Here is a 72,089-nt window from a genome sequence, read left to right as displayed (position 1 = left end):
ACTTTACTTTGGTGAGTGCTGGGTCCTCTGTTTGTATTTATTAGAGCGATGTGGTCATGGGCTTCATGCACCCCGCCCTGTGAGTGGTAAGTGCAGCTGTGTGCCCCGCTTCTGTGGTGGAGAGTGCAGTGTTACATGCACCCCACCCTGTGAGTGGTAAGTGCATAGCTGTGCCCCGCTTCTGGTGCGGTGAGTGCTGTGGTTTTTACTCTGTGTGTATATATATATATAAATATAAATTTACATTTATTACATTACATAATTAAATGCAATCACATGTCATGCTGCTGGGACCCCAGTTCTCAAGCAGGACCAAAACACCATCCCTGCACATACTGGAAATCAAAAATGTCTGACACACAAAATGTCTGACACAAAATGGCTGACACACCAGTGGTAAAATAGGAGAGAAAAAACAGGTTTGACTGACAACCGACACAACATGTCGACCGCATGGCAGCCACAGACTTGCTCCAAATCACCCTAAACTAGTCAGATATCATCCCAGCACACTCTGGAGGTACACCAGTGGTAAAATAGGAGGGAAAAAACAGGTTTGGCAAACAAACGACACCACATGTCGACCGCATTGCTACCGACACACACTAAAAATCAGCCCAAGCTAGCTAAAAATCAATCCTGCACATGCTGGAGGTACACCAATGCAAAAGGAAGGCCCAAAAAGTAATTTTAAGAAAAGAAAAAAAATTTGAAAAACTACCCCAAAACACAAATCTCCACAAAAAAATGCAGCAAAACTAACAGGAGCTATACACATACCTGCACACATACCCAAACACCCCATGTACACCTCATGGCAACCCCCACTACACAAACACATACATGCAACACCAGACCCACATGTGGTACTTACCTGCAAATGTAGTAAAAGCTCCTAAAATGGCTCTCCTCCGGGGTAACAGGTATCCTCCTGTCTGTCCTGGAATAAAGCCTGCTGGGGTGTCCAAACAATACCACAGCAAACAACCAATTTGTTAGCTCTGCACCTCCTCACACCTCTCTGCAGGTTCACAAAATGGCTGCAGAGCACGCAGCAAACAAGCCCTAATAAAGGGCTGCTTTCGGCGGGAAGTCGAATTCGGGACTCCCATTACTCGCCGATTGGGCCGTTATCCGCCAAGGGGTGTGTCGAATCCGTTTTGCGTTGCATATGGTGAATTCATGGTCCCGGCGGCAGGGCTGTGGCTGTCGAGTGCAGGCGAATTTTTAAACGGACGAAAAAAAGGCGCGATTCGCCCGCAATTGCATATACCCCTAATATATATACCTCTAATATGTTAATTAATTGACCGCAGTACTGCACATATCAGCTGATTCAGCTGCATTTAAATACAATCGATCTAATGTGAGTGATTACAGCTGAATCTGTATACAGTTTATATACAATCAGAAATATTGTGGCTACATTTTATCTGGTTATTATTGGCATAACTGTTTTTATTGTGTTGAACTCTAATAAATATTAGAAATATTTTTATTTATATACCATCAGCGCTCTTTTATGTCTCTATTGAAACTTAAACAATTTATATCGTCTAAGGCATCCAGTTGCCGCATAGGAGCTGCTGTCTAATAATCAATATGTTTGGTGCTCATTTAATACATGTAGCATTGCATTAGCGCCTGATTTAGCAAGGTAATTATATCTTGCATTTTGTCACCTCACTGACGTGACAGGCTCAGCTGTCAGTCATGCAGCCCCACTGCTCCCACTCTCTCCGTACTCATACATACATGCCTTTCTGGGAGTGTCTCGTCCTGGCTGTCAGTCATGCAGCCCCACTGCGCCCACTCTCTCCGTACTCATACATACATGCCTTTCTGGGAGTGTCTCGTCCTGGCTGTCAGTCATGCAGCCCCACTGCTCCCACTCTCTCCGTACTCATACATACATGCCTTTCTGGGAGTGTCTCGTCCTGGTTGTCAGTCATGCAGCCCCACTGCTCCCACTCTCTCCGTACTCATACATACATGCCTTTCTGGGAGTGTCTCGTCCTGGTCAGTGATGCAGCCCCACTGCACCCACTCTCTCCGTACTCATACATACATGCCTTTCTGGGAGTGTCTCGTCCTGGCTGTCAGTCATGCAGCCCCACTGCTCCCACTCTCTCCGTACTCATACATACATGTCTTTCTGGGAGTGTCTCGTCCTGGCTGTCAGTGATGCAGACCCACTGCGCCCACTCTCTCCGTACTCATACATACATGCCTTTCTGGGAGTGTCTCGTCCTGGGTGTCAGTCATGCAGCCCCACTGCGCCCACTCTCTCTGTACTCATACATACATGCCTTTCTGGGAGTGTCTCGTCCTGGTTGTCAGTGATGCAGTCCCACTGCTCCCACTCTCTCCATACTCATACATACATGCCTTTCTGGGAGTGTCTCGTCCTGGTTGTCAGTGATGCAGCCCCACTGCTCCCACTCTCTCCGTACTCATACATACATGCCTTTCTGGGAGTGTCTCGTCCTGGCTGTCAGTGATGCAGCCCCACTGCGCCCACTCTCTCTGTACTCATACATACATGCCTTTCTGGGAGTGTCTCGTCCTGGGTGTCAGTGATGCAGCCCCACTGCGCCCACTCTCTCCGTACTCATACATACATGCCTTTCTGGGAGTGTCTCGTCCTGGTCAGTGATGCAGCCCCACTGCTCCCACTCTCTCTGTACTCATACACACATGTCTTTCTGGGAGTGTCTCGTCCTGGTCAGTGATGCAGCCCCACTGATCCCACTCTCTCCGTACTCATACATACATGCCTTTCTGGGAGTGTCTCGTCCTGGTCAGTGATGCAGCCCCACTGATCCCACTCTCTCCGTACTCATACATACATGCCTTTCTGGGAGTGTCTCGTCCTGGCTGTCAGTGATGCAGCCCCACTGCGCCCACTCTCTCTGTACTCATACATACATGTCTTTCTGGGAGTGTCTCGTCCTGGTCAGTGATGCAGCCCCACTGCGCCCACTCTCTCCGTACACATACATACATGCCTTTCTGGGAGTGTCTCGTCCTGGTCAGTGATGCAGCCCCACTGCTCCCACTCTCTCTGTACTCATACATACATGCCTTTCTGGGAGTGTCTCATCCTGGGTGTCAGTGATGCAGCCCCACTGCTCCCACTCTCTCCGTACTCATACATACATGCCTTTCTGGGAGTGTCTCGTCCTGGTCAGTGATGCAGCCCCACTGCTCCCACTCTCTCTGTACTCATACATACATGCCTTTCTGGGAGTGTCTCGTCCTGGTCAGTGATGCAGCCCCACTGATCCCACTCTCTCTGTACGCATACATACATGCCTTTCTGGGAGTGTCTCATCCTGGGTGTCAGTGATGCAGCACCACTGCACCCACTCTCTCCGTACTCATACATACATGTCTTTCTGGGAGTGTCTCGTCCTGGTTGTCAGTCATGCAGCCCCACTGCTCCCACTCTCTCTGTACTCATACATACATGCCTTTCTGGGAGTGTCTCGTCCTGGTCAGTGATGCAGCCCCACTGCGCCCACTCTCTCTGTACTCATACATACATGCCTTTCTGGGAGTGTCTCGTCCTGGGTGTCAGTGATGCAGCCCCACTGCTCCCACTCTCTCCGTACTCATACATACATGCCTTTCTGGGAGTGTCTCGTCCTGGTCAGTGATGCAGCCCCACTGCTCCCACTCTCTCCGTACTCATACATACATGTCTTTCTGGGAGTGTCTCGTCCTGGTTGTCAGTGATGCAGACCCACTGCGCCCACTCTCTCTGTACTCATACATACATGCCTTTCTGGGAGTGTCTCGTCCTGGTTGTCAGTCATGCAGCCCCACTGCTCCCACTCTCTCCGTACTCATACATACATGCCTTTCTGGGAGTGTCTCGTCCTGGCTGTCAGTGATGCAGCCCCACTGTGCCCACTCTCTCTGTACTCATACATACATGCCTTTCTGGGAGTGTCTCGTCCTGGGTGTCAGTGATGCAGCCCCACTGCGCCCACTCTCTCCGTACTCATACATACATGCCTTTCTGGGAGTGTCTCGTCCTGGTTGTCAGTCATGCAGACCCACTGCGCCCACTCTCTCTGTACTCATACATACATGCCTTTCTGGGAGTGTCTCGTCCTGGTTGTCAGTCATGCAGCCCCACTGCTCCCACTCTCTCCGTACTCATACATACATGTCTTTCTGGGAGTGTCTCGTCCTGGTTGTCAGTGATGCAGCCCCACTGCTCCCACTCTCTCTGTACTCATACATACATGCCTTTCTGGGAGTGTCTCGTCCTGGTCAGTGATGCAGCCCCACTGCGCCCACTCTCTCCGTACTCATACATACATGCCTTTCTGGGAGTGTCTCGTCCTGGCTGTCAGTGATGCAGCCCCACTGCGCCCACTCTCTCCGTACTCATACATACATGTCTTTCTGGGAGTGTCTCGTCCTGGTTGTCAGTGATGCAGCCCCACTGCGCCCACTCTCTCCGTACTCATACATACATGCCTTTCTGGGAGTGTCTCGTCCTGGTCAGTCATGCAGCCCCACTGCTCCCACTCTCTCCGTACTCATACATACATGCCTTTCTGGGAGTGTCTCGTCCTGGCTGTCAGTGATGCAGCCCCACTGCGCCCACTCTCTCCGTACTCATACATACATGCCTTTCTGGGAGTGTCTCATCCTGGCTGTCAGTGATGCAGCCCCACTGCTCCCACTCTCTCCGTACTCATACACACATGCCTTTCTGGGAGTGTCTCATCCTGGGTGTCAGTGATGCAGCCCCACTGCTCTCACTCTCTCCGTACTCATACACACATGCCTTTCTGGGAGTGTCTCGTCCTGGCTGTCAGTGATGCAGCCCCACTGCGCCCACTCTCTCCGTACTCATACATACATGCCTTTCTGGGAGTGTCTCGTCCTGGTCAGTGATGCAGCCCCACTGCTCCCACTCTCTCTGTACTCATACATACATGCCTTTCTGGGAGTGTCTCGTCCTGGCTGTCAGTGATGCAGCCCCACTGCGCCCACTCTCTCCGTACTCATACACACATGCCTTTCTGGGAGTGTCTCGTCCTGGCTGTCAGTGATGCAGCCCCACTGCGCCCACTCTCTCCGTACTCATACATACATGCCTTTCTGGGAGTGTCTCGTCCTGGTTGTCAGTCATGCAGCCCCACTGCTCCCAGTCTCTCCGTACTCATACATACATGCCTTTCTGGGAGTGTCTCGTCCTGGCTGTCAGTGATGCAGCCCCACTGCGCCCACTCTCTCCGTACTCATACATACATGCCTTTCTGGGAGTGTCTCGTCCTGGTCAGTGATGCAGCCCCACTGCTCCCACTCTCTCTGTACTCATACATACATGTCTTTCTGGGAGTGTCTCGTCCTGGTTGTCAGTGATGCAGCCCCACTGCGCCCACTCTCTCTGTACTCATACATACATGCCTTTCTGGGAGTGTCTCGTCCTGGTCAGTCATGCAGCCCCACTGCTCCCACTCTCTCCGTACTCATACATACATGCCTTTCTGGGAGTGTCTCGTCCTGGCTGTCAGTGATGCAGCCCCACTGCGCCCACTCTCTCCGTACTCATACATACATGCCTTTCTGGGAGTGTCTCATCCTGGCTGTCAGTGATGCAGCCCCACTGCTCCCACTCTCTCCGTACTCATACACACATGCCTTTCTGGGAGTGTCTCATCCTGGGTGTCAGTGATGCAGCCCCACTGCTCTCACTCTCTCCGTACTCATACACACATGCCTTTCTGGGAGTGTCTCGTCCTGGCTGTCAGTGATGCAGCCCCACTGCGCCCACTCTCTCCGTACTCATACATACATGCCTTTCTGGGAGTGTCTCGTCCTGGGTGTCAGTGATGCAGCCCCACTGCTCTCACTCTCTCCGTACTCATACATACATGCCTTTCTGGGAGTGTCTCGTCCTGGTCAGTGATGCAGCCCCACTGCTCCCACTCTCTCTGTACTCATACATACATGCCTTTCTGGGAGTGTCTCGTCCTGGTTGTCAGTGATGCAGCCCCACTGCTCTCACTCTCTCCGTACTCATACATACATGCCTTTCTGGGAGTGTCTCGTCCTGGTCACTGATGCAGCCCCACTGCTCCCACTCTCTCTGTACTCATACATACATGCCTTTCTGGGAGTGTCTCGTCCTGGGTGTCAGTGATGCAGCCCCACTGCTCCCACTCTCTCCGTACTCATACATACATGCCTTTCTGGGAGTGTCTCGTCCTGGTTGTCAGTGATGCAGCCCCACTGCTCTCACTCTCTCCGTACTCATACATACATGCCTTTCTGGGAGTGTCTCGTCCTGGTCAGTGATGCAGCCCCACTGCTCTCACTCTCTCCGTACTCATACATACATGCCTTTCTGGGAGTGTCTCATCCTGGTTGTCAGTGATGCAGCCCCACTGCTCTCACTCTCTCCGTACTCATACATACATGTCTTTCTGGGAGTGTCTCATCCTGGTTGTCAGTGATGCAGCCCCACTGCTCTCACTCTCTCCGTACTCATACATACATGCCTTTCTGGGAGTGTCTCGTCCTGGGTGTCAGTGATGCAGCCCCACTGCTCCCACTCTCTCTGTACTCATACATACATGCCTTTCTGGGAGTGTCTCGTCCTGGTTGTCAGTGATGCAGCCCCACTGCGCCCACTCTCTCCGTACTCATACATACATGCCTTTCTGGGAGTGTCTCGTCCTGGTCACTGATGCAGCCCCACTGCGCCCACTCTCTCTGTACTCATACATACATGCCTTTCTGGGAGTGTCTCGTCCTGGGTGTCAGTGATGCAGCCCCACTGCTCTCACTCTCTCTGTACTCATACATACATGCCTTTCTGGGAGTGTCTCGTCCTGGCTGTCAGTGATGCAGCCCCACTGCTCCCACTCTCTCTGTACTCATACATACATGTCTTTCTGGGAGTGTCTCATCCTGGGTGTCAGTGATGCAGCCCCACTGCTCCCACTCTCTCTGTACTCATACATACATGCCTTTCTGGGAGTGTCTCGTCCTGGGTGTCAGTCATGCAGCCCCACTGCTCCCACTCTCTCCGTACTCATACATACATGCCTTTCTGGGAGTGTCTCGTCCTGGCTGTCAGTGATGCAGCCCCACTGCGCCCACTATCTCCGTACTCATACATACATGCCTTTCTGGGAGTGTCTCGTCCTGGTTGTCAGTGATGCAGCCCCACTGCTCCCACTCTCTCTGTACTCATACATACATGCCTTTCTGGGAGTGTCTCGTCCTGGCTGTCAGTGATGCAGCCCCACTGCTCCCACTCTCTCCGTACTCATACATACATGACTTTCTGGGAGTGTCTCGTCCTGGGTGTCAGTGATGCAGCCCCACTGCTCCCACTCTCTCTGTACTCATACATACATGCCTTTCTGGGAGTGTCTCGTCCTGGCTGTCAGTGATGCAGCCCCACTGCGCCCACTCTCTCCGTACTCATACATACATGCCTTTCTGGGAGTGTCTCGTCCTGGCTGTCAGTGATGCAGCCCCACTGCGCCCACTCTCTCCGTACTCATACATACATGCCTTTCTGGGAGTGTCTCGTCCTGGCTGTCAGTGATGCAGCCCCACTGCTCTCACTCTCTCCGTACTCATACATACATGCCTTTCTGGGAGTGTCTCGTCCTGGTCAGTCATGCAGCCCCACTGCGCCCACTCTCTCCGTACTCATACATACATGCCTTTCTGGGAGTGTCTCGTCCTGGTCAGTGATGCAGCCCCACTGCGCCCACTCTCTCCGTACTCATACATACATGCCTTTCTGGGAGTGTCTCATCCTGGCTGTCAGTCATGCAGCCCCACTGCGCCCACTCTCTCCGTACTCATACATACATGCCTTTCTGGGAGTGACTCGTCCTGGGTGTCAGTGATGCAGCCCCACTGCGCCCACTCTTTCCGTACTCATACATACATGCCTTTCTGGGAGTGTCTCGTCCTGGCTGTCAGTCATGCAGCCCCACTGCACCCACTCTCTCCGTACTCATACATACATGCCTTTCTGGGAGTGTCTCGTCCTGGGTGTCAGTGATGCAGCCCCACTGCTCCCACTCTCTCCGTACTCATGCATACATGTCTTTCTGGGAGTGTCTCATCCTGGCTGTCAGTGATGCAGCCCCACTGCGCCCACTCTCTCCGTACTCATACATACATGCCTTTCTGGGAGTGTCTCGTCCTGGTCAGTGATGCAGCCCCACTGATCCCACTCTCTCCGTACTCATACATACATGCCTTTCTGGGAGTGTCTCGTCCTGGGTGTCAGTGATGCAGCCCCACTGCGCCCACTCTTTCCTTACTCATACATACATGCCTTTCTGGGAGTGTCTCGTCCTGGGTGTCAGTGATGCAGCCCCACTGCGCCCACTCTCTCCGTACTCATACATACATGCCTTTCTGGGAGTGTCTCGTCCTGGTCAGTGATGCAGCCCCACTGCTCCCACTCTCTCCGTACTCATACATACATGCCTTTCTGGGAGTGTCTCGTCCTGGGTGTCAGTCATGCAGCCCCACTGCTCCCACTCTCTCCGTACTCATACATACATGCCTTTCTGGGAGTGTCTCGTCCTGGTCAGTGATGCAGCCCCACTGCTCTCACTCTCTCCGTACTCATACATACATGCCTTTCTGGGAGTGTCTCGTCCTGGTCACTGATGCAGCCCCACTGCGCCCACTCTCTCTGTACTCATACATACATGCCTTTCTGGGAGTGTCTCGTCCTGGCTGTCAGTGATGCAGCCCCACTGCGCCCACTATCTCCGTACTCATACATACATGCCTTTCTGGGAGTGTCTCGTCCTGGTTGTCAGTGATGCAGCCCCACTGCTCCCACTCTCTCTGTACTCATACATACATGCCTTTCTGGGAGTGTCTCGTCCTGGCTGTCAGTGATGCAGCCCCACTGCTCCCACTCTCTCCGTACTCATACATACATGACTTTCTGGGAGTGTCTCGTCCTGGGTGTCAGTGATGCAGCCCCACTGCTCCCACTCTCTCTGTACTCATACATACATGCCTTTCTGGGAGTGTCTCGTCCTGGCTGTCAGTGATGCAGCCCCACTGCGCCCACTCTCTCCGTACTCATACATACATGCCTTTCTGGGAGTGTCTCGTCCTGGCTGTCAGTGATGCAGCCCCACTGCGCCCACTCTCTCCGTACTCATACATACATGCCTTTCTGGGAGTGTCTCGTCCTGGTTGTCAGTGATGCAGCCCCACTGCTCCCACTCTCTCTGTACTCATACATACATGCCTTTCTGGGAGTGTCTCGTCCTGGTTGTCAGTGATGCAGCCCCACTGCTCTCACTCTCTCCGTACTCATACATACATGCCTTTCTGGGAGTGTCTCGTCCTGGTCAGTCATGCAGCCCCACTGCGCCCACTCTCTCCGTACTCATACATACATGCCTTTCTGGGAGTGTCTCGTCCTGGTCAGTGATGCAGCCCCACTGCGCCCACTCTCTCCGTACTCATACATACATGCCTTTCTGGGAGTGTCTCATCCTGGCTGTCAGTCATGCAGCCCCACTGCGCCCACTCTCTCCGTACTCATACATACATGCCTTTCTGGGAGTGACTCGTCCTGGGTGTCAGTGATGCAGCCCCACTGCGCCCACTCTTTCCGTACTCATACATACATGCCTTTCTGGGAGTGTCTCGTCCTGGCTGTCAGTCATGCAGCCCCACTGCACCCACTCTCTCCGTACTCATACATACATGCCTTTCTGGGAGTGTCTCGTCCTGGGTGTCAGTGATGCAGCCCCACTGCTCCCACTCTCTCCGTACTCATGCATACATGTCTTTCTGGGAGTGTCTCATCCTGGCTGTCAGTGATGCAGCCCCACTGCGCCCACTCTCTCCGTACTCATACATACATGCCTTTCTGGGAGTGTCTCGTCCTGGTCAGTGATGCAGCCCCACTGATCCCACTCTCTCCGTACTCATACATACATGCCTTTCTGGGAGTGTCTCGTCCTGGGTGTCAGTGATGCAGCCCCACTGCGCCCACTCTTTCCTTACTCATACATACATGCCTTTCTGGGAGTGTCTCGTCCTGGGTGTCAGTGATGCAGCCCCACTGCGCCCACTCTCTCCGTACTCATACATACATGCCTTTCTGGGAGTGTCTCGTCCTGGTCAGTGATGCAGCCCCACTGCTCCCACTCTCTCCGTACTCATACATACATGCCTTTCTGGGAGTGTCTCGTCCTGGGTGTCAGTCATGCAGCCCCACTGCTCCCACTCTCTCCGTACTCATACATACATGCCTTTCTGGGAGTGTCTCGTCCTGGTCAGTGATGCAGCCCCACTGCTCTCACTCTCTCCGTACTCATACATACATGCCTTTCTGGGAGTGTCTCGTCCTGGTCACTGATGCAGCCCCACTGCGCCCACTCTCTCTGTACTCATACATACATGCCTTTCTGGGAGTGTCTCGTCCTGGTTGTCAGTGATGCAGCCCCACTGCGCCCACTCTCTCCGTACTCATACATACATGCCTTTCTGGGAGTGTCTCATCCTGGTTGTCAGTGATGCAGCCCCACTGCTCCCACTCTCTCCGTACTCATACATACATGCCTTTCTGGGAGTGTCTCATCCTGGTCAGTCATGCAGCCCCACTGCGCCCACTCTCTCCGTACTCATACATACATGCCTTTCTGGGAGTGTCTCGTCCTGGGTGTCAGTCATGCAGCCCCACTGCTCCCACTCTCTCTGTACTCATACATACATGCCTTTCTGGGAGTGTCTCGTCCTGGTTGTCAGTGATGCAGCCCCACTGCTCCCACTCTCTCTGTACTCATACATACATGCCTTTCTGGGAGTGTCTCGTCCTGGGTGTCAGTCATGCAGCCCCACTGCACCCACTCTCTCCGTACTCATACATACATGCCTTTCTGGGAGTGTCTCGTCCTGGGTGTCAGTGATGCAGCCCCACTGCTCCCACTCTCTCCGTACTCATGCATACATGTCTTTCTGGGAGTGTCTCATCCTGGCTGTCAGTGATGCAGCCCCACTGCGCCCACTCTCTCCGTACTCATACATACATGCCTTTCTGGGAGTGTCTCGTCCTGGTCAGTCATGCAGCCCCACTGCTCCCACTCTCTCCGTACTCATACATACATGTCTTTCTGGGAGTGTCTCGTCCTGGCTGTCAGTGATGCAGCCCCACTGCGCCCACTCTCTCCGTACTCATACATACATGCCTTTCTGGGAGTGTCTCGTCCTGGTCAGTGATGCAGCCCCACTGATCCCACTCTCTCCGTACTCATACATACATGCCTTTCTGGGAGTGTCTCGTCCTGGGTGTCAGTGATGCAGCCCCACTGCGCCCACTCTTTCCGTACTCATACATACATGCCTTTCTGGGAGTGTCTCGTCCTGGGTGTCAGTGATGCAGCCCCACTGCGCCCACTCTCTCCGTACTCATACATACATGCCTTTCTGGGAGTGTCTCGTCCTGGTCAGTGATGCAGCCCCACTGCTCCCACTCTCTCCGTACTCATACATACATGCCTTTCTGGGAGTGTCTCGTCCTGGGTGTCAGTCATGCAGCCCCACTGCTCCCACTCTCTCCGTACTCATACATACATGCCTTTCTGGGAGTGTCTCGTCCTGGTCAGTGATGCAGCCCCACTGCTCTCACTCTCTCCGTACTCATACATACATGCCTTTCTGGGAGTGTCTCGTCCTGGTCACTGATGCAGCCCCACTGCGCCCACTCTCTCTGTACTCATACATACATGCCTTTCTGGGAGTGTCTCGTCCTGGGTGTCAGTGATGCAGCCCCACTGCGCCCACTCTTTCCGTACTCATACATACATGCCTTTCTGGGAGTGTCTCGTCCTGGTCAGTGATGCAGCCCCACTGCTCCCACTCTCTCCGTACTCATACATACATGCCTTTCTGGGAGTGTCTCGTCCTGGTCAGTGATGCAGCCCCACTGCTCTCACTCTCTCCGTACTCATACATACATGCCTTTCTGGGAGTGTCTCGTCCTGGTCACTGATGCAGCCCCACTGCGCCCACTCTCTCTGTACTCATACATACATGCCTTTCTGGGAGTGTCTCGTCCTGGTTGTCAGTGATGCAGCCCCACTGCGCCCACTCTCTCCGTACTCATACATACATGCCTTTCTGGGAGTGTCTCATCCTGGTTGTCAGTGATGCAGCCCCACTGCTCCCACTCTCTCCGTACTCATACATACATGCCTTTCTGGGAGTGTCTCATCCTGGTCAGTCATGCAGCCCCACTGCGCCCACTCTCTCCGTACTCATACATACATGCCTTTCTGGGAGTGTCTCGTCCTGGGTGTCAGTCATGCAGCCCCACTGCTCCCACTCTCTCTGTACTCATACATACATGCCTTTCTGGGAGTGTCTCGTCCTGGTTGTCAGTGATGCAGCCCCACTGCTCCCACTCTCTCTGTACTCATACATACATGCCTTTCTGGGAGTGTCTCGTCCTGGGTGTCAGTCATGCAGCCCCACTGCACCCACTCTCTCCGTACTCATACATACATGCCTTTCTGGGAGTGTCTCGTCCTGGGTGTCAGTGATGCAGCCCCACTGCTCCCACTCTCTCCGTACTCATGCATACATGTCTTTCTGGGAGTGTCTCATCCTGGCTGTCAGTGATGCAGCCCCACTGCGCCCACTCTCTCCGTACTCATACATACATGCCTTTCTGGGAGTGTCTCGTCCTGGTCAGTGATGCAGCCCCACTGATCCCACTCTCTCCGTACTCATACATACATGCCTTTCTGGGAGTGTCTCGTCCTGGGTGTCAGTGATGCAGCCCCACTGCGCCCACTCTTTCCGTACTCATACATACATGCCTTTCTGGGAGTGTCTCGTCCTGGGTGTCAGTGATGCAGCCCCACTGCGCCCACTCTCTCCGTACTCATACATACATGCCTTTCTGGGAGTGTCTCGTCCTGGTCAGTGATGCAGCCCCACTGCTCCCACTCTCTCCGTACTCATACATACATGCCTTTCTGGGAGTGTCTCGTCCTGGGTGTCAGTCATGCAGCCCCACTGCTCCCACTCTCTCCGTACTCATACATACATGCCTTTCTGGGAGTGTCTCGTCCTGGTCAGTGATGCAGCCCCACTGCTCTCACTCTCTCCGTACTCATACATACATGCCTTTCTGGGAGTGTCTCGTCCTGGTCACTGATGCAGCCCCACTGCGCCCACTCTCTCTGTACTCATACATACATGCCTTTCTGGGAGTGTCTCGTCCTGGGTGTCAGTGATGCAGCCCCACTGCGCCCACTCTTTCCTTACTCATACATACATGCCTTTCTGGGAGTGTCTCGTCCTGGGTGTCAGTGATGCAGCCCCACTGCGCCCACTCTTTCCTTACTCATACATACATGCCTTTCTGGGAGTGTCTCGTCCTGGGTGTCAGTGATGCAGCCCCACTGCGCCCACTCTCTCCGTACTCATACATACATGCCTTTCTGGGAGTGTCTCGTCCTGGTCAGTGATGCAGCCCCACTGCTCCCACTCTCTCCGTACTCATACATACATGCCTTTCTGGGAGTGTCTCGTCCTGGGTGTCAGTCATGCAGCCCCACTGCTCCCACTCTCTCCGTACTCATACATACATGCCTTTCTGGGAGTGTCTCGTCCTGGTCAGTGATGCAGCCCCACTGCTCTCACTCTCTCCGTACTCACACATACATGCCTTTCTGGGAGTGTCTCGTCCTGGTCACTGATGCAGCCCCACTGCGCCCACTCTCTCTGTACTCATACATACATGCCTTTCTGGGAGTGTCTCGTCCTGGTTGTCAGTGATGCAGCCCCACTGCGCCCACTCTCTCCGTACTCATACATACATGCCTTTCTGGGAGTGTCTCATCCTGGTTGTCAGTGATGCAGCCCCACTGCTCCCACTCTCTCCGTACTCATACATACATGCCTTTCTGGGAGTGTCTCATCCTGGTCAGTCATGCAGCCCCACTGCGCCCACTCTCTCCGTACTCATACATACATGCCTTTCTGGGAGTGTCTCGTCCTGGGTGTCAGTCATGCAGCCCCACTGCTCCCACTCTCTCTGTACTCATACATACATGCCTTTCTGGGAGTGTCTCGTCCTGGTTGTCAGTGATGCAGCCCCACTGCTCCCACTCTCTCTGTACTCATACATACATGCCTTTCTGGGAGTGTCTCGTCCTGGGTGTCAGTCATGCAGCCCCACTGCACCCACTTTCTCCGTACTCATACATACATGCCTTTCTGGGAGTGTCTCGTCCTGGGTGTCAGTGATGCAGCCCCACTGCTCCCACTCTCTCCGTACTCATGCATACATGTCTTTCTGGGAGTGTCTCATCCTGGCTGTCAGTGATGCAGCCCCACTGCGCCCACTCTCTCCGTACTCATACATACATGCCTTTCTGGGAGTGTCTCGTCCTGGTCAGTGATGCAGCCCCACTGATCCCACTCTCTCCGTACTCATACATACATGCCTTTCTGGGAGTGTCTCGTCCTGGGTGTCAGTGATGCAGCCCCACTGCGCCCACTCTTTCCGTACTCATACATACATGCCTTTCTGGGAGTGTCTCGTCCTGGGTGTCAGTGATGCAGCCCCACTGCGCCCACTCTCTCCGTACTCATACATACATGCCTTTCTGGGAGTGTCTCGTCCTGGTCAGTGATGCAGCCCCACTGCTCCCACTCTCTCCGTACTCATACATACATGCCTTTCTGGGAGTGTCTCGTCCTGGGTGTCAGTCATGCAGCCCCACTGCTCCCACTCTCTCCGTACTCATACATACATGCCTTTCTGGGAGTGTCTCGTCCTGGTCAGTGATGCAGCCCCACTGCTCTCACTCTCTCCGTACTCATACATACATGCCTTTCTGGGAGTGTCTCGTCCTGGTCACTGATGCAGCCCCACTGCGCCCACTCTCTCTGTACTCATACATACATGCCTTTCTGGGAGTGTCTCGTCCTGGGTGTCAGTGATGCAGCCCCACTGCGCCCACTCTTTCCGTACTCATACATACATGCCTTTGTGGGAGTGTCTCGTCCTGGTCAGTGATGCAGCCCCACTGCACCCACTCTCTCCGTACTCATACATACATGCCTTTCTGGGAGTGTCTCGTCCTGGGTGTCAGTCATGCAGCCCCACTGCTCCCACTCTCTCCGTACTCATACATACATGCCTTTCTGGGAGTGTCTCGTCCTGGTCAGTGATGCAGCCCCACTGCTCTCACTCTCTCCGTACTCATACATACATGCCTTTCTGGGAGTGTCTCGTCCTGGTCACTGATGCAGCCCCACTGCGCCCACTCTCTCTGTACTCATACATACATGCCTTTCTGGGAGTGTCTCGTCCTGGTTGTCAGTGATGCAGCCCCACTGCGCCCACTCTCTCCGTACTCATACATACATGCCTTTCTGGGAGTGTCTCATCCTGGTTGTCAGTGATGCAGCCCCACTGCTCCCACTCTCTCCGTACTCATACATACATGCCTTTCTGGGAGTGTCTCATCCTGGTCAGTCATGCAGCCCCACTGCGCCCACTCTCTCCGTACTCATACATACATGCCTTTCTGGGAGTGTCTCGTCCTGGGTGTCAGTCATGCAGCCCCACTGCTCCCACTCTCTCTGTACTCATACATACATGCCTTTCTGGGAGTGTCTCGTCCTGGTTGTCAGTGATGCAGCCCCACTGCTCCCACTCTCTCTGTACTCATACATACATGCCTTTCTGGGAGTGTCTCGTCCTGGGTGTCAGTCATGCAGCCCCACTGCACCCACTCTCTCCGTACTCATACATACATGCCTTTCTGGGAGTGTCTCGTCCTGGGTGTCAGTGATGCAGCCCCACTGCTCCCACTCTCTCCGTACTCATGCATACATGTCTTTCTGGGAGTGTCTCATCCTGGCTGTCAGTGATGCAGCCCCACTGCGCCCACTCTCTCCGTACTCATACATACATGCCTTTCTGGGAGTGTCTCGTCCTGGTCAGTGATGCAGCCCCACTGATCCCACTCTCTCCGTACTCAAACATACATGCCTTTCTGGGAGTGTCTCGTCCTGGGTGTCAGTGATGCAGCCCCACTGCGCCCACTCTTTCCGTACTCATACATACATGCCTTTCTGGGAGTGTCTCGTCCTGGGTGTCAGTGATGCAGCCCCACTGCGCCCACTCTCTCCGTACTCATACATACATGCCTTTCTGGGAGTGTCTCGTCCTGGTCAGTGATGCAGCCCCACTGCTCCCACTCTCTCCGTACTCATACATACATGCCTTTCTGGGAGTGTCTCGTCCTGGGTGTCAGTCATGCAGCCCCACTGCTCCCACTCTCTCCGTACTCATACATACATGCCTTTCTGGGAGTGTCTCGTCCTGGTCAGTGATGCAGCCCCACTGCTCTCACTCTCTCCGTACTCATACATACATGCCTTTCTGGGAGTGTCTCGTCCTGGTCACTGATGCAGCCCCACTGCGCCCACTCTCTCTGTACTCATACATACATGCCTTTCTGGGAGTGTCTCGTCCTGGGTGTCAGTGATGCAGCCCCACTGCGCCCACTCTTTCCTTACTCATACATACATGCCTTTCTGGGAGTGTCTCGTCCTGGGTGTCAGTGATGCAGCCCCACTGCGCCCACTCTTTCCTTACTCATACATACATGCCTTTCTGGGAGTGTCTCGTCCTGGGTGTCAGTGATGCAGCCCCACTGCGCCCACTCTCTCCGTACTCATACATACATGCCTTTCTGGGAGTGTCTCGTCCTGGTCAGTGATGCAGCCCCACTGCTCCCACTCTCTCCGTACTCATACATACATGCCTTTCTGGGAGTGTCTCGTCCTGGGTGTCAGTCATGCAGCCCCACTGCTCCCACTCTCTCCGTACTCATACATACATGCCTTTCTGGGAGTGTCTCGTCCTGGTCAGTGATGCAGCCCCACTGCTCTCACTCTCTCCGTACTCACACATACATGCCTTTCTGGGAGTGTCTCGTCCTGGTCACTGATGCAGCCCCACTGCGCCCACTCTCTCTGTACTCATACATACATGCCTTTCTGGGAGTGTCTCGTCCTGGTTGTCAGTGATGCAGCCCCACTGCGCCCACTCTCTCCGTACTCATACATACATGCCTTTCTGGGAGTGTCTCATCCTGGTTGTCAGTGATGCAGCCCCACTGCTCCCACTCTCTCCGTACTCATACATACATGCCTTTCTGGGAGTGTCTCATCCTGGTCAGTCATGCAGCCCCACTGCGCCCACTCTCTCCGTACTCATACATACATGCCTTTCTGGGAGTGTCTCGTCCTGGGTGTCAGTCATGCAGCCCCACTGCTCCCACTCTCTCTGTACTCATACATACATGCCTTTCTGGGAGTGTCTCGTCCTGGTTGTCAGTGATGCAGCCCCACTGCTCCCACTCTCTCTGTACTCATACATACATGCCTTTCTGGGAGTGTCTCGTCCTGGGTGTCAGTCATGCAGCCCCACTGCACCCACTTTCTCCGTACTCATACATACATGCCTTTCTGGGAGTGTCTCGTCCTGGGTGTCAGTGATGCAGCCCCACTGCTCCCACTCTCTCCGTACTCATGCATACATGTCTTTCTGGGAGTGTCTCATCCTGGCTGTCAGTGATGCAGCCCCACTGCGCCCACTCTCTCCGTACTCATACATACATGCCTTTCTGGGAGTGTCTCGTCCTGGTCAGTGATGCAGCCCCACTGATCCCACTCTCTCCGTACTCATACATACATGCCTTTCTGGGAGTGTCTCGTCCTGGGTGTCAGTGATGCAGCCCCACTGCGCCCACTCTTTCCGTACTCATACATACATGCCTTTCTGGGAGTGTCTCGTCCTGGGTGTCAGTGATGCAGCCCCACTGCGCCCACTCTCTCCGTACTCATACATACATGCCTTTCTGGGAGTGTCTCGTCCTGGTCAGTGATGCAGCCCCACTGCTCCCACTCTCTCCGTACTCATACATACATGCCTTTCTGGGAGTGTCTCGTCCTGGGTGTCAGTCATGCAGCCCCACTGCTCCCACTCTCTCCGTACTCATACATACATGCCTTTCTGGGAGTGTCTCGTCCTGGTCAGTGATGCAGCCCCACTGCTCTCACTCTCTCCGTACTCATACATACATGCCTTTCTGGGAGTGTCTCGTCCTGGTCACTGATGCAGCCCCACTGCGCCCACTCTCTCTGTACTCATACATACATGCCTTTCTGGGAGTGTCTCGTCCTGGTTGTCAGTGATGCAGCCCCACTGCTCCCACTCTCTCTGTACTCATACATACATGCCTTTCTGGGAGTGTCTCGTCCTGGTTGTCAGTGATGCAGCCCCACTGCGCCCACTCTCTCCGTACTCATACATACATGCCTTTCTGGGAGTGTCTCGTCCTGGTCACTGATGCAGCCCCACTGCGCCCACTCTCTCTGTACTCATACATACATGCCTTTCTGGGAGTGTCTCATCCTGGTCAGTGATGCAGCCCCACTGCTCCCACTCTCTCCGTACTCATACATACATGCCTTTCTGGGAGTGTCTCGTCCTGGTCAGTGATGCAGCCCCACTGCTCCCACTCTCTCCGTACTCATACATACATGCCTTTCTGGGAGTTTCTCGTCCTGGGTGTCAGTGATGCAGCCCCACTGCTCTCACTCTCTCTGTACTCATACATACATGCCTTTCTGGGAGTGTCTCGTCCTGGCTGTCAGTGATGCAGCCCCACTGCTCCCACTCTCTCTGTACTCATACATACATGTCTTTCTGGGAGTGTCTCATCCTGGGTGTCAGTGATGCAGCCCCACTGCTCCCACTCTCTCTGTACTCATACATACATGCCTTTCTGGGAGTGTCTCGTCCTGGTTGTCAGTGATGCAGCCCCACTGCTCCCACTCTCTCCGTACTCATACATACATGCCTTTCTGGGAGTGTCTCGTCCTGGCTGTCAGTGATGCAGCCCCACTGCGCCCACTCTCTCCGTACTCATACATACATGCCTTTCTGGGAGTGTCTCGTCCTGGTTGTCAGTGATGCAGCCCCACTGCTCCCACTCTCTCTGTACTCATACATAGATGCCTTTCTGGGAGTGTCTCGTCCTGGGTGTCAGTGATGCAGCCCCACTGCTCTCACTCTCTCTGTACTCATACATACATGCCTTTCTGGGAGTGTCTCGTCCTGGCTGTCAGTGATGCAGCCCCACTGCTCCCACTCTCTCTGTACTCATACATACATGTCTTTCTGGGAGTGTCTCATCCTGGGTGTCAGTGATGCAGCCCCACTGCTCCCACTCTCTCTGTACTCATACATACATGCCTTTCTGGGAGTGTCTCGTCCTGGTTGTCAGTGATGCAGCCCCACTGCTCCCACTCTCTCCGTACTCATACATACATGCCTTTCTGGGAGTGTCTCGTCCTGGCTGTCAGTGATGCTGCCCCACTGCGCCCACTCTCTCCGTACTCATACATACATGCCTTTCTGGGAGTGTCTCGTCCTGGCTGTCAGTGATGCAGCCCCACTGCGCCCACTCTCTCCGTACTCATACACACATGCCTTTCTGGGAGTGTCTCGTCCTGGCTGTCAGTGATGCAGCCCCACTGCGCCCACTCTCTCCGTACTCATACATACATGCCTTTCTGGGAGTGTCTCGTCCTGGCTGTCAGTGATGCAGCCCCACTGCGCCCACTCTCTCCGTACTCATACATACATGCCTTTCTGGGAGTGTCTCGTCCTGGTTGTCAGTGATGCAGCCCCACTGCTCCCACTCTCTCTGTACTCATACATACATGCCTTTCTGGGAGTGTCTCGTCCTGTTTGTCAGTGATGCAGCCCCACTGCTCTCACTCTCTCCGTACTCATACATACATGCCTTTCTGGGAGTGTCTCGTCCTGGTCAGTCATGCAGCCCCACTGCGCCCACTCTCTCCGTACTCATACATACATGCCTTTCTGGGAGTGTCTCGTCCTGGTCAGTGATGCAGCCCCACTGCTCCCACTCTCTCCGTACTCATACATACATGCCTTTCTGGGAGTGTCTCATCCTGGCTGTCAGTCATGCAGCCCCACTGCGCCCACTCTCTCCGTACTCATACATACATGCCTTTCTGGGAGTGTCTCGTCCTGGGTGTCAGTGATGCAGCCCCACTGCGCCCACTCTTTCCGTACTCATACATACATGCCTTTCTGGGAGTGTCTCGTCCTGGCTGTCAGTCATGCAGCCCCACTGCACCCACTCTCTCCGTACTCATACATACATGCCTTTCTGGGAGTGTCTCGTCCTGGGTGTCAGTGATGCAGCCCCACTGCTCCCACTCTCTCCGTACTCATGCATACATGTCTTTCTGGGAGTGTCTCATCCTGGCTGTCAGTGATGCAGCCCCACTGCGCCCACTCTCTCCGTACTCATACATACATGCCTTTCTGGGAGTGTCTCGTCCTGGTCAGTGATGCAGCCCCACTGATCCCACTCTCTCCGTACTCATACATACATGCCTTTCTGGGAGTGTCTCGTCCTGGGTGTCAGTGATGCAGCCCCACTGCGCCCACTCTTTCCGTACTCATACATACATGCCTTTCTGGGAGTGTCTCGTCCTGGGTGTCAGTGATGCAGCCTCACTGCGCCCACTCTCTCCGTACTCATACATACATGCCTTTCTGGGAGTGTCTCGTCCTGGTCAGTGATGCAGCCCCACTGCTCCCACTCTCTCCGTACTCATACATACATGCCTTTCTGGGAGTGTCTCGTCCTGGGTGTCAGTCATGCAGCCCCACTGCTCCCACTCTCTCCGTACTCATACATACATGCCTTTCTGGGAGTGTCTCGTCCTGGTCAGTGATGCAGCCCCACTGCTCTCACTCTCTCCGTACTCATACATACATGCCTTTCTGGGAGTGTCTCGTCCTGGTCACTGATGCAGCCCCACTGCGCCCACTCTCTCTGTACTCATACATACATGCCTTTCTGGGAGTGTCTCGTCCTGGTTGTCAGTGATGCAGCCCCACTGCGCCCACTCTCTCCGTACTCATACATACATGCCTTTCTGGGAGTGTCTCATCCTGGTTGTCAGTGATGCAGCCCCACTGCTCCCACTCTCTCCGTACTCATACATACATGCCTTTCTGGGAGTGTCTCATCCTGGTCAGTCATGCAGCCCCACTGCGCCCACTCTCTCCGTACTCATACATACATGCCTTTCTGGGAGTGTCTCGTCCTGGGTGTCAGTCATGCAGCCCCACTGCTCCCACTCTCTCTGTACTCATACATACATGCCTTTCTGGGAGTGTCTCGTCCTGGTTGTCAGTGATGCAGCCCCACTGCTCCCACTCTCTCCGTACTCATACATACATGCCTTTCTGGGAGTGTCTCGTCCTGGGTGTCAGTCATGCAGCCCCACTGCGCCCACTCTCATCGTACTCATACATACATGCCTTTCTGGGAGTGTCTCGTCCTGGCTGTCAGTGATGCAGCCCCACTGCTCCCACTCTCTCTGTACTCATACATACATGCCTTTCTGGGAGTGTCTCATCCTGGCTGTCAGTCATGCAGCCCCACTGCGCCCACTCTCTCCGTACTCATACATACATGCCTTTCTGGGAGTGTCTCGTCCTGGTTGTCAGTGATGCAGCCCCACTGCTCCCACTCTCTCCGTACTCATACATACATGCCTTTCTGGGAGTGTCTCGTCCTGGTCAGTGATGCAGCCCCACTGCGCCCACTCTCTCTGTACTCATACATACATGCCTTTCTGGGAGTGTCTCGTCCTGGTGGTCAGTCATGCAGCCCCACTGCGCCCACTCTCTCCGTACTCATACATACATGTCTTTCTGGGAGTGTCCCGTCCTGGCTGTCAGTGATGCAGCCCCACTGCGCCCACTCTCTCCGTACTCATACATACATGACTTTCTGGGAGTGTCTCGTCCTGGTCAGTGATGCAGCCCCACTGCTCTCACTCTCTCCGTACTCATACATACATGCCTTTCTGGGAGTGTCTCGTCCTGGTCACTGATGCAGCCCCACTGCGCCCACTCTCTCTGTACTCATACATACATGCCTTTCTGGGAGTGTCTCATCCTGGTTGTCAGTGATGCAGCCCCACTGCTCCCACTCTCTCCGTACTCATACATACATGCCTTTCTGGGAGTGTCTCATCCTGGTCAGTCATGCAGCCCCACTGCGCCCACTCTCTCCGTACTCATACATACATGCCTTTCTGGGAGTGTCTCGTCCTGGGTGTCAGTCATGCAGCCCCACTGCTCCCACTCTCTCTGTACTCATACATACATGCCTTTCTGGGAGTGTCTCGTCCTGGTTGTCAGTGATGCAGCCCCACTGCTCCCACTCTCTCCGTACTCATACATACATGCCTTTCTGGGAGTGTCTCGTCCTGGGTGTCAGTCATGCAGCCCCACTGCGCCCACTCTCATCGTACTCATACATACATGCCTTTCTGGGAGTGTCTCGTCCTGGCTGTCAGTGATGCAGCCCCACTGCTCCCACTCTCTCTGTACTCATACATACATGCCTTTCTGGGAGTGTCTCGTCCTGGTCACTGATGCAGCCCCACTGCGCCCACTCTCTCTGTACTCATACATATATGCCTTTCTGGGAGTGTCTCGTCCTGGGTGTCAGTGATGCAGCCCCACTGCGCCCACTCTCTCCGTACTCATACATACATGCCTTTCTGGGAGTGTCCCGTCCTGGGTGTCAGTCATGCAGCCCCACTGCTCTCACTCTCTCTCTGTACTCATACATACATGCCTTTCTGGGAGTGTCTCATCCTGGCTGTCAGTCATGCAGCCCCACTGCGCCCACTCTCTCCGTACTCATACATACATGCCTTTCTGGGAGTGTCTCGTCCTGGTTGTCAGTGATGCAGCCCCACTGCTCCCACTCTCTCCGTACTCATACATACATGCCTTTCTGGGAGTGTCTCGTCCTGGTCAGTGATGCAGCCCCACTGCGCCCACTCTCTCTGTACTCATACATACATGCCTTTCTGGGAGTGTCTCGTCCTGGTGGTCAGTCATGCAGCCCCACTGCGCCCACTCTCTCCGTACTCATACATACATGCCTTTCTGGGAGTGTCTCGTCCTGGTTGTCAGTGATGCAGCCCCACTGCTCCCACTCTCTCCGTACTCATACATACATGTCTTTCTGGGAGTGTCTCGTCCTGGTCAGTGATGCAGCCCCACTGCTCCCACTCTCTCCGTACTCATACATACATGCCTTTCTGGGAGTGTCTCGTCCTGGTTGTCAGTGATGCAGCCCCACTGCTCCCACTCTCTCCGTACTCATACATACATGCCTTTCTGGGAGTGTCTCGTCCTGGTTGTCAGTCATGCAGCCCCACTGCTCCCACTCTCTCTGTACTCATACATACATGCCTTTCTGGGAGTGTCTCGTCCTGGTCAGTGATGCAGCCCCACTGCTCCCACTCTCTCCGTACTCATACATACATGTCTTTCTGGGAGTGTCTCGTCCTGGTTGTCAGTCATGCAGCCCCACTGCTCCCACTCTCTCTGTACTCATACATACATGCCTTTCTGGGAGTGTCTCGTCCTGGTCAGTGATGCAGCCCCACTGCTCCCACTCTCTCCGTACTCATACATACATGCCTTTCTGGGAGTGTCTCGTCCTGGGTGTCAGTGATGCAGCCCCACTGCGCCCACTCTCTCTGTACTCATACATACATGCCTTTCTCGGAGTGTCTCGTCCTGGGTGTCAGTGATGCAGCCCCACTGCTCCCACTCTCTCTGTACTCATACATACATGTCTTTCTGGGAGTGTCTCGTCCTGGTCAGTCATGCAGCCCCACTGCTCCCACTCTCTCCGTACTCATACATACATGTCTTTCTGGGAGTGTCTCGTCCTGGGTGTCAGTGATGCAGCCCCACTGCGCCCACTCTCTCCGTACTCATACATACATGTCTTTCTGGGAGTGTCTCGTCCTGGTCAGTGATGCAGCCCCACTGCGCCCACTCTCTCTGTACTCATACATACATGCCTTTCTGGGAGTGTCTCATCCTGGTTGTCAGTGATGCAGCCCCACTGCTCCCACTCTCTCTGTACTCATACATACATGCCTTTCTGGGAGTGTCTCATCCTGGTTGTAAGTGATGCAGCCCCACTGCGCCCACTCTCTCTGTACTCATACATACATGTCTTTCTGGGAGTGTCTCGTCCTGGTCAGTGATGCAGCCCCACTGCTCCCACTCTCTCTGTACTCATACATACATGCCTTTCTGGGAGTGTCTCGTCCTGGTCAGTGATGCAGCCCCACTGCGCCCACTCTCTCCGTACTCATACATACATGTCTTTCTGGGAGTGTCTCGTCCAGGGTGTCAGTCATGCAGCCCCACTGCTCCCACTCTCTCCATACTCATACATACATGTCTTTCTGGGAGTGTCTCGTCCTGGCTGTCAGTGATGCAGCCCCACTGCGCCCACTCTCTCCGTACTCATACATACATGCCTTTCTGGGAGTGTCTCGTCCTGGCTGTCAGTGATGCAGCCCCACTGCGCCCACTCTCTCCGTACTCATACATACATGCCTTTCTGGGAGTGTCTCGTCCTGGTCAGTCATGCAGCCCCACTGCTCCCACTCTCTCTGTACTCATACATACATGCCTTTCTGGGAGTGTCTCGTCCTGGGTGTCAGTGATGCAGCCCCACTGCTCCCACTCTCTCTGTACTCATACATACATGCCTTTCTGGGAGTGTCTCGTCCTGGCTGTCAGTGATGCAGCCCCACTGCGCCCACTCTCTCCGTACTCATACATACATGCCTTTCTGGGAGTGTCTCGTCCTGGGTGTCAGTGATGCAGCCCCACTGCTCCCACTCTCTCCGTACTCATGCATACATGCCTTTCTGGGAGTGTCTCGTCCTGGTTGTCAGTGAGACAGTGTCTCTGGCACAGCTGTGTAATCATGATGTGAGTGTGTGTGCTGAGTAGAGAGTACTGCTAGCAGCAAGTCTTACAGCTTAACTGCAGTGAATCAGTGTGGTGGGGGTGGAGGGGAGAAGGGGGTTGCTACACCAATGAGACAAGGAGAGGAGGAGTGGTTGGATGGAACTCACACAGCAGGTGGTGAAAAGCTTAAAAAGGAGGAGTGGTTGGAAGAGGAAGGAGCTAGTAGGCTCAGAAAGGATTAGTAAGGACTCTCAAGGGAAATTGGAGTGGGATCCCCCAGGTACCAAACTGGGTAAAGAGCAGCTTTTAGGAAGGAAATTGTTGAGCCAGTCCCTGTGGTTGTCCCTTCTCTGCCTCATGTGGGGTGGATCCTTGGACTTTCCAGTTCCTCAGGAGGCTGTGGATTTTTCTTGCCCACTACCTGGTGGGTCTGTGGTCATCTCAGGCCATGAACCTCCCAGATGCCTGGACTCCAGATAAACATGACATGGTCATGGAGATGGTCCTGGGCTCTGTAGAGGAGGAGGTGGAACAAGCAAAGGAAAGTTGTGTCCCTTCTGAAGGGGCAATGGTGGACATTGTGAATGGTGAATGGTGAAGGGAAGGTTTTTGTGGGTGAAGAGGGAGTTATTCCATATATAGCAGAAACATGGGTCCTCAGCCTATACGATGTGCCACCATTAATGTGGCTTCTGTCTTGTCCGACCAAGCTTGATCTATGGGCTGATTTTTTTTTATTTCTGCAGTAGACTAGAATAAGCCCAGACAGTCCCACTTCCATTATACCACCTGAATGTGACGGTCAGTGACCACCGTGCCATCACTTACCTGTATGATTACACGAAACAGAATGATGGAAAACTTACACGGTTTCTTTACATCTTCTGGGGTCCACTCCGAGATTAGACATTATGGCGTAATTACTCAGACGGGAATATAAAACAGATAAAAAAATAAAAGCTATAATGCAATAATTAGATGCAAACAAAAGCTTTTATTATGAAATCATACATAGGAGTATCCGCACCATATAGATGTAACATACAACAAACCACCGCAGATGGAACCCGGGTGACTCTAATGCACATGGTAATGTACAGGGTATATATGGATAGGATCTTGTATCAGAAAACACTCAGCACTCCTGATCAAGATGAGTGTCTGCAACAAGTTAGGCAAACTAGAAGTGAAAACACGTTCCAATGGCCGCCATATTGTCGTGTAGCAATACAGATTGTGCAAACTGGTATTAGACATTCACATTTACACAAAGCACAAGACACAAAATAAACAGCAGAAAAAAGACCTAAGCATTTAGGATGTATTATTTAGGAAGTAAATAGAGGTACATTAATGAAAAGCGTGAGTAGCAGTCATCAGTCTATTTGTGACGTTCTCTAGAGTGGTGGTCTCTTGGACTGTGCAAGGCAGTACGTTCCATGGTAAGGGCTGCAAAGTTAAAAATTTGACCCTTAAATGAATGACAGGAGATTCTTGGTACTGCTGGTAACAGTCCTTCATCTGTAGAAGCAAGCAAGCAGGGCAGTAAGGAGGCAGAAGCTGCTTCTAGCACCTTGGACCATGTAATGTTGGGCTGGGAAGGTCAGTTAGCCAATTATGAAATAGATTTGTCATCTTACAGGCAGCCGGTGAAGGGAGCAGAGAATGGGTGTTATGTGGCAGGAACGGGCTGGTTAGGTAACAGCTTGGCTGCTGCATTATGTACTATCTGCAAGCTCTGTAATTATTTTGCTGGGTGACCCAGGTAGATGGCATTGCAGTAGTCTATGAACTTCCGAGGGAATCAAGTGTTTGATTCTGGCTATGGTCCACAGATGGAAGAATGAGGATTAGTATGTGGCAGATACCTGATGTCTGTGTCAGCCACATACTAGGACAACACAAAGATTCAGCACACGTTCAGTATTTTGCGATTCTGAACACCAAAGCATAAATCCAGATGGTTGGTAAAGTCTTGTCCTTTATTGGGGAGCTTCTATTATGTTTCACAAAGACTGAGTCACAGCCAACTGGCATCATCCACCCCTGGCGCTCAGCTAGACAACCATTTATTGGTATTAGGTTCTCAGTACATGGAGCAAAAAGCAGGTCATCTGCATAGCAGTGGTAGACCAGGCCATGACGTCTGATTATATCACCCAGTGCTAGCATGTATATTTTATAAAGCATAGGAAATAGGATTCACCCTTGAGGAACATTGCATGACAGTGATAATTATACTCCAGAAGATTTAAATGGTTCCGTACTTGGGTAATGTCTAATGTGTTCAACAAGAGCGGATTTATTTCTCTCACAGCATGAAAACGGCTTCTCACCTGTGTGACTTCTCTGATGTGTAACAAGAGATGATTTCTGTGTAAACCATTTCCCACACTCAGAACAGGAAAACGGCTTCTCACCTGTGTGACTTCTCTGATGTGTAACAAGAGATGATTTCTGTGTAAACCATTTCCCACACTCAGAACAGGAAAACGGCTTCTCACCTGTGTGACTTCTCTGATGTTTAACAAGAACTGATTTAAATGCGAAACATTTCCCACACTCAGAACAGGAAAACGGCTTCACACCTGTGTGACTTCTCTGATGTGTAACAAGAGCTGATTTCTTTGTAAAACATTTCCCACACTCAGAACAGGAAAACGGCTTCTCACCTGTGTGACTTCTCTGATGTGTAACAAGAGCTGATTTCTTTGTAAAACATTTCCCACACTCAGAACAGGAAAACGGCTTCTCACCTGTGTGACTTCTCTGATGTGTAACAAGAGCTGATTTCTTTGTAAAACATTTCCCACACTCAGAACAGGAAAACGGCTTCTCACCTGTGTGACTTCTCTGATGTGTAACAAGAGCTGATTTCTTTGTAAAACATTTCCCACACTCAGAACAGGAAAACGGCTTCTCACCTGTGTGACTTCTCTGATGTGTAACAAGATCTGATTTCCATGCAAAACATTTCCCACACTCAGAACAGGAAAACGGCTTCTCACCTGTGTGATTTCTCTGATGTGTAGCAAGATTTGAGTTGCGTGCAAAACATTTCCCACACTCAGAACAGGAAAACGGCTTCTCACCTGTGTGACTTCTCTGATGTGTAGCAAGATTTGAGTTGCGTGCAAAACATTTCCCACACTCAGAACAGGAAAACGGCTTCTCACCTGTGTGACTTCTCTGATGTATAACAAGATGTGATTTCCGTGCAAAACATTTCCCACACTCATAACAGGAAAACGGCTTCTCACCTGAGTGACTATTCTGATGTTTAACAAGAACTGATTTCAATGCAAAACATTTCCCACACTCAGAACAGGAAAACGGCTTCACACCTGTGTGACTTCTCTGATGTGTAACAAGAGCTGATTTCTGTGTAAAACATTTCCCACACTCAGAACAGGAAAACGGCTTCTCACCTGTGTGACTTCTGTGATGTGTAACAAGAGCTGATTTCTTTGTAAAACATTTCCCACACTCAGAACATGGAAATGGCCTCTCACCTGCCTTAGCTGGATGATGGGTAATAAGCTTTGTGTTCTGTGTAAAACATTTGGCATCTATAGAACACGGAAACACTGTATCTACTCTCAGAGCTGTAACAGATACACCAATATCAGAGTGATCAGGAGAACATTTCCCAGGATCAGGGGGATCAGCTGATAGAGCTGGATATATAATTGGGGTAATGGGGTTATCTCCTGGAGAATCCTGTCTACTGTCATTATCTCTTATGTCACAATCCGGGGATAACATTAGATGTCCTTCTGAGATATTCCTGCTTGTGTGTCCATCTGCTGGAAATAAAATACATTATGGAAAATAAGATTTCTCTGACGTCCTAGTGGATGCTGGGGACTCCGTAAGGACCATGGGGAATAGCGGCTCCGCAGGAGACTGGGCACAAAAGTAAAGCTTTAGAACTACCTGGTGTGCACTGGCTCCTCCCCCTATGATTAGAAATGAGAATAACCGCGCTGTTGCCGGGATTTAAGTGTTTTAGCTGCCCTGAATAAAAATAAACAATTCAAATAGATACTAAAACAAGGCGCTTGTGACGAATGCGCCTCTCATGCTCCTTTCCACAGACGCAGAAAAGGCCTTTGATCGGGTGGATTGGGATTTTATGGAGGCAGTGCTTCGGCGATTGGGTCTGGGGGATGTTTTCTTACAAAAAATTCTCTCATTATATAGGGCCCCATCTGCTCGGATTAGGGTGAATGGCGTCCTCTCGGAGCCCGTATCAATTACTAACGGCACACGCCAGGGTTGCCCGCTGTCACCCTTAATCTTTGTTTTATGCATGGAGGCACTGGCACGTGCGATCAGATGCAACCCTGACATTGTGGGACTACGGGTAGGTAACACTGACCATCGTTTGGCCCTCTTTGCTGATGACTTATTGGCAGTCATAACGAATCCATTGATCTCTCTACCTAACCTTATGAAGGAATTCGCACGGTTCGGAGATATGTCAAATTTTAAAATTAATTATTCAAAATCTATGGCGATGAATGTCACACTTCCGTCTGCCACGGCATCCCTCCTATCGCAATCGTTCCAATTTACATGGCAAAAATCCCATATTACGTATCTGGGAATCCAGATTCCATCGACACTTACCACTATAACTGCTATTAATCATACCCCACTACTCCGCAAACTGAGACAGGAGATGGGGCACTGGCTCACGCAGAGGTTTTCATGGCTAGGCCGTATAAATATAGTAAAGATGAACATTCTCCCCAGGTTGCTATACCTTTTTCAAACCACTCCTTTAAAACTTCCCCCTCAATTTTTAGCTGAAGCACACAAGGCGATAAGCCACTTTGTCTGGGGCGGTCGGAAACCTAGGTTCAAACATAGCCACCTATCTAGACTGAAATCCCAAGGCGGACAGCAATTGCCCATGATCTCTGCATACTACTGTGAAGACCAGGAGTATTAGAGCATAAACTCAGAGTGTACTCCAGGACTTCTGGGTCAGGTCACGCAGACAGGAGACAGATAAAGATATAACAATATATTTATTAGGTGTTTACTTAGTACAAGCTCTCTAAATCAACTATAAGATAAACACAGTTGAAATTAACCCAAGAACAACAGGTCCCAATAAACAGCAGTTTACCGTCAGACTTCCCAGCACTTTCCCACATGCTCTTGTCCGGATGTAGTATAATTGTGGAGGATCACAGGAGTTTCAAGCAGTGTTCATATAGCAGAGCCAACAAGTCTGCAAATCCAGAGAAAAGTGGGTAATCCAGTAGCCACAATGCTCCCAGGCCAAATCCTCAGCACACTAGCAGGAGCTGAGACTCCAGGACTAGTAGATTTTAGAAGCCAAACTCACACACACCTGGTGATCTCTTGCCTTCCCTTTTTAAACAACATTCTAATTTCCACCACCAAAAGTCCCTCCTGATTGGAAGAGTTCCATGAAGGTCTGTAAAAGAGATGAGTCATGAGGAGATCCCCCCTGCTGTTCTCATGGCCCAGTGTCTGACTCAGTCCTAGGGGAGAACAATGGGATCTTGACACAATTAATCCCTTGGTGATGGGGGAAGATAGCCAGTCACTCCCTGTTTTATCCTTTTATAGTCATACAGTATGTGACCTCAGAGGGCTCCAACTGCTCCCAGCTTCCTGCTATAGGTGTCTAGTGACTGGTCCAGCATAACACATCACACCTGGCCCTGTTTAAGAACAATAGCTACTACAACATAGTCAGAATGGACCTTGGACAGTATATTCTGTCACATACCTCCCTCTTCTTAAATCAAGGGAGCAGGGTTGGATCCTTTTCCTGGACCAGCCATGTGACCTTTACCAGGTGCGATGCTGTTTCCTTCTTCTCTCCTAGATAATCCATCAGCGTTGGTATGCTCACGGCCCTTTTTGTGAGAGATGGAGAAGTTAAAACTTTGCAAGGCAAGACTCCATCGTAGTAATCGCCCATTGTCCCCAGCTGTCTTTTGTAACCAATGAAGTGGATTGTGGTCAGTCACCACTGTAAATTCTCGTCCATAAAGGTACGGTTGTAACTTTTTCAAGGCCCACACAATGGCCAGGCATTCTTTCTCAATGGTGGCATAAGCCACTTCCCGATCCACCAGTTTACGGGACAAATATACCACAGGGTGGTCACGGCCATCCTCCCCCACTTGGCATAACACTGCTCCCAAACCACAACCAGAGGCGTCAGTTTGAACAATGAACTTCTTGGAGAAGTCGGGGGCAGCTAGTACTGGGGCACTGGAGAGGGCTTCTTTCAGGGCCACAAATGCACTCTCACACTCAGGGGACCATGCAACCTGTCTAGCATATTTCCTTTTGGTCAGGTCAGTCAAAGGTTTGGCCAATGTGCTGTATTGGGGAACAAACCTCCTATAGTAGCCAGCTAGTCCTAAAAATGCTCTAACTTGTTTCTGATTGGAAGGTCTTGGCCAGTTTAGAATGGCTTCCACTTTAGCTGGCTCTGGTCTAATCTTACCCCCTCCCACTCGGTGACCCAGATATTGCACTTCAGCCATTCCTATTTGGCATTTATCAGGACGGATGGTTAACCCACCCTGCTGAATACGCCTGAGGACCTCGGCCACATGTGATAGATGGTCTTCCCAGCAAGAACTAAATATAGCTATGTCATCTAGGTATGCTTGTGCAAAATCCTGACACCCTTCCAGCATTACATCTATAGCTCTTTGGAAAGTGGCCGGGGCATTCTTCATGCCAAAGGGCATCGCCAAAAAATGATAAAGCCCAAATGGAGTGGTAAACGCAGATTTTTCTTGGGCCTCAGGACTTAAGGGGACCTGCCAGTATCCTTTACTAAGATCTAGAGTGGTTACATAGGTTGCTCCCCCTAATCTCTCCAACAACTCTTCCACCCGGGGCATGGGATATGCATCGGTGACAGTCACCTCATTCAAACGTCGGTAATCCACACAGAATCTGGTGGTCCCATCCTTCTTGGGAACTAACACTACCCCGGCTGCCCATGGACTATTGGACTTCACAATAACCCCTAATGCCAGCATCTCATCAATCTCCCTTTTTAGGCTGCCTGCTACCTCAGGCGTGACTCGGTATGGTTTTTGCCGGATGGGCTTGACCTCCCCTGTATCTACCACATGCTGAGTGAGGGTTGTGGTCCCTGGAATACATGTAAATTGCAAAACCTGGGCCATTAACACCTCCCCCATGTCCTGACGCTGGGCAACACTAAGTTTTTCCCCATATTGGACTGCCTCCAATCCTATGCCCTTCTTGCATTCTTCTAACAAATCAGGTAAGGGGTCTAACTCAGGGGCCTCCATGGGGGGACAACATACTACCATTGCTGCTACATTTCTTTCCACATAAGCTTTGAGACGATTAATGTGGAAATTTCTGACTTGTCGGCCAGCCTTATCCAGGGCCACAATGTAATTCACTGGGCCTGACTGTTTTACCACAGTATAAGGGCCATCCCAGGTAGCCTGTAATTTATTCTTACGTACAGGAATAAGCACCATTACTTTCTGTCCCTCGTGTAATTCCCTGAGTCTGGCATTCCGATTATACCATTCAGATTGGCGGGCCTGTGCCCCTTGGAGATTTGTTTGTGTTAAGGCCATTAACCTCGCCATCCTTTCCCGCATCTGTGCCACATACTGCAGGATGGGTTGACCATGATCAATAAAACTTCCTTCCCAGCTTTCACGGACTAGATCTAGTGGTCCTCTGACCCTGCGGCCATACAACAATTGAAAGGGGGAATACCCAGTAGAGTCTTGTGGCACTTCCCTATATGCAAACAGGAGCTGCTGTAGTGCATTTTCCCAGTCCCTCCCCTCTGACTGCACATAAGCCTGCAACAGGTGTTTGAGGGTTCTATTAAATCTCTCACATAATCCATTAGTCTGTGGGTGATAGGGGGTGGTCCTTAATGGACGTATTCCCCATTTTTCCCATAATGTCTGTAACAATTCCCCCTGAAATTGGGCCCCCTGATCCGTTACAATCTCTTGGGGATAGCCCAGTCTACTAAATATGTCACTCAGGGCCTGAGCTACATGCTCTGCATCTATAGAGGAGAGTGCTACAGCCTCGGGATATCGAGTTGCAAAGTCTATGAGGGTCAGAATATATCTTTTTCCTGAATGACTAGGAATCTTAAGAGGCCCGACTATATCTACGGCTACCCGCTGAAAGGGTTCCCCAATTATAGGTAAAGGATGTAGAGGGGCTCTTTGTGGTACACCTCCTAACCTCTGACAGGTATCACAGGAGGCTCGATAATGCTTCACATCATGGGATACCTTGGGCCAAAAAAAACTTCTCAAAACTCGAGCAAGAGTTTTCCTGACACCAAAGTGTCCAGCTGCTGGTATGTCATGGGCTAAGGTCAACAGCTGCTGTCGATATCTTTGGGGAACCACCAATTGCTTTAAGGCACTGACATGGTCCAGATCCTCACTATGAGGAGAAATTCTATACAACAGCCCGTTCACCCATCCTACCTTATACCCTTCAGAGTCAGAAAACCCACTATCTGCTGCACTTCGAAGTTTGGCTAAGGTGGGATCAGTTTTCTGTAGCTTTCTGAATTCACTTCTATCTACCTCCCCCAAGTCAACTACAGTACTCCTATTTCTAAACATATCCTTCTCAGTGATAGGCATACTCACCACCTGTGGATTGGGTTCAGAAGCAGTAGTGTGTTGGATCTGAGTGAGAGTGGGCCCCAGGGAGGACGAAGATGCAGAGTTTGTCTCTGTTGAGAGGGTCATTCTCCGGGCTTGGTTCCTGGTCACCACTTGAACAAAATGTGTGACCAGTCCCTGTCCTAGGTCATTCCCCAGAATTACTTTTGCTGGCAGGCCGCTAAGAACTCCTACATCCACAGGGCCATGGTCTGCCCCCCAGTCCAGATGCACTCGGGCTACTGGGATATCTCGAACTTGATTCCCTGCTGTGGCGATTCTAACCCTTTGGTCCTCAAGGATCTTGTCTACCGACACCAGGTCAGGTTCTATGAGGGTAAGGGAGGCTCCTGAATCTCTCAAACCCTGGACCTCCTGGTCATCCACCCAGACAGACTGCAAATGACCTTTCATGTTTCTGGGAGTTTGGCATCCCTCCTCCACTACCAGGTCCACCACATATACACCATCCATCACCTCTGGTGCATCAGGATGGGGATATTCCCTTTCAAATCCCCCCACTGGTTGGTAGACCACATTAACTGGGGCAGGACGAGCTCCCACATAAGGTCCTCGAGACCGGGTGCAATCCTTCTGCATATGCCCTGGCTGATCACATCTGTAACATCTGCGGGGATAGGACTGTTGCACTAATGAGTGTCGAGGTGCGGCATCCCTCTGGTAAGCGGGGGCAGATAATGGTCTGGTTTTCTGGGTCTCTCTCATTCTCTGTGTTCCTGGTTGCTGTACACTGGGTGCCTTCCATCTGACCCGGTTAGCAAGATACTCATCTGCCATTCGGGCTGCTGACTCTGGGTTTGGAGGTTTACGGTCAGCCACCCACTCTCGAACCTCTGGTGCCATTTTATTTAATAATTGTTCCAGTACCACTTCATTCAGGATTTGTTCAGGGGAATACACATGTCGTCCATCCCACCACTGCTGGCACGCTCTCTTCAGTTGTCTGGCAAATTCAGCATGGGAGTCATCCCCCCCACGATTTAGTGTCCGGAATTTTGCCCGATAGGATTCGGGGGTGACTTGGAATTTTGCCAGCAGGGCTTTCTTCACGAGTTGGTAGTTTCCCACATCCTCATTTGCTAGCGATTGATAGGCTTGCTGAGCTTTGCCTGTTAAACTGGGTCCCACATAACAAGCCCACTCCTCCTCATCAATCTGGTGCACGGTCATCAGTTTCTCAAACACCTGCAGATGAGTATCAATGTCTGTCTCTTCTTCCTTAAATCTGGGCACATCTCCATATCTTAGACGTGGCTTTCTGCTTTCTTCTTCTTGCACAGCCTGTCTAGCTGGTCCCTCCGGGTAGATATTTACTCCCAGCACAGTTTGTATTACTCCTGCCCTCTCCCTAGAGGTAGCTCTGTCCCCTAGGGCTTTCATCCACCGCTCCAATGTTTCAGGAGTTGCCTCTGATCTCTGCATTCTCCCCATTCTTGTCCCCACTGCTGGGATTTGCTGTTCCTCCTCATCACTTAGAGCAATCTCCCCTGGGTGAGCTCTGTCAAACTCCAATAGTAGATTGATTAACACATCCTTTTGTTCAGTTCCATTACAGGGGATCTTCTTTAGCTTGCAGAACTCAAACAACTGCTGTTTCCTAGTCCTCCTGTAATATGTCTCTGCTTCCCTCAAATCTCCTATTGCAGCTTCACTAGCCATTCTTCCTGAGATGTCTCTTGGGTTATCTGATGGGACTGATGTTAATTGGCTACTTTTTACTGAAACCTGTTCCTGTAGAGCTTGGTGTATCTCTATACAGCACCTTATGCTCTTCCCACTGGACGGGACTGCGTGACCCCACTGTCTGCCACCAATTGTGAAGACCAGGAGTATTAGAGCATAAACTCAGAGTGTACTCCAGGACTTCTGGGTCAGGTCACGCAGACAGGAGACAGATAAAGATATAACAATATATTTATTAGGTGTTTACTTAGTACAAGCTCTCTAAATCAACTATAAGATAAACACAGTTGAAATTAACCCAAGAACAACAGGTCCCAATAAACAGCAGTTTACCGTCAGACTTCCCAGCACTTTCCCACATGCTCTTGTCCGGATGTAGTATAATTGTGGAGGATCACAGGAGTTTCAAGCAGTGTTCATATAGCAGAGCCAACAAGTCTGCAAATCCAGAGAAAAGTGGGTAATCCAGTAGCCACAATGCTCCCAGGCCAAATCCTCAGCACACTAGCAGGAGCTGAGACTCCAGGACTAGTAGCTTTTAGAAGCCAAACTCACACACACCTGGTGATCTCTTGCCTTCCCTTTTTAAACAACATTCTAATTTCCACCACCAAAAGTCCCTCCTGATTGGAAGAGTTCCATGAAGGTCTGTAAAAGAGATGAGTCATGAGGAGATCCCCCCTGCTGTTCTCATGGCCCAGTGTCTGACTCAGTCCTAGGGGAGAACAATGGGATCTTGACACAATTAATCCCTTGGTGATGGGGGAAGATAGCCAGTCACTCCCTGTTTTATCCTTTTATAGTCATACAATATGTGACCTCAGAGGGCTCCAACTGCTCCCAGCTTCCTGCTATAGGTGTCTAGTGACTGGTCCAGCATAACACATCACACCTGGCCCTGTTTAAGAACAATAGCTACTACAACATAGTCAGAATGGACCTTGGACAGTATATTCTGTCACAACTACCACGCCGCAATACTGCATAGAGTTGTAGACTGGTCCCGTCCCGTCTCACATAGGAAGCAATGGGTCGAACTGGAGTCATCTTCTACCAGCCTTAATCTACAAGTAGTGCCCTGGCTCCCTAGATTTAATCGCTCATCACATCCCACTGTGGGACCTACTTTGGCTTTATGGCGGACGCTTCGCTATAAGATGGGAATCTCGTCAAAACGAACATCCCTTATGCCTATCTTCGACAACCCGTTATTCCCCCCGGGTGGGTCCAATAGGATTGCTTCTAGATGGGAAGGGGCGGGTGTGACTAGGGTGGGTCACTTGCTTGCGCATGGCAAACTCAAAACGTTCTCTGAAATACGGAGAGCGGGCGACATTCCTTCTAAAGATTATTGGTTTTACCTTCAGGTACACCATTTTGTTACCTCGAAACGAGAGACAATAGACTTGTATAAAACTCTCACGCCTTTTGAGTCCATGTGCGACCAGGAGATAACCCCCACACATGTAGTGTCGGGAATCTATAAGATTCTTCAACAAGGTTCCTTTCCTACTGTCCCCTCTTTTTGTGACGCATGGGATAGAGACTTCATGCACCGGGGAATCAAGATCCACTGGGACACACACTGCAAGGTCATGGCACAATGCTCCACTAGTCTGGACGTTGTGGAAACGCAATATAAATTACTAACAAGATGGTATAGATGCCCGTCCCTTCTGCATAAATTTTACCCCTCAGTTTCCCCTTTGTGCTGGCGATGTGGTAGGGATACGGGCACACTGATACACATATGGTGGGATTGTCTGTCGATTGCCCCTTTTTGGAATACGATCATAGACCTATCCACAAAGATTTTGGGTGGCCCTGTCCCGCCGGGTCCGGACTTTTGGCTATTATCGCATTCAGATATACCCCTTTCCCGCTACAAGAAATCCCTCCTTAAACACTTAAATAACGCAGCAAGAGCTGTACTCCCGGTGCATTGGAAATCCACTAACCCACCGACAATATGGGAGTGGTTCCAACGCATTGACTTCTATATGCATATGGAGAATGTTTATTCTGCCGCCTTGGACAAATACTCAGATTACATAGCTACCTGGCTCCCTTGGATTGAATTCAAGATCACTAACACCTATGCTGATTATGCACCCTGACCATACATTGAGGACGGGGGTCCTTAAGGCCCCCGCTTTGGCTTCTGTATGTGCTACATATGTGGCCTACCTACTCCCCTCCCCATTCTGCTTCCCCCCTCTCCCCCCTCTTCCCTTTGTCCTCCTCTTTATCTATTTGTTTCCAAATGTTTACTACCTCACACTTTCTATAAAAGCTATGTTATTAAGCGATATCGATATGAGGATGTTTTTGATCCCAGATTTTGTACAATCTACCAAACGTGGCACAGTTTAAGAAAAGATAGATGAAACTGTTGATTCCTTTTTACTGCAAACATTTATTGATGTATATAACTACAATTGATAAGATATGAGACTGTTGTCTACATTCTATTCTATGATATGTATGTTAACATATTTGGAAAATGTTTTATATTATAAAATGAAAAATAAAGAATTTAAAAAAAAAAAAAAAACAAGGCGCTTGTGACAATATGTATTCTATTTTGCAACAATTTAAATGTTGCAATACTGTAGTGCAATACCTGTAAAAAAGAAAAGGATTAGTAATGTTTACAGCTCCTTTTGTGTTTATTTTCAGTCCTGCCGGATTTTTCTGTAAAACCGGCTCCTTATCCCATTGAAATCTCTGTACGGGGTGACGGTAACCCCGTAGTATAGGGAAAGATAGGGTTACCGTCACCCCGTACAGAGATTTCAATGACTTCCTCCCCCTATGACCCTCCTCCAAGCCTCAGTTAGATTTTTGTGCCGAACGAGAAGGGTGCACACTAGGTGGCTCTCCTGAGCTGCTTAGTGAAAAGTTTTTTATGTTCAGTGAGACCTGCTGGCAACAGGCTCACTGCATCGAGGGACTAAGGGGAGAAGAAGCGAACTCACCTGCGTGCAGAGTGGATTGGGCTTCTTAGGCTACTGGACATTAGCTCCAGAGGGATCGATCACAGGCCCAGCCATGGATGGGTCCCAGAGCCGCGCCGCCAGCCCCCTTACAGAGCCAGAAGAGCGAAGAGGTCCAGAAATCGGCGGCAGAAGACGTCCTGTCTTCAACAAGGTAGCGCACAGCGCTGCAGCTGTGCGCCATTGCTCTCAGCACACTTCACACTCCGGTCACTGAGGGTGCAGGGCGCTGGGGGGGCGCCCTGAGCAGCAATAAAAACACCTTGGATGGCAAAAAATGCATCACATATAGCTCCTGGGCTATATGGATGAATTTAACCCCTGCCAGAATACACAGAAAAACGGGAGATAAGGCCGCCGGGAAGGGGGCGGAGCCTATCTCCTCAGCACACTGGCGCCATTTTCCCTCACAGCTCCATTGGAGGGAAGCTCCCTGGCTCTCCCCTGCAGTCACTACACTACAGAAAGGGTTAAAAAAGAGAGGGGGGCACTAATTAGGCGCAGTATTAAAAATACAGCAGCTATAAGGGGAAAAACACTTATATAAGGTTATCCCTGTATATATATAGCGCTCTGGTGTGTGCTGGCAAACTCTCCCTCTTCTCCCCAAAGGGCTAGTGGGGTCCTGTCCACTATCAGAGCATTCCCTGTGTGTGTGCTGTGTGTCGGTACGATTGTGTCGACATGTATGAGGAGGAAAATGGTGTGGAGGCGGAGCAGATTGCCTGTAATAGTGATGTCACCCCCTAGGGGGTCGACACCTGAGTGGATGAACTGTTGGAAGGAATTACGTGACAGTGTCAGCTCTGTATAAAAGACAGTGGTTGACATGAGACAGCCGGCTACTTAGCTTGTGCCTGTCCAGACGTCTCATGGGCCGTCAGGGGCTCTAAAGCGCCCGTTACCTCAGATGGCAGATACAGACGCCGACACGGATACTGACTCCAGTGTCGACGGTGAAGAGACAAACGTGACTTCCAGTAGGGCCACACGTTACATGATTGAGGCAATGAAAAATGTTTTACACATTTCTGATAATACGAGTACCACCAAAAAGGGGTATTATGTTCGGGGAGGAAAAACTACCTGTAGTTTTCCTGAATCTGAGAAATTAAATGAGGTGTGTGATGATGCGTGGGTTTCCCCCGATAACAACTGATAATTTCTAAAATGTTATTGGCATTATATCCTTTCCCGCCAGAGGTTAGGGTACGTTGGGAAACACCCCCTAGGGGGGATAAGGCGCTCACACACTTGTAAGAACAAGGGCTCTACCCTCTCCTGAGATGGCCGCCCTTAAGGATCCTGCTGATAGAAAGCAGGAGGGTATCCTAAAATGTATTTACACACATACTGGTGTTATACTGCGACCAGCAATCGCCTCAGCCTGGATGTGCAGTGCTGGGTTGGCGTGGTCGGATTCCCTGACTGAAAATATTGATACCCTAGATAGGGACAGTATTTTATTGCCTATAGAGCATTTGAAAGATGCATTTCTATATATGCGTGATGCACAGCGGAATATTTGCAGACTGGCATCAAGTCTAAGTGCGTTGTCCATTTCTGCCAGTAGATTATGGACACGACAGTGGTCAGGTGAGGCGGATTCCAAACGGCAATTGGAAGTATTGCCTTATAAAGGGGAGGAGTCATTTGGGGTCGGTCTTTTAGACCTCGTGGCCACGGCAACAGCTGGGAAATCCACGTTTGTACCCCAGGTCGCCTCTCAACATAAGAAGACGCCGTATTATTAGGCGCAGTCTTTTCGTTGGCAAGCGGGCAAAGGGTTCCCCATTTCTGCCCGTGACAGAGGGAGAGGAAAAAGGCTGCAGAAATCAGCCAGTTCCCAGGAACAGAAGCCCTCTCCTGCCTCTGCCAAGCCCTCAGTATGACGCTAGGGCTTTACAAGCTCAGGCACGGTGGGGGCCCGTCTCAACAAATTGGAATTCGAGACGTCCCCCCCTCGCCGTTTCCTAAAGTCGGCTTTACCGACGTCTCCCTCTGACAGGGAGGCAGTTTGGGAAGCCATTCACAAGCTGTATTCCCAGCAGGTGATAATCAAGGTACCCCTCCTGCAACAGGGAACGGGGTATTATTCCACACTGTTGTGGTACCGAAGCCGGACGGCTCGGTGAGACCGATTCTAAATCTAAAATCTTGAACACTTACATACAGAGGTTCAAATTCAAGATTGAGTCACTCAGAGCAGTGATTGCGAACCTGGAAGAAGGGGACTACATGATGTCTCGGGACATCAAGGATGCTTACCTTCATGTCCCAAATTACTCTTCTCACCAAGGGTACCTCAGGTTTGTGGTACAGAACTGTCACTATCAGTTTCAGACACTGCCGTATGGATGGTCCACGGCACCCCGGGTCTTTACCAAGGTAATGGCCGAAATGATGATACTCCTTCGAAGGAAGGGAATTTTAGTTATCCCTTACTTGGACGATCCCCTGATAAGGGTATGATCCAAGGAACAGTTGGAGGTCGGTGTAGCACTATCTCAGGTAGTGTTGCGGCAGCACGATTGGATTCTCAATATTCCAAAATCGCAGCTGATTCCGACGACTCATCTTCTGTTCCTAGGGATGATCCTGGACACAGTCCAGAAAAAGGTGTTTCTCCGGGAGGAGAAAGTCAGGGAGTTATCCAAGCTAGTCGGGAACCTCCTATAACCGAGCCAAGTCTCAGTACATCAATGAAAGGGTTCTGGGAAAAATGGTGGCTTCTTACGAAGCAATCCCATTCGGCAGTTTCCACTCAAGAACTTTCCAGTGGGACCTGCTGGATAAATGGTCCGGGTCGCATCCTCAGATGCATCAGCGGATAACCCTGTCACCAAGGACAAGGGTGTCTCTCCTGTGGTGGTTGCAGAGTGCTCATCTTCTAGAGGGCCGCAGATTCGGCATTCAGGACTGGGTCCTGGTGATCACGGATGCCAGCCTGCGAGGCTGGGGAGCAGTCACACAGGGAAGGAATTTCCAGGGCTTATGGTCAAGCCTGGAGACATCACTTCACATAAATATCCTGAAGCTAAGGGCCATTTACAATGCTCTAAGCTCAGCAAGACCTCTGCTTCAAGGTCATCTGGTGTTGATCCATTCGGACATCACGGCAGTCACCCACGTAAACAGACAGGGTGGCACAAGAAGCAGGAGGGCAATGGCGGAAGCTGCAAGGATTCTTCGCTGGGCGGAAAATCATGTGATAGCACTGTCAGCAATATTCATTCCGGGAGTGGACAACTGGGAAGCAGACTTCCTCAGCAGACACGACCTCCACCCGGAAGAGTGGGGACTTCACCCAGAAGTCTTCCACATGATTATAAAACTCGACGGGTATTGCGCCAGGTCAAGGGACCCTCAGGCAATAGCTGTAGACGCTCTGGTAACACCGTGGGTGTACCAGTCAGCGTATGTGTTCCCTCCTCTGCCTCTCATACCCAAGGTACCGAGAATTATAAGATGGAGAGGAGTAAGCACTATATTCGTGGCTCCGGATTGGCCAAAAAGGACTTGGTAACCGGAACTTCAAGAGATGCTCACGGAGGATCCGTGGCCTCTACCTCTAAGAAGGGACCTGCTCTAGCAAGGACCCTGTCTGTTCCAAGACTTACCGCGGCTGCTTTTGACGGCAGAGCGTTTGAACGCCGGATCCTGAAGGAGAAAGGCATTCCGGATGAAGTCATTCCTATCCTGATCAAAGCCAGGAAGGATATAACCGCAAAACATTATCACCGCATTTGGCGAAAATATGTTGCGTGGTGCGAGGCCATTAAGGCCCCAACGGAGGAATTTCAACTGGGTCGATTCCTGCATTTCCTGCAAACAGGAGTGTCTATGGGCCTAAAATTAGGATCCATTAAGGTTCAGATTTCGGCCCTGTCGATTTTCTTCCAGAAAGAACTGGCTTCAGTCCCTGAAGTTCAGACGTTTGTAAAAGGGGTACTGTATATACAACCTCCTTTTGTGCCTCCAGTGGCACCTTGGGATCTCAATGTAGTTTTTGGGTTCCAAAACTCACATTGGTTTGAACCACTTAAATATGTGGAGTTAAAATATCTCACATGAAAAGTGGTCATGCTGTTGGCCCTGGCCTGGGCCAGGCGCGTGTCAGAATTGGCGGCTTTATCCTGTAAAAGCTCTCATCTGATTTTCCATTCGGACAGGGCGGAATTGAGGACTCGTCCTCAGTTTCTCCCTAAGGTGGTTTTCAGCGTTTCACCTGAATCAACCTATGGTGGTGCCTGCGGCTACTAGGGACTTGGAGGATTCCAAGTTGCTAGACGTTGTCAGGGCCCTGGAAATATAGGTTTCCAGGACGGATGGAGTCAGAAAATCTGACTCGTTGTTTATTCTGTATGCACCCAACAAGCTGGGTGCTCCTGCTTCTAAGCAGACTATTGCTCGTTGGATTTGTAGTACAATTCAGCTGGCACATTCTGTGGCAGGCCTGCCACAGCCAAAAATCTGTAAATGCCCACTTCACAAGGAAGGTGGGCTCATCTTGGGCGGCTGCCCAAGGGGTCTCGGCCTTACAACTTTGCCGAGCAGCTACTTGGTCAGGAGCAAATACGTTTGTAAAATTCTACAAATTTGATACCCTGGCTGAGGAGGACCTGGAGTTCTCTCATTTGGTGCTGCAGAGTCATCCGCACTCTCCCGCCCGTTTGGGAGCTTTGGTATAATCCCCATGGTCCTTACGGAGTCCCCAGCACAAACTAGGACGTCAGAGAAAATAATAATTTACTTACCGATAATTCTTTTTCTCGTAGTCCGTAGTGGATGCTGGGCGCCCATCCCAAGTGCGGATTGTCTGCAATACTGGTACATAGTTATTGGTACCAAAAAATCGGGTTATTGCTGTAGTGAGCAATCTTTTCTAGAGGCTCCTCTGTTATCATGCTGTTAACTGGGTTTAGATCACAAGTTATACGGTGTGATTGGTGTGGCTGGTATGAGTCTTACCCGGGATTCAAAATCCTTCCTTATTGTGTACGCTCGTCCGGGCACATTATCCTAACTGAGGCTTGGAGGAGGGTCATAGGGGGAGGAGCCAGTGCACACCAGGTAGTTCTAAAGCTTTACTTTTGTGCCCAGTCTCCTGCGGAGCCGCTATTCCCCATGGTCCTTACGGAGTCCCCAGCATCCACTACGGACTACGAGAAATAGAATTATCGGTAAGTAAATTCTTATTTTTACTCACCGGTAAATCTATTTCTCCTAGTCCGTAGTGGATGCTGGGAACTCCGTAAGGACCATGGGGAATAGCGGCTCCGCAGGAGACTGGGCACAACTAAAAGAAAGCTTTAGGACTAACTGGTGTGCACTGGCTCCTCCCCCTATGACCCTCCTCCAGACCTCAGTTAGGATACTGTGCCCGGAAGAGCTGACACAATAAGGAAGGATTTTTGAATCCCGGGTAAGACTCATACCAGCCACACCAATCACACCGTACAACTCGTGATTTTAAACCCAGTTAACAGTATGATAACAATGGAGCCTCTGAACAGATGGCTCTCAACAATAACCCGTTTTAGTTAACAGTAACTATGTACAAGTAATGCAGACAATCCGCACTTGGGATGGGCGCCCAGCATCCACTACGGACTACGAGAAATAGAATTACCGGTGAGTAAATTCTTATTTTCTCTGACGTCCTAGTGGATGCTGGGAACTCCGTAAGGACCATGGGGATTATACCAAAGCTCCCAAACGGGCGGGAGAGTGCGGATGACTCTGCAGCACCGAATGAGCAAACTCAAGGTCCTCCATAGCCAGGGTATCAAACCTGTAGAATTTTGCAAATGTGTTTGAACCCGACCAAGTAGCAGCTCGGCAAAGTTGTAAAGCCGAGACCCCTCGGGCAGCCGCCCAAGAAGAGCCCATTTCCTCGTGGAATGGGCTCTTACAGATTTAGGATGCGGCAGTTCAGCCGCAGAATGTGCAAGTTGAATCGTGCTACAAATCCAACGAGCAATAGTCTGCTTTGAAGCAGGAGCATGGGTGCATACAGGATAAATAGCGAGTCAGTTTTCCTGACTCTAGCCATCCTGGAAACATAGATTTTTAAGGCCCTGACTACGTCCGGCAACTTGGAATCCTCCAAGTCCCGAGTAGCCGCAGGCACCACAATAGGTTGGTTCAAATGAAACGCTGATACCACCTTAGGAAGAAATTGGGAACGAGTCCTCAATTCCGCCCTATCCATATGAAAAACAGATAAGGCTTTTACATGACAAAGCCGCCAATTCTGATACACGCCTGGCGAAGCCAAGGCCAGAAGCATGACAACTTTCCACGTGAGATATTTTTGCTCTACTGTTTTCAGTGGCTCAAACCAATGCGACTTTAGGAAATCCAACACCACGTTGAGATCCCAAGGTGCCACTGGAGGCACAAAAGGGGGCTGAATATGCAGCACTCCTTTTATCAAAAGTCTGAACTTCAGGCAGTGAAGCCAGTTCTTTTTGGAAGAAAATCGACAGAGCCGAAATCTGGACCTTAATGGAACCCAATTTGAGGCCCATAGTCACCCCTGACTGTAGGAAGTGCAGAAATCGACCCAGCTGAAATTCCTCCGTTGGTGCCTTCCTGGCCTCACACCAAGCAACATATTTCCGCCATATGCGGTGATAATGTTTTGCGGTCACCTCCTTCGTAGCTTTAATCAGCGTAGGAATGACTTCCTCCGGAATGCCCTTTTCCTTTAGGATACGTTCAACCGCCATGCCGTCAAACGCAGCCGCGGTAAGTCTTGGAACAGACAGGGCCCCTGCAGCAGCAGGTCCCGTCTGAGCGGCAGAGGCCATGGGTCCTCTGAGACCATTTCTTGAAGTTCTGGGTACCAAGCTCTTCTTGGCCAATCCGGAACAATGAGTATAGTTCTTACTCCTCTCCTTATTATCCTCAGTACCTTGGGTATGAGGGTGAGAGGAAGGAACACATAAACCGACTGGTACACCCACGGTGTCACTAGAGCGTCCACAGCTAACGCCTGAGGGTCCCTTGACCTGGCGCAATATCTTTTTAGCTTTTTGTTGAGGCGGGACGCCATCATGTCCACCTGTGGCCGTTTCCAACGGTTCACAATCAGCTGGAAGACTTCTGGATGAAGCCCCCACTCTCCCAGGTGGAGGTCGTGCCTGCTGAGGAAGTCTGCTTCCCAGTTGTCCACTCCCGGAATGAACACTGCTGACAGTGCTATCACGTGATTCTCCGCCCATCGAAGAATCCTTGTGGCTTCTGCCATTGCCACCCTGCTTCTTGTGCCACCCTGGCGGTTTACATGGGCGAACGCTGTGATGTTGTCTGACTGAATCAGAACCGGTTGGTTTTGAAGCAGGGGTTCTGCTTGACTCAGGGCGTTGTAAACGGCACTTAGTTCCAGAATAGTTATGTGTAGGGAAGTTTCCTGACTCGACCATTGTCCTTGGAAGTTTCTTCCCTGGGTGACTGCCCCCCAACCTCGGAGGCTTGCATCCGTGGTCACCAGGACCAAGTCCTGTATGCCGAATCTGCGGCCTTCGAGCAGAGGAGCACTCTGCAGCCACCACAGCAGAGACACCCTGGCCCTCGGGAACAGGGCGATTAACCCATGCATCTGGAGATGCGATCCGGACCACTTGTCCAACAGATCCCACTGGAAGATCCTTGCATGGAATCTGCCGAAGGGAATTGCTTCGTAAGAAGCTACCATCTTTCCCAGGACTCGCGTGCAGTGATGCACCGACACCTGCTTTGGTTTCAGGAGGTCCCTGACCAGAGATGATAATTCCTGGGCCTTCTCCACCAGGAGAAATATCTTCTTCTGTTCTGTGTCCAGAATCATGCCCAAGAACAGCAGACGCATCGCAGGAATCAGCTGCGACTTTGGGATATTCAGAATCCAGCCGTGCTGATGTAGCACTTCCTGAGATAGGTCTACGCTGACTAGCAACTGCTCTTTGGACCTTGCCTTTATAAGGAGATCGTCCAAGTACGGAATAATCATGACTCCCTTCTTTCGGAGGAGCATCATCATTTCGGCCATTACCTTGGTAAATACCCTCGGTGCCTTGGACAAACCAAACGGCAGCGTCTGGAATTGGTAATGACATTCCTGTACCACAAACCTGAGGTACTCCTGGTGGGGTGGATAATTGGGGACATGCAGGTAAGCATCCTTGATGTCCAATGACACCATAAAATCCCCCTCTTCCAGGCTTGCAATAACCGCTCTGAGCGATTCCATCTTGAACTTGAACTTTTTATATATAAATGTTCAAGGATTTTAAATTTAGAAAGGGTCTCACCGAACCCTCTGGTTTCGGTACCACAAACATTGTGGCATAGTAACCCCGTCCCTGTTGAAGGAGGGGTACCTTGATTATCACCTGCTGAAGATACAGCTTGTGAATTGCCGCCAGTACTACCTCCCTTTCTCCGAGGGCAGCAGGTAAGGCTGATTTGAGGTAACGGTGAGGGGGAGTCGCCTCGAACTTCAGCTTGTATCCCTGTGATACTACTTGCAGAACCCAGGGATCCACCTGCGAGCGAGCCCACCGGTCGCTGAAGTTCCGGAGACGCGCCCCCACCGCACCTGGCTCCGCCTGTGGAGCCCCAGCGTCATGGGGTGGACTTAGAGGAAGCGGGGGAAGATTTTTGATCCTGGGAACTGGCTGTCTGGTGCATCTTTTTCCCTCTTCCCTTGCCTCTGTGCAGAAAGGAAGCGCCTTTGACCCGCTTGCTTTTCTGTGACCAAAAAGACTGTTTCTGATAATACGGTGCTTTCTTAGGCTGTGAGGGAACTGAGGTAAAACTTTTTACTTCCCAGCTGTTGCTGTGGATACGAGGTCCGAGAGACCATCCCCAAACAATTCCTCACCCTTATAAGGCAGAATCTCCATGTGCCTTTTAGAATCAGCATCACCTGTCCACTGCCGGGTCCCTAATACCCTCCTGGCAGAAATGGACATTGCATTAAATCTGGATGCCAGCCGGCAAATATCCCTCTGTGCATCCCTCATATATAAGACGACGTCTTTAATATGCTCTATGGTTAGCAAAATAATATCCCAGTCGAGGGTAACAATATTATCTTACAGGGTATCAGACCACCCATACTGAGGCAATTGCAGGTCTCAGTATAGTACCTGAGTGTGTATATACAGACTTCAGGATAGCCTCCTGCTTTCTATCAGCAGGCTCCTTCAAGGTGGCCATATCCTGAGACGGCAGTGCCACCTTTTTTGACAAACGTGTGAGCGCCTTATCCACCCTAGGGGATATCTCCCAACGTGACCTATCCTCTGGCGGGAAAGGGTACGCCATCAGTAACTTTTTAGAAATTACCAGTTTCTTATTGGGGGAACCCCACGCTTCTTCACACACTCCATTCAACTCATCTGATGGGGGTACAAAACACTGGCTGCTTTTTCTCCCCAAACATAAAACCCCTTTTTAGTGGTACTTGGGTTAATGTCAGAAATGTGTAACACATTTTTCATTGCCGAAATCATGCAACGGATGCCCCTAGTGGATTGTGTATATGTCTCAACCTCGTCGACACTGGAGTCAGACTCCGTGTCGACATCTGTGTCTGCCATCTGAGGTAGCGGGCGTTTTTGAGCCCCTGATGGCCTTTGAGACGCCTGGGCAGGCGCCGGCTGAGAAGCCGGCTGTCCCACGGCTGTTACGTCATCCAGCCTTTTATGTAAGGAGTTGACACTGTCGGTTAATACCTTCCACATATCCACCCACTCTGGTGTCGGCCCTGCAGGGGGTGACATCACATTTATCGGCACCTGCTCCGCCTCCACATAAGTCTCCTCATCAAACAAGTCGACACAGCCGTACCGACACACCGCACACAGACAGGGAATGCTCTGACTGAGGACAGGACCCCACAAAGTCCTTTGGGGAGACAAAGAGAGAGTATGCCAGCACACACTACAGCGCTATTTAATCAGGGAGTTACACTAACAGAACGTGATTTATCCCTATAGCTGCTTTTTATATACAGTTTGCGCATAAATTTAGTGCCCCCCCTCTCTTTTTAACCCTTTGAGCCTGGAAGCTGCAGGGGAGAGCCTGGAGAGCTGTCTTCCAGCTGCACTGTAAAGAGAAAATGGCGCCAGTGTGCTGAGGGAGATAGGCCCGCCCCTTTTTCGGCTGACTTCTCCCGCTCTCATAAGTGTATTATGGCAGGGGATATTTACACATATATAGCTTATTAGGCTATATTATGTGTTGTTTGCCAAAGTCAAAGTACTCTAATTGCAGCCCAGGGCGCCCCCCCCCCCAGCGCCCTGCACCCATCAGTGACCGGAGTATGTGGTGTGCATAGGGACCAATGGCGCACAGCTACAGTGCTGTGCGCTACCTTAATGAAGACTGGAGTCTTTAGCCGCCGATTTCCAGGACGTTCTTCTTGCTTCTGGCTCTGCAAGGGGGACGGCGGCGCGGCTCCGGGACCGGACGACCGAGGCTGGGCCTGTGTTCGATCCCTCTGGAGCTAATGGTGTCCAGTAGCCTAGAAGCCCAAGCTAGCTGCAAGCAGGTAGGTTCGCTTCTCTCCCCTAAGTCCCTCGTAGCAGTAAGTCTGTTGTCAGCAGATCTCACTGAAAATAAAAAACCTAATAAATACTTTCTTTACTAGAAGCTCAGGAGAGCCCCTAGTGTGCAACCAGCTCGAGCCGGGCACAGATTCTAACTTAGGTCTGGAGGAGGGGCATAAAGGGAGGAGCCAGTGCACACCAGATAGTACCTAATCTTTCTTTTAGAGTGCCCAGTCTCCTGCGGAGTCCGCTATTCCCCATGGTCCTTACGGAGTTCCCAGCATCCACTAGGACGTTAGAGAAAATAAGAATTTACTTACCGATAATTCTATTTCTCGTAGTCCGTAGTGGATGCTGGGATTCCGTAAGGACCAAGGGAATAGCGGCTCCGCAGGAGACAGGGCACAAAAAGTAAAAGCTTTAAGACTAGCTGGTGTGCACTGGCTCCTCCCCCTATGACCCTCCTCCAAGCCTCAGTTAGGATACTGTGCCCGGACGAGCGTACACAATAAGGAAGGATTTTGAATCCCGGGTAAGACTCATACCAGCCACACCAATCACACTGTACAACCTGTGATCTGAACCCAGTTAACAGCATGATAACAGAGGAGCCTCTGCAAAGATGGCTCTCAACAATACAAAACCCGATTTTTGTAACAATAACTATGTACAAGTATTGCAGACAATCCGCACTTGGGATGGGCGCCCAGCATCCACTACGGACTACGAGAAATAGAATTATCGGTTAATAAATTCTTATTTTCTCTGACGTCCTAAGTGGATGCTGGGACTCTGTAAGGACCATGGGGATTATACCAAAGCTCCCAAACCGGCGGGAGAGTGCGGATGACTCTGCAGCACCGAATGAGAGAACTCCAGGTCCTCCTCAGCCAGGGTATCAAATTTGTAGAATTTTGCAAACGTGTTTGCCCCTGACCAAGTAGCTGCTCGGCAAAATTGTAAAGCCGAGACCCCTCGGGCAGCCGCCCAAGATGAGCCCCCCTTCCTTGTGGAGTGGGCATTTACAGATTTTGGCTGTGGCAGGCCTGCCACAGAATGTGCAAGCTGAATTGTACTACAAATCCAACGAGCAATAGTCTGCTTAGAAGCAGGAGCACCCAGCTTGTTGGGTGCATACAGTATAAATAGCGAGTCAGTTTTCCTGACTCCAGCCGTCCTTGAATATATATTTTTAGGGCTCTGACAACGTCTAGCAACTTGGAGTCCTCAAAGTCCCTAGTAGACGCAGGTACCACAATAGGTTGGTTCAGGTGAAACGCTGACACCACCTTAGGGAGAAACTGGGGACGGGTCCGCAGTTCTGCCCTGTCCGAATGGAAAATCAGATATGGGCTTTTGTAAGATAAAGCCGCCAATTCTGACACTCGCCTGGCCGAGGCCAGGGCCAACAGCATGGTCACTTTCCATGTGAGATATTTCAAATCCACAGATTTGAGCGGTTCAAACCAATGTGATTTGAGGAATCCCAGAACTACATTGAGATCCCACGGTGCCACTGGAGGCACAAAGGGGTGCTGTATATGCAGTACTCCCTTGACAAACGTCTGGACTTCAGGAACTGAAGCCAATTCTTTCTGGAAGAAAATTGACAGGGCCGAAATTTGAACCTTAATGGACCCCAATTTGAGGCCCATAGATACTCCTGTTTGCAGGAAATGCAGGAATCGACCCAGTTGAAATTCCTCCGTCGGGGCCCTCCTGGCCTCACACCACGCAACATATTTTCGCCAAATACGGTGATAATGTTGTGCGGTCACCTCCTTCCTGGCTTTGATCAGGGTAGGGATGACTTCCTCCGGAATGCCTTTTTCCTTCAGGATCCGGCGTTCAACCGCCATGCCGTCAAACGCAGCCGCGGTAAGTCTTGGAACAGACAGGGTCCTTGCTGAAGCAGGTCCCTTCTTAGTGGCAGAGGCCATGGGTCCTCTGTGAGCATCTCTTGAAGTTCCGGGTACCAAGTCCTTCTTGGCCAATCCGGAGCCACGAGTATAGTTCTTACTCCTCTCCGTCTTATAATTCTCAGTACCTTGGGTATGAGAGGCAGAGGAGGGAACACATACACTGACTGGAACACCCAAGGTGTTACCAGAGCGTCCACAGCTATTGCCTGAGGGTCCCTTGACCTGGCGCAATACCTTTCTAGTTTTTTGTTGAGTTTGGTTTTTCCCAACGGTTCACAAACATGTGGAAGACTTCCGGATGAAGTCCCCACTCTCCCGGGTGGAGGTCGTGCCTGCTGAGGAAGTCTGCTTCCCAGTTGTCCACTCCCGGAATGAACACTGCTGACAGTGCTATCACATGATTTTCCGCCCAGCGAAGAATCCTTGCAGCTTCCGTCATTGCCCGCTTGTGCCGCCCTGTCTGTTTATGTGGGTGACTGCCGTGATGTTGTCCGACTGGATCAACACCGGCTGACCATGAAGCAGAGGACTTGCTAGGCTTAGAGCATTGTAAATTGCCCTTAGCTCCAGTATATTTATGTGAAATGAAGTCTCTAGGCTTGACCACACTCCCTGGAAATTTCTTCCCTGTGTGACTGCTCCCCAGCCTCGAAGGCTGGCATCCGTGGTCACCAGGACCCAGTCCTGAATGCCAAATCTGCGGCCCTCTAGAAGATGAGCACTCTGCAACCACCACAGAAGAGACACCCTTGTCCTTGGAGACAGGGTTATCCGCTGATGCATCTGAAGATGCGATCCGGACTATTTGTCCAGCAGATCCCACTGAAAAGTTCTTGCATGGAATCTGCCGAATGGAATCGCTTCGTAAGAAGCCACCATTTTTCCCAGTACCCTTGTGCATTGATGCACTGACACTTGGCCTGGTTTTAGGAGGTTCCTGACTAGCTCGGATAACTCCCTGGCTTTCTCCTCCGGGAGAAACACTTTTTTCTGGACTGTGTCCAGAATCATCCCTAGGAACAGCAGACGTGTCGTCGGACTCAGCTGCGATTTTGGAATATTTAGAATCCACCAGTGCTGTCGTAGTACTACTTGAGATAGTGCTATTCCGACCTCTAACTGTTCTCTGGACCTTGCCCTTATCAGGAGATCGTCCAAGTAAGGGATAATTAAGACGCCTTTTCTTCAAAGAAGAATCATCATTTCGGCCATTACCTTGGTAAAGACCCGGGGTGCCGTGGACAATCCAAACGGCAGCGTTTGAAACTGATAGTGACAGTTCTGTACCACGAACCTGAGGTACCCTTGGTGAGAAGGGCAAATTGGGACATGGAGGTAAGCATCCTTGATGTCCAGAGACACCATATAGTCCCCTTCTTCCAGGTTCGCTATCACTGCTCTGAGTGACTCCATTTTGAATTTGAACCTTTGTATGTAAGTGTTCAAGGACTTTAGATTTAGAATAGGTCTCACCGAGCCGTCCGGCTTCGGTACCACAAACAGTGTGGAATAATACCCCTTTCCCTGTTGTAGGAGGGGTACTTTGATTATCACCTGCTGGGAATACAGCTTGTGAATGGCTTCCAATACCACCTCCCTGTCGGAGGGAGACGTTGGTAAAGCAGACTTCAGGAACCGGCGAGGGGAAGATGTCTCGAATTCCAATCTGTACCCCTGAGATACTACCTGCAGGATCCAGGGGTCCACTTGCGAGTGAGCCCACTGCGCGCTGAAACTCTTGAGACGACCCCCCACCGTACCTGAGTCCGCTTGTAAAGGCCCCAGCGTCATGCTGAGGACTTGGCAGAAGCGGGGGAGGGCTTCTGTTCCTGGGAAGAGGCTGCCTGCTGCAGTCTTTTCCCCCTTCCTCTACCCCGGGGCAGATATGAGTGGCCATTTACCCGCTTGCCCTTATGGGGACGAAAGGACTGAGGTTGAAAAGACGGTGTCTTTTTCTGCTGAGAGGTGACCTGGGGTAAAAAGGTGGATTTCCCAGCTGTTGCCGTGGCCACCAGGTCCGATAGACCGACCCCAAATAACTCCTCTCCTTTATACGGCAATACTTACATGTGCCGTTTGGAATCCGCATCACCTGACCACTGTCGTGTCCATAAACTTCTTCTGGCAGAAATGGACAGCGCACTTACTCTTGATGCCAGAGTGCAAATATCCCTCTGTGCATCTCGCATATATAGAAATGCATCTTTTAAATGCTCTATAGTCAATAATATATTGTCCCTGTCCAGGGTATCAATATTTTCAGTCAGGGACTCCGACCAAGCTACCCCCGCACTGCACATCCAGGCTGAGGCGATTGCTGGTCGCAGTATAACACTAGTATGTGTGTATATACTTTTCAGGATATTTTCCAGCTTTCTATCAGCTGGTTCCTTGAGGGCGGCCGTATCAGGAGACGGTAACGCCACTTGTTTTGATAAGCGTGTGAGCGCTTTATCTACCCTAGGGGGCGTTTCCCAGCGCGCCCTAACCTCTGGCGGGAAAGGGTATAATGCCAATCATTTTTTAGAAATTAGCAGTTTTTTATCGGGGGAAACCCACGCTTCATCACACACCTCATTTAATTCATCTGATTCAGGAAAAACTACAGGTAGTTTTTTCACACCCCACATAATACCCCTTTTTGTGGTACTTGTAGTATCAGAAATATGCAAAACCTCCTTCATTGCCGTGATCATGTAACGTGTGGCCCTACTGGAAAATACGTTTGTTTCTTCACCGTCGACACTGGAGTCAGTGTCCGTGTCTGTGTCGACCGACTGAGGTAACGGGCGCTTTAGAGCCCCTGACGGTGTTGGAGACGCCTGAACAGGCACTAATTGATCTGCCGGCTGTCTCATGTCGTCAACAGTCTTTTTCAAAGTGCTGACGCTATCACGTAATTCCTTAAATGAGACCATCCAGTCAGGTGTCGACTCCCTAAGGGGTGACATCACTATTACCGGCAATTGCTCCGCCTCCACACCATTTTCCTCCTCATACATGTCGACACACACGTACCGACACACAGCACACACACAGGGAATGCTCTGATAGAGGACAGGACCCCACTAGCCCTTTGGGGAGACAGAGGGAGAGTTTGCCAGCACACACCAGAGCGCTATAATATGTATAGGGACAACCTTATATAAGTGTTTCTCCCTTATAGCTGCTATGTAGTTTATATATGCCAAATTAGTGCCCCCCCCCCTCTCTTTTTTACCCTGTTTCTGTAGTGCAGGACTGCAGGGGAGTGTCAGGGAGACGTCCTTCCAGCGGAGCTGTGAGGGAAAATAGCGCTTGTGTGCTGAGGAGATTGGCTCCGCCCCCTTCTCGGCGGCCTTTTCTCCCGCTTTTTACAGAAAAACTGGCAGGAGTTAAATACATCCATATAGCCCAGGAGCTATATGTGATGTATATTTTGCCAAAAAAAGTGTTTATATTGCGTCTCAGGGCGCCCCCCCTCCCAGCGCCCTGCACCCTCAGTGACCGGAGTGTGAAGTGTGCTGAGAGCAATGGCGCACAGCTGCAGTGCTGTGCGCTACCTTTACTGAAGACAGGACGTCTTCTGCCGCCGATTTCTGGACCTCTTCTGTCTTCTGGCTCTGTAAGGGGGCCGGCGGCGCGGCTCCGGGACCCATCCATGGCTGGGCCTGTGATTGATCCCTCTGGAGCTAATGTCCAGTAGCCTAAGAAGCCCAATCCACTCTGCACGCAGGTGAGTTCGCTTCTTCTCACCTTAGTCCCTCGATGCAGTGAGCCTGTTGCCAGCAGGACTCACTGAAAATAAAAAAACCTAAGTCTAAACTTTTACTCTAAGCAGCTCAGGAGAGCCACCCAGATTGCACCCTTCTCGGCCGGGCACAAAATTCTGAGGCTTGGAGGAGGGTCATAGGGGGAGGAGCCAGTGCACACCAGCTAGTCCTAAAGCTTTTATTTTGTGCCCAGTCTCCTGCGGAGCCGCTATTCCCCATGGTCCTTAAGGAAGTCCCAGCATCCACTACGGACGTCAGAGAAAAGTGTTTATTACTCACCTGTGCTGATATCTGTAGGAATCTCCTCCTCCTTACACTGCTGATCACCCCTCACATACGTCTCTTCTTCTTCCTCTATATTTTCTGCCTTTATATCAGTCATATACATCTCTTCTTCTCCCTCTATATCTTCTGCCTTTATATCAGTCACATACGTCTCTTCTTCTTCCTCTATATCTTCTGCCTTTATATCAGTCACATACGTCTCTTCTTCTCCCTCTATATCTTCTGCCTTTATATCAGTCACATACGTCTCTTCTTCTTCCTCTATATCTTCTACCTTTATATCAGTCACATACGTCTCTTCTTCTCCCTCTATATCTTCTGCCTTTATATCAGTCACATACGTCTCTTCTTCTTCCTCTATATCTTCTGCCTTTATATCAGTCACATATGTCTCTTCTTCTACCTCTGTACCTTGTATTTTAATATCAGACAGACGTTGTGCCTAAAAAACAAACAAACAAACACTCTAATGACATTTGCATACAGTCTAATTAAACTGAGGTGAAACAGTATAATATCAGTGTACAAGACACAGCTCCTCTACAGATCATGTAGTTACAGTCACTTTGGTGTATGGGTGAGACCCTAAATCCCACCTACCTGATCCTCCTGTGGGATCCTGTGATTCTACTCTGTACAATCCTGGGAATACAGAGGACGGGGACATCTCTCTGGGGTATCTCTGTTACTGGGTCCATCTGTAGGAGACACACAGTGACTGAGTACAGTGTATATATGTGATTATCAGATGATGTGTGTATATAGGGGGCCCCAGTAGATAAAGTCAACCTTTCTGTCAAACTTGACAGTTGTTAACGCCCCCTTGACCTAGGACCCGCCCCCTTTTAATATTAAATGATAGTGTTTTATATCGCTTAATATAAAATTAATATAAATTTATAGTGTTCGATATTAAAACGTATTAAAAATTGTCGCGTAACACCAGTCGCAGAGTGTCGCGCAACACCCCGTCGCAGTATGTCACGCAACGCGGCGCGTCAAATCAGGCGGATGAAAGATGCATATTACACAGTGTTAAAACCAGGTAGTTTTAGCGGTATTGATAAATATTATGGGTCGGTTAAAAATAAATTTAAAAGATCCGACGTAAGAAAGTGGTTACAAGAACAAGACGCCTACACGCTGCACAAGCCAGCAAGAAAAAACTATAAAAGGAACATGATTTGTGTATCGGGTATAAACCAACAGTGGCAATGCGATTTGGTCTCGCTGATAGATTTGTCAAAATACAACGATGGCGTTAAATACATATTAACAATCATCGATATATTCAGTAAGAGGGTTTGGGGTGAAAGTCTGACCGCTAAGAATGCAGCAACAGTCGCTAATGCTTTTGAAAAAATATTCCAGCGCGGTGATGTGCCGATGAAGCTACAAACCGATAATGGTAAAGAGTTTCTAAACAGAAGCCTAAAAAAGGTGTTAGAAAAATACGGTATAAAACATTTCACGACCAATAACGATGTGAAAGCGGCTGTTATAGAGCGCTTCAATAGGACTTTAAAAACACGCATGTGGCGCTATTTCACGGCAAAGAATACCTACAGATATATAGACGTTTTACAAGACTTCATACGCAGCTATAATAACACATACCATAGAACGATTAAGTGCGCTCCAAACGATGTGAATGACTCTAACGCGTTGAGTGTCTTCAAAACGACCTACGGTGATTACTTTAGAAGTAAGAAAGCCCCAGTTTGTTTAGGAATCGGTGACCACGTCCGTATTTCTAAATATAAGGACATATTTCAGAAAGGTTACGAACAGAGCTTTTCTGAGGAGATTTTTGTTGTACATAGTGTGAACACTAAAGGGATTAAACCGCTTTATAAGTTGGCAGATCTGTACGGTGAAGTTATAACAGGTAGTTTTTACCCCGAAGAGCTTCAAAGCATACCAAAAAACTATAACAGAGTTTACAAAGTGGAAAAGATTTTAAAAAATAAGACGGTCAGTGGCCGTAAATACGCGTTAGTCAAGTGGCGCGGTTACCCCGCAAAATTTAACAGTTGGGTCGCAGAATCGGTGATAAAAGACATATAAAGATCATCAGTATCTAACAAGACGAGCGATGGATGACAAATCGTTCTACATAACCTTACCCAGCAACGCATCGGCTGTTACCTTCCCGCAAAATAAGATTTCTAACTATACGACAAAGTTGGCTAAACCGATAGACTTAAATGGCGAATGGGAAGTGGCACTTACTGAGATACAATACCCGCATACGTGGAATACATTGGATTTACAAGATTGTAGACTGCAATTATCATGGGATGGAACGGCGGACCAGCCGGTGGCGAGAGTCGCGAGTTTGTGCATTAAACCCGGTTTTTATGAAACAATCGAGGCGTTACTGAACGTAATCAACGCTGAAATTGTACAACTGAAACTGGACGTTGGATTAAGACTAACGTATGATCCATTTGCACGCGTTGTAACATGTGACAGCAAACTGTTGTATCAAATCCACGCCGGTTCTAAGCTGACATGGATACTGGGTTTACAGCCTAAAACTAATATTTCTAAACCATGCGCCGACATCAAAGGCGGCCAATATACGATGTACGTGTACACAGACATTATCGAACACCAACGGGTCGGGGATAGTTATGTACCGCTACTTCGCACTGTTGAAATGAAGGGTTATAACAATGAGGTTGTCACAATACGATACGAGAAACCCGATTACGTACCATTGTGCAAAACACATTTTGACACGATAGCCATAGAGATAAAGAACGACCAAAACGAGAACATGGCATTTAAGTTTGGGAAAGCGATCGTGAAGCTACACTTCAGGCGCCGCAAAACTGAATTTTATTAACTAAGCAGAATGGTCGCTGTTAAAAATTATGGCGATCCGGGGCTCTATGCGCAATATTATAAATCTCAAGCCGGTAATGGATTACCAGGTTTTCACGGCAGCGCATACATGTACGGCTGCGGTTTAGGCGGTATTTTTCGAAGTCTTTTCAGAAAAGCTGTTCCTCTTTTCCGGAGAGGTTTAGAGTTGGCTAAACCGCATATGAAGACAGCGGTTCGTAATATAGCGAAAGATGTTATCGGGCAAGCCACAACGGCCGTTGTGAATAAGATACACGAGGCGAACCAAGCAAAGCAAGACGGTTCAGGACTAATATATACAAGAAAAGGCGTGTCTAAAAGAAAACGGAAGCGTATGATAGCGCTTCCGCCTTGGGACATACCCTTTTTAAATAAAAAACAGAGACGACGCAACTCAAAGAAGAAGAGAAAGCCGAAGAGTGCCGTTGGTGATATTTTTTAAACATGTCTTTCATACACCACGAATCCGTTGAATGTGCAAAAACAGAGCTGGATCTTTTTGACGTGCCCCCGACACAAACTAGCATAGAGAAAAGTCTATACGTCGAAGTTCAACCTTTAGCGGCGTTATCCGACACAGCTCCGCTTGAATTTTATATAGCAGCCAGCGGTGAACACTACTACGATCTGAACAATACGCTGTTGTACGTGACATGCAAGATCGTACGAACCGATAACACGCCGATACCGCAAGGTGCGCGGGTCGCGCTTATTAATTACCCAATAGCGACCTTATTCAACCAAGTGGATGTAACTCTGGGCGACAGGCTCATATCACAATCCAACAATCTTTACGCATACCGCGCGTACATTGAGACTATATTAAATTACAGCTCGGACGCATTGTCAACAAAACACACAACAGGACTATTTTACAAAGATGTGGATGGTGAATTTAACAACACGGCTCTGGACGGCCCGAATACGGGGTTCAAAAAACGAGCAGGCGCAACAGCGCAGAGTCGCACTGTTGAACTGCTAGGCCCGCTTCACTGCGACCTCTTCCATCAACATAAACTAATTTTAAACGCCGTTGATCTGAAGATTAAACTAACCAGAAACAAAGACGCATTCTGCTTAATGTCGTCTGAGGCGGACGCCTTTAAAATACAGATCACAGCTGCATCCCTGTTCGTGAAAAGAGTTCAGGTCTCACCGGCCGTGCGGATTGGGCACGCGCAGGCTCTGTTAAACGGTAACGCGAAATACGCGATTGACCGCGTTGGGATGAAAATCTACAGCGTACCAACAGGCAGTAGAGTATTTAATCTAGAAAATTTATTTTTAGGACAAGTGCCGAAAACAGTTATAGCAGGTTTCGTGGATAACGAATCATTTTCAGGAATCCATAACCGGAACCCCCTGTGCTTTGAACATAAAAATGTAAGTTTTGCGTCCCTTTATCTGGATGGAACGCCGCATCCCGCCAAGCCATTTCAACCCGACTTTGAAAACGGTAATGCTGTAAGAGAGTATATGTCACTCATACAGATCACAAATAAGCAGAAATCTGACAATGGTATACTGATTGACCGCGAAGAGTACCTCAGGGGCTACACGCTATTTGCTTTTGACCTTTCACCAGAACAGGAGTGTGGAGAACACCTTTCCCTGATAAGAACAGGCAATCTGCGTGCCGAATTCCGCTTTGCAGCCGCGTTGGACCGGACAGTCAATGTGATAATATACGCTCTATTTGATAACATCATCGAGATTAATCAAAGGCGCGATGTGCTGTACGATTATCTATAAATGAAATAAACTAACACTACGCTGCTGAAAAAATGAACACATTACAGATAAACTGTATTCTGTACGCCGTGCAAAGCACAAGGCATATTTTTAAAGGAACGTATCCGTGCGATATGTTGCCGGTCAGTAAACTGTCGCAATATCCCTGCGCGTTTGTAATCAATACGCATAGCAGCGGGCAACCGGGTGAGCACTGGTTGGCCGCTTATTTTAACGAAAAGCGTGAATGTTACTTTTTTGATTCTTACGGGTTAGCCCCTGACAGCCCCCTATTCCCAAAGGCAATAATACATTTTTTAAACTTGAATTCAAAAAGTGTTTATCACCAAAATATGCAGTTGCAAAATTTTAACAGTACCGTTTGCGGTCAATATTGCATATACTTTATATTTTACATGTGTAAAAAATACAAATATGTGGATGTACTGACCCGTTTTAGTGATGACACAAAACGTAATGATTGTTTTGTTTCAAATTTTGTAAGACGACTCCCAAGAAGCCATTGTCTGAGTCATTATGCATATAGATATATACAGAATTGTGTAACTTGTAACCAGCGTTGTGCGTGAAACGTTTTATGTACAACGTGTCATAACTTGACACGTTGTACATAAAACGTTTCACGCACAACGCTGTATTGTTTGTGTAACTTGTAATCAACATTCTGTTTGATACGTTTTATGTACAACGTATCATATCTATGATGTTTTTCTAATAAACAACGTTGTTTATTAAACTTTATATCGTGTGCTTGAAATTTCTTCCGTTTACAGCAATAGAAACAAAGAACAAAACGTTGTTTTATAAAGCATAAGCATATTTTATTGATATATGTATATATATATATATATAACACGGTAAAGATGAATTTAAAACATTACATAAAATATTATTGACATAAGTTAAACATTGTGGCGCAAAATACCAACACAAAATACAGTGTATAAAAATAATATAAATTAGTTATATGTTATAGTTTCAGCCACTGTGAATCCTGAAATAGATTTACGGATCTTTTCCTAGGCAGTAAGTAACCGTGCGGTGTTGTTAAACCTGGGGGACTTAAAACATTTATTCGCCCTTTGTTAAGGGTTTGTAACGACATGGGCGATGTCACAGCGCCATCAGAGTCATCCTGCATCTCAGCTTTTAATCGTTCTAAACACATTCTATTCCCCGCATTGGCTATGACGGTTGATGGAATATTCAATTCAGACATTGCCCGCATAAATTCAGGCCAACCATTCGGTATATTACGGATCGACACACCGTTACTTTGCGTGATGCTTCTTATTAAATCTAACATGTTGGAACCAGGCACAGTGACGCCTTTGTACAGAAACTCCCCTTTACTGTTCCAGTCTGTGATGTGTTTAGAGCGTGTCATTTTACTCAATAGTATTTCACAGTTTTTCTTATACCGGTCATTAACACAGCTCAAAAGCTCATGATAAACAGCATCGGGGGCAATAGGCTGTGTCGTATTATTTGATTCATCAACAGATTTTGCAACGGGTGATAAAAGAGCTAAAGTTGACATTTCACTATCAGCCTGCTTACTCAACACCAGGTATCTCTGCAACAACATTGTATATCGCTTTGCTTTTTCATATTCTGATAAATCATTATTCTGTAGTATTTTCACGATCTCTACATCTAGACCGTGCGTTGCTGTTTTACGTATGTCGTCGCTGTTCGTTTTATTATGTAAACGTTCTATCTGATTCTGAGGCACCAGATACATTTTCTCAGCGTACTCCATCAGCGATTAGACAATAGTCCTGTAATTAGCGGTATAGCAAATCCAAGCAGCGAGCCGATAAAACCACCCGACTGTTTAACCAGAATCTTCTTTTTTCCAATGGCACATTTCTTATTACAAAGTGATTTTATAAGCGCACGCTTCTTTTTAAGGTAGTTCAGCTGCCGTTGAGACAGCGGTATTTTGCCTTTAAGCGTGTTGAGCGCTATCTCACAAATGGCCGTGACTAAATCGTTTGAAGCGTTGGATAAAATAGCATTTCTTTGGATTGGTGTTGCTTTAATTAACGTTTTTAAAAGCACCCAATTACGTCTTATCCGCCCCGACATGTTCACCGTTGTTAGAATGGCAACAAATGACTAAAGGTTGTACTGTTATAGCTTTATAGAACCACGCTTCTTAATGACAAAAGCGACAGGCTTGTCTGGTGGGAATAAGCCGCTTCGTAAACGATAATCGTCAAGAGCGTTGTTTCTTAAATCAACCAGCAAATACCCATAAGGGGCAGCCGTCGCGGATTCATAGGATTCGAGAAAAAAACGATGTTTCGATGGGTACATTTGTCTAGCCAGAATGCCCACCTGCATTTTATCCCTGGGGTTTTTGAACAGGACCATATATTTTGTGTTTAAATGTATAGTTCTGCTCTTTTTACCTTGACAAAATATGTTTTGGACAAGGTACAGGATACTGAGATTACGATGATGTACATACTTTGTGAAAGCCTTCTCAACCTCAGAATTATTACTTGCCGCGTCCATCAAATCATCAATCACTGTTAAATTAACCTTATCAGGGGGAAAAAGTTGATCATCGCTAAAAGACTCTGGTAAACCCTCTATAAAGCGCGTACCGGGGTAATCACGCAGAAGTTGGTCGTATATAGGTTGCCAACAGGTGTAAAACCAAACAACATTATCAGGTACATGAGTCATATGTGTTGCAGCGTGTTGCAACAGCGTTTTGACAAAATAACTTTTACCCGAATTGGACGGCCCCGCTAAAATACATGAGAAAGGGTGTTGAAATCTGGTGTCCATCTTAATAGCCGAACGGCAATGTTGTGAAGTTGTCCGTAAGAGACCGTTTAGTATAAACACACCTTTGCGTCTTCTGCAAAGTACGCGTCTCTATCTGCCAGCACTTTTTCACACGTACTATACCGGGTTGACGGATCACAACCTTTTTCTGGTCATCGCCTTCGGGGTTTAAAGGATAATCTAAGACCAGTGCTTTCAGGCTGTCAAAGTTAATGTGCTGCGCATTATCAACATTGAGCGTTATACCTTTAACTTTTAAACAGGTCTTTCCGTTGTTTAGTCGATAGCCGTATGACTTGGGACCGGCTGAGACAAATTCTGTTATATGGGTGCCTGTGGGCAGTTCGCTGGTCAACTCACCTAAATAATCACCCAATGGCGGGCTCCAGTCACCGGGTCTACTGACAAAAATTACAGAATCGGTGTCGTGATAAAGACATCTATCTTGTAATCTATACAGTAGTTTGTACAGTTCAACACGGGCATAAGCCGTTGTAAAGATGGCTATAGTTACATTTGAAATTGCACCCCTGGTGTAATGGTCTTTGGCATACTTCCAATTTACCATAACTGTATCATCGTCAATAAAATCCAAAGCGGACACGTCATAGTACGGTAAGAACGCGTATTCAAAAAGTTTGTCGGGGTCGGTCACTAGACACGTATTGGGCATGTTGCTACGTTGACCAAATTTACCCCATAAGGAATTTAAAAACAATTTTGAAATTTGTCTTTTAGCGGGGTTGATTTCTATGTGTTCGGGTCGTAAAGACAAGCCTTCATTCTTTTGATAGGCGTCTATATACTCTTGGCGTTTCTCGGCGTCTGTACACCATTCGGGATAACCAGAGGCCTCTTGTTTATCCCTGAGGTGCGTTTTAATGTAGCCTGAAAACAATTTGTCAGATCTCTCATCAAAATGCCACACCTCATAGATTTTACATACCTTGTACCCCATTTCTACAGCCAAGTTTAGTTCCACGGTACACCATGTACCGATGAGCGCACGTTTTTCTGAATCATGAACGCACGGCTCAGTCTGTCCAGACTCAGCGCATGTGCGACATAATGGAAACATTAACTTGCCGCCCATTTTAACTGGCAGAACCGGAAAGAATAGGCCACGAGGTGGATAAACTTTAACCCTGGCAAAACCGAAATACTTTGTGACATCACCAAAGTCCTTATAAATAATGCGTGGGTGCTGTATAGGATACGTTTTGGTTTTATTAACATACGGATAGAGACTGGTGAAATCAAAATAGTGTATTTTTTCATCACAGCCTGTTTTGTGATACAGCTTTATGGCGTTTGTGCGCCCGCCATAAAGAGCATCACGTGGCTCCAAGGGTTCGGGTAAATCTTTACCCTTCAGAAAAGCCTGTAGATCCGCATCAGAATCTAGCATAGACTTCCATTCACAACCCCAGATTTCACGTATCTGAAATCCACAACGCTTAAGGTAGTGCAACTTTACCTGCGTCTTGTGGTGTAATTGACCGTAGGTCGTTTTAGTCAGTTTGTTTTTATCATCGGCGTTGTAACAAGCACCACAGCCGTGGTAAAAACAACCTTGGAATTCAAATGCAGTTGGTGTTCCGTTAATCACGGCATAACCATCCAGGCTGTATTTACCAACTTTCTTCTCACCCCCTTGTAAAGCGTGTCTTATACTCACCCCTTCTTTGTGTTCTATGTACATTAACCACTGTATGGCGGGCGTTGAGTAACGCTTCTGCGTCTTGTGATAGTTATCACCCGGTACAAGCGCCAGTGTCTTTTCCTGTAAAAATTTACACCGGTACATGGCCATGCATACGCTCGCCAACGTGACTAATTGAAAAGCCTCGATGTGACGTTTAACCACAACCTTTTTTTTTTTCTTTGTTATTAGAAACTCCTGTTCTGTCATGGCTATAACAGCAGATCTGAAAGCATCACAAGCTTTTTGTAATATTTTCACATCGTCTTTACAATATCGCACGAGCTCTTTTTGAAAGTTAAACGGTTTGTGTACACACTGTTTATACCAAGCTGTAAACTCAGATAATTCATCAGGCATCATGTATTGTGGACCAAAATACTCTATTGACGGCATAGTTCCTATGTAATTTTGGTTATCAGCTGTGTTAAAAAAATGTGGGAAATAACCTTTGGTACCGTCAAACCCCATCGCCTTTGGTAACTTGCTAAGCCGCATGGGTAAAAAATTTAAAGAGTCGATAAATCTTATCTTCAAATCTTTTACCGTGATGCACATTATGTTGCCGCCTCTAGATAATAATTCAATCTTTAATTTCTCCTTAATCAGCTGGCGCAGCACAAAATATGCATCATAGCGACCTGCATTATGGGCTATGAATGTGTAATGCTCAAATTTTGGTTTCATGAACGTCTTTACAAAGTCTTCGATACACGCAACACCCTTAAACTCCCAGTCTTTCTCACCCGTTAATGTTAAAGCGTAACAGTAGTTTGGTATGTGCACACCCGTCTCCTGCATACACTCAAAATCATAAAAGATGTATTTCTTTGTGGGCTCTTCCGGCTTGATGGTTTGTATATAGCACAAATGGTTCGAAAACCCATCAACGAACACCTTACAAATGGGGCACTTTAGGCCTCTGCAGTTATGATCTGTTCGCCTGTAGAGACAACACTTGTCACAATATACATGTTCAAGACAGGATATTTTGTGATCAAGAGCTAAAGCTTTGTGTAGCTCTAAACACTCGTTTGATCGACAAAATACCCTACACAACGAACACCTTAAAGCCGTCACACCATCGTCAATACAAGCCGGCCTGTGACAAGCCTTACAAAAGAAAAGACAATCGTGATTATTTCTATGATGGTAAGCGCTATGACAACGGACGCAGTAATATCGGGCACCAAGAAACGCTTTGATATCGAGTATCCCATAAAAGTGACAATCGTGATATAGCACAAAGATCGTGTCTTTGTAACGACTGTCTGCACTGTAGTATTTCCAAGACCCTTGACTGTAATAGAGGAGATTGATGGATACTTTTAAATAATTTTCAAAAATTGCAACATCGCTAAAGCTGACCGCTTTATCAAGCGGCAGATTCAAAGCTTTATGTAGTTGTATCGCTCTCTCCTGTATTACATGATCATTGGCATTGTTACCTTTATCCAGAAGTTTACAGACGCTAGCGGCCAAACACAGGTTATTACCTACGCGTCTGAAGTCATAGAGATATCTCTTTCTTTTATCTATTATTAAACTTTGGGGCAGGCGCTGTAAACTACGCCCAGTCAAACCAGACCCTGCCCTGTTTTTAAAAATACTGATCACAAATCTTAAGCCTGTGGATAATAAGAATTCAGCGTTACTTTGAAGCGTGTTTGTAATCTGATTCAAAAAACTGGCAGCGTCTAATGTTTCTTGCGGCTTACGATGCGAATAGATGGCATTGTGTAACCCACCCCCCTCCAATCTAAGCTGAACGCGGTCGGCCGGATCCACGCCCGCAAGGACACCATCGAGCATGGCCTGTATAGCCGTATGAATGGCTCGAACCCCCTCTACAAATGATGTAACCCTGTCCAAATTAACAAACCGATAGTGATTGTGGTACTCAACGGCTCTGAAATTCGGTCGTTGTCGTTCATAACTGTTAATTGCCTCTAAGTATACATGTTGCCGACCTTCGTCATTACCGGGTGACTCAACACGGCCTGCATCATCATATATGGGGCTTGCATCGCGCTCAATATTGTCAGCCTGTGATTCGTCATTCGGTAATGCATGGGGTGGGGATTGATCTAAATCTACACGCCTCGCACTGTGCTGACCGCCTACCACATGTTCCCTGTGCCGCTTGCGTTTTCTCAATTGACCACCTACCGCATGTTCCCTGTGCCGCTTGCGCTTTCTCGATCTGATTAATGTTGTTACAGCCTGTTTCACCTTTGCGCGTCGGAATAACTGTGAGATCTTGTATGTTAAACAAGGTTTAATTCGTGGTTTTTTTTTACAGTCATTTAAATTTAAAACACGTTTCAAACCATTGCCTAGCATGCCTAGTCACGGATCAGTTTCATTTATTTCTGCAAAATGATGTATATTGGCTTTAATAAATTCAGTGGTCTTAACCGACCGATCTATGTATTTTGACATGACATTCATATACGTCTCAACAACTTCTTTAACAATGTCTTGTTTACATTTACTACCGTGGCACACACCTTTAATGTGTTTTAACAAGTATCCGGCTTTTACGCCCATGTTCTCAACATCTTCCCGTATCTTACCCAACAGCGCGTAAAATTGTATTTCAGCGTCTTGGCCTAATTGTTCTGAATTTTGACATTCATCAACTATGTCGGGCGCTAGCCCTCGCGCCGGTACACAAGCATCAGCCGATGCGTGTACCAGGGCTGTCGTTGTAAAAATATTGGGCATTGATGTTACACAATCAACCGTTGTAGTATCACCAGGTATTCCTGCAACGGCTGATAATACTTCATCAGAACTATTCTGCGGATCTTGTGTCGTTGACTCTACACAGTTTGTAATAAGCTCTTGCCCATTTATGTCATCAATATCTGATATCACAGGATTACCGGCTATGTGTCTTGTTTCTGTTTCAGAGCAATCCTGTGTATCGGTAATAGTGATGACATCGGATTGCGACAATTGCTTAACATTACTTCTTGAGTCAATATTTGATAACAAACCAATGCCTGCTATGTGCCTTGTTTCTGTTTCAGAACAAACCTGTGTATCTGGAATTGTGATTACAGCGGATTGCGACAATTGCTTAACATTACTTCTTGAGAGACGCGATGCCCTCTTAACCTTTACAGTCTTTGTATTACCAGCGACATCCCGGTCTGCAGTGTTAAACGCTGTGTGTTTTGATGTTACAGCAACATCATTACTTACGCATGATACAGTTTGTAACGCGATCCTTCTCCGTTGTGGCTTATCATTTTCGGAATATGACAATTTTCTTTTCAGATCTGTAAATGTTGAATTATGACTTCTCTCATTCGTTCTTGGTCGAGCCGGCTTTCGTTTGTTCGGTACGATACAGCCGTTATGCACAGCCATAACTGATGACCTAGCAACGTTCTTATGTACAATTGCCGGCGTTACGAATTGATGGTTCTCCGCTTCAGCGGCGGTTGTGCGTTTTGATATTTTCCCGCTTGTACTAGGCCTGTGTATCTGCGAGCATGTATCACTGACTGTTGGTATCAAAGGAGCATAGCGTCTTGCTACAGCATCATCTGTAATACATATATTATAAAATAAATATAAACGACTCTGCATGTAAATCAGTATTTAAATCACCGCATAACAATATACCATATAACAGCGTTTGATTACACACCTGCTGCTGCGAATTGATGGCTTTCCGTTTCAGCGGCGGTTGTGCGTTTTGATATTTTCCCGCTTGTACTAAGACGGTGTATTTGCGCTACTGAATCACATCCTGATGGTATCGTCGGCGCATAACGCATTGCTACAGCCTCATCTGTAATACCTATATTATAAAATAAATATAAACAACGCTGCCTGAAAATCAGCATTTAAATCAACGCATAACAATATACCATATAACAGTGCTTGATTACACACCTGCTTTATATTCGAATGTTTTAGCACGACCCCCTGTCGCGTGTGGGAAAAACGGTTGCTCATCAACAACATTGCTGTTCTGTATAGATGTGTTGTGACAATAATCAGGTTTGTTCAATATATCCCGTAGAATAACATCAGCCGTCGCATCATCCATTTTTGTGGCATCTTTAACCGGTGAAAAATGAAAAATAAAAATAAAAAAAATAAAAAATATTACATACGGTATAAAATTAGAATAACATGAAAAAGCGATTCATTACTGAGAATATAAAGTGTGTACAGTTGACAACAAATCAGCACAACTGTACAAGGTTTATTTTTAATTCTTTAGCCGTGGAAAAATAAATAAATAAATAAAAAATAAAAATAAAAAATAAAAAATAAAATAAAAAATAAATAAAGATATCATGTTACTCACAATCTGGCGCCAATTCCAAAATATTATTAAAATCCGGTATAGCGCTGAAGTCTAAGCCAAAGGGACTATCAACAGACAAATCGAGATTCTCTGTATTTGTGATTACTGTCAAATCGGGGGAAATAAAAATGAGAAAATAATAATTATTTAATAATTACTATTTAATAATTACTTATCAATGTATCCAGACTGTTGTACGTTCATACTATTTAAACTTTTAAAAATGAACAAATTGTAGACCTTGACTATAATTTCATACTATTTAAACTTGAAATATAAATAAAAACGCGTCAATGTCCTTTATAGACATAGCTTACTTTGAGAGGTTTGATAACTTGGCAAAGCATCATCATCATCAGAAGAAGAAGATCTGTTTCTAACCATGAAAGTGTTTTTGTTGTTGATGTTCTGCATTGTCTGTCTCTGAACCAATAATGAAAATGAGAGCCGGTTAATATCTATCATCTATCAAACGAATTAGTTGAAATATTGTGTTGGCGCATTCCCAAAATGAACCACTAGATGTCGCTATTACCACATATTTAAATAACATTCAGACAGCCACATTATTAAAACTATATGTTCTATGTGTTACAATGCATCGCTAAACAACAACATCAATGTGGGTATACCCACATTGATGTTGCTGCTTAGCGATGCATTTCACATATGAGTGCATACTGCGATTTGCAACTGTCCAATAGGTTTGAAATATTAACATATTATACATGTATGCCTAAAAACAAAGGATGCAATGACAGGACAGAATCGTGTAACAGTGTGTATATCGCGGCATAGAAACAACATATTTAAACAGCATTCAGAGCCATATTTGTAAAATAAAATAAATAAATAAATAAATAAATAAAATAAAAAATGCAATATGTATAAATATAATAATAATAATAATAATAATTATGATAATAATAATAATAATAATAATAATAACACTTACCATAATGTCTTCACGTGTGTATAGCTGTGCAGCTTTAGTTGAAATTTCTTCTCTGTCCCACTTCAGTGATGTGGTCTGTTCTTATAACACTGGCTGTGAGCCATATGGCCCCCACCAACCTGTGGTACGCCGTCCCACATTTCCAAGATGCTTGGGCGGGACTTTTAAATATATAAATTCTAGTCTATAATTTAGTAAATGTGATAAATATTTTCAGTTACAATAAAGATATAATCTTTTAGCTGTTTCTTAAATGTCATACACAGAGCATCAAACGCATACCAAATACATTTATATTATATATACAGAAGAAAAAAATAAATAAATAAATAAAAAATAAAAATCCTGAGTGGTCTAAACTACTTGTATAGATTGAATGGAAGTCATTCCAAATGGGTATATCTTATACTGTAGAATATGAGGCTCATAAAAAGCGCATAAATTATTTAATAATAAAATGAATTTATAAAAAGCATTATACAGAAGTTCTTATGAACTAATGTGCATGAATACAAAATTATTTTATGATTCCATAAATATACACTGGCTTACTGATTTGTAGCTAAAATTACAAAAAATATTGTCTTTGTACATGAATACAAAATTATTTTATGATTCCATAAATATACACGGGCTTACTGATTTGATTAGGACCCATCACCATGATATCTCATTATGGTATGTAATTAATCCAAAAGATGGAAAAATCCGATTTGAGTCAACACATAAACCTGTAGGTGGTGCTAATGTTCCTCTACAGAGATAACAATCGAAAATGGTTTTGATTAGGACCCATCACCATGATATCTCATTATGGTATGTAATTAATCCAAAAGATGGAAAAATCCGATTTGAGTCAACACATAAACCTGTAGGTGGTGCTAATGTTCCTCTACAGAGATAACAATCGAAAATGGTTTTGATTAGGACCCATCACCATGATATCTCATTATGGTATGTAATTAATCCAAAAGATGGAAAAATCCGATTTGAGTCAACACATAAACCTGTAGGTGGTGCTAATGTTCCTCTACAGAGATAACAATCGAAAATGGTCATGGTCAAATTATAAGCAATGGTCATGGTCAAATTTGCACATCGTGCTTCTGAGGGGTTTCTGAGCATTTAAAATGACCTTTGTGACATTTTAAAATGACCTTTTAAATTAGTGCCATGTGTGATGAACCCTTGCTTCTAAGAATGTTCATGGTTAAATTGTACATCGTGGCTTCTGAGGGTTTCTGAGCATTTAAAATGACCTTTGTGACATTTTAAAATGACCTTTTAAATTAGTGCCATGTGTGATGAACCCTTGCTTCTAAGAATGTTCATGGTTAAATTGTACATCGTGGCTTCTGAGGGTTTCTGAGCATTTAAAATGACCTTTGTGACACGGTCATTAGTGATTATCCTTTTTAAAACTGTAACATGTGTGACTCATGAAGTTTCAGCTGCTGGAATGTAAGAACATTTTGTGTTACAAAAAAAAAAAAAAAAGATGTATTTTAAAGTGTGTGTCATATGTGACATTCTGCGACTGGTGCTGCTCGACACTCTGCGACTGGTGTTACGCGACAATTTTTAATACGTTTTAATATCGAACACTATAAATTTATATTAATTTTATATTAAGCGATATAAAACACTATCATTTAATATTAAAAGGGGGCGGGTCCTAGGTCAAGGGGGCGTTAACAACTGTCAAGTTTGACAGAAAGGTTGACTTTATCTACTGGCCCCCATACCTGTTCTCCCCTGTACAATACATGACAGTCTCCTCTTACCCAGTGATGTGAGGGGCCGGTGATTCTCCATCATCACGTCCTTGTACTGACCCCTGTGTTCCTCTATATACTCCCCCTCCTGCATGGAGACATAGACAGTGACATCCTGACACCTTATAGGAACCTGACACACACAGTGATACAGTCATCACCCAGACACATCCCCTGGTGTTACTGTATAATGTCTCATTCCCAGCAGTCACCTCTCTAGTCATCATCCAGACACGTCCCCTGGTGTTACTGTATAATGTCCCATTCCCAGCAGTCACCTCTCCAGTCATCACCCAGACACATCCCCTGGTGTTACTGTATAATGTCCCATTCCCAGCAGTCACCTCTCCAGTCATCACCCAGACACATCCCCTGGTGTTACTGTATAATGTCCCATTCCCAGCAGTCACCTCTCCAGTCATCACCCAGACATGTCCCCTGGTGTTACTGTATAATGCCCCATTCCCAGCAGTCACCTCTCCAGTCATCACCCAGACACATCCCCTGGTGTTACTGTATAATGTCCCATTCCCAGCAGTCACCTCTCCAGTCAACGCCCAGACATGTCCCCTGGTGTTCCTGTATAATATCCAATTCCAAGAAGTCACCTCTCCAGTCATCAAGCAGACATGTCCCCCGGTGTTACTGTATAATGCCCCATTCCCAGCAGTCACCTCTCCAGTCATCACCCAGACACATCCCCTGGTGTTACTGTATAATGTTCCATTCCCAGCAGTCACCTCTCCAGTCAACGCCCAGACACGTCCCCTGGTGTTACTGTATAATGCCCCATTACCAGCAGTCACCTTTCCAGTCATCACCCAGACACACCCCCTGGTGTTACTGTATAATGTTCCATACCCAGCAGTCACCTATCCAGTCATCACCCAGACACATCCCCTGGTGTTACTGTATAATGTCCCATTCCCAGCAGTCACCTCTCCAGTCATCACCCAGACACGTGCCCTGGCGTTACTGTGTAATGCCCCATTCCCGGCAGTCACCTCTCTAGTCATCACCCAGACACATGCCCTGGTGTTACTGTATAATGTCCCATTCCCAGCATTCACCTCTCCAGTCAGCAGCTGAATGATCT

At 48.3% G+C, this 72,089-nt stretch overlaps 1 protein-coding gene across 3 annotated transcripts; it reads right to left on the bottom strand.

Annotated features, from left to right (window-relative positions):
* Positions 1-25,887: 25,887 nt before the first annotated feature.
* LOC135002980 (zinc finger protein OZF-like) lies at positions 25,888-71,083 on the bottom strand. 3 transcript variants are annotated; one of them, XM_063951707.1, is made up of 7 exons: positions 68,264-68,415; positions 67,843-68,010; positions 67,595-67,747; positions 67,144-67,490; positions 55,407-55,504; positions 54,801-55,248; positions 25,888-28,716 (listed from the first exon to the last, which is right to left on the bottom strand). In XM_063951707.1, exons 6-7 carry the CDS (start codon positions 54,907-54,909, stop codon positions 27,149-27,151), a joined length of 1,677 nt encoding a protein of 558 aa, XP_063807777.1. In that variant the 5' UTR covers positions 54,910-55,248; positions 55,407-55,504; positions 67,144-67,490; positions 67,595-67,747; positions 67,843-68,010; positions 68,264-68,415; the 3' UTR covers positions 25,888-27,148. The 3 variants fall into 3 exon arrangements, with proteins under 3 accessions (XP_063807777.1, XP_063807775.1, XP_063807776.1); XM_063951705.1 differs by having other exon boundaries at positions 25,888-28,719; positions 68,264-68,412; XM_063951706.1 differs by lacking the exons at positions 67,144-67,490; positions 67,595-67,747; positions 67,843-68,010; positions 68,264-68,415 and adding an exon at positions 71,003-71,083 and having other exon boundaries at positions 25,888-28,719.
* Between the last annotated feature and the right edge of the window lie 1,006 nt (positions 71,084-72,089).

Source organism: Pseudophryne corroboree, unplaced genomic scaffold, assembly GCF_028390025.1.
Source record: "Pseudophryne corroboree isolate aPseCor3 unplaced genomic scaffold, aPseCor3.hap2 scaffold_1825, whole genome shotgun sequence".
NCBI classification, from domain to species: Eukaryota; Metazoa; Chordata; class Amphibia; order Anura; family Myobatrachidae; genus Pseudophryne; species Pseudophryne corroboree.
This window is presented reverse-complemented; position numbering and strand designations above follow the sequence as displayed.

What these genes read in the sequence shown, in the direction of transcription:
- LOC135002980 (XM_063951706.1), bottom strand. Translation starts at nt 54,909, where the DNA reads ATGTATATGACTGATATAAAGGCAGAAAATATAGAGGAAGAAGAAGAG. An exon ending in TCCTACAGATATCAGCACAG is followed by an intron (nt 28,720 to 54,800) that starts GTGAGTAATAAA and finishes TTTTATTTCCAG; the next exon opens with CAGATGGACACACAAGCAGG.